Source organism: Enhydra lutris, unplaced genomic scaffold (genome assembly GCF_002288905.1).
Source record: "Enhydra lutris kenyoni isolate GAN:26980312 unplaced genomic scaffold, ASM228890v2 scaffoldscaffold5, whole genome shotgun sequence".
Taxonomy (NCBI): domain Eukaryota; kingdom Metazoa; phylum Chordata; class Mammalia; order Carnivora; family Mustelidae; genus Enhydra; species Enhydra lutris.
The window spans coordinates 7975805-8046667 of NW_019154089.1; the positions used below are offsets into that span (position 1 = coordinate 7975805).

Below are 70863 nucleotides of genomic sequence, written 5' to 3' on the forward strand. Positions count from 1 at the left end.
TGAAGGTGAAGGAGTTGTGGTTTGGAACTGGCAGTAGGCAACTAGGACAATGCTGAGAATTTAGTGGCTCTGAAGTTCACAGGAAGGGGAAAGTAAATAGCCTCCCTTTGGGACAGAACCAGGAGGGAAGTGGGGGTGCTCAGGGGGCAGCCAGATCTCTGTCAGGAGAGATGTGGTAAAAGCACCCAGGGATATACGTCAAGGGCCACAGGCGTTTGTCCACAGTGGAACACAGCAGTGGGGAAGGCAACAGTGGGAGGGTGAGGTGGTAGGCTTTGCAGGGACAGGGAGCACAGAGGGAAGTTAGAATCAGAGTGACAAGGAGGGTCAAATTTGCAGTGTTTGAGAAAGGAGTTCTCAAGGTTCTCACACTCAGGTTTAAGACTTTTTTGTGCCAACATAGAGGCATCGGTCGTTAAAATCCTCATAATCTTTTTTTTTTTTTTTTTTTTGGCAAAGCCTCATAATTTTTTATAATCCATTTTTATAATCTGTTAAATATAACCCCCGTGATAAGGTGATTAGCTTCAAAAGAATGAGTGTGGCTTGGTAAAACCCAATCATGGGAGACGTGACTACTGTTCAAGCAGAGAGGAGAGATCTAAAAATGCCCAGGTCTGGATGGGAAAAAATGACTTTGACCGGGGTTTCCGCTCCACAGAGCTCAGCCCCAAGCTGGGGCACTGGGCTAGCTGCTGAGGCCACACAGATAGGAATTTATCATCTGGCTACCCCAAGCCCACTGCGAGCAAGAGTTTTGTGTTCTTCATGTTCTTCATCTTTGCTTCCTGAGCCCTCACGCTTAGTTGACACTTAATAAAAGTTTTTATGTTTTAACTTCTTTATGATTATAAAAGTAATGCATTTTGTGGAACATTTGTGAAGTATGGAAAACTACAAAAAGGAACCTGAAACAGAAGTTATCCATCATCCCCCATCCAAACATACCTACTGTTAATACCTTGAGATCTTTTCTTCTAGTTGTTTTTTCAGATGTTTTATTTTTTTTAAGATTTTATTTATTTGACAGAAACCACAAATAGGCAGAGAGGCAGGCAGAGAGACAGAGAGAGAGGAGGAAGCAGGCTTCTCACTGAGCAGAGAGCCCAATGCGGGGCTCGATCCCAGGACCCCGGGATCATGACCCGAGCCGAAGGCAGAGGCCTTAACCCACTGAGCCACCTAGGCGTCCCTTTTTCAGATGTTTTAAACATAGTTTATTCAAGCATATGCTCCTTATTTAGTTAATACTATTATGTACTGTTTTTAATACTTGCATTATATCATAAATATTTTTATCATGTTATGAAAAATAATTCTTAGGAGCACCTGGCTAGCTCAGTTGGGAGAGCATGTGACTCTTGATCTCGGGGTCATGAGTTAAAGCCCCACAGTGCGTGTAGAGATTACTCAAAAAAAAAAACTTAAAAAGAAATTCTTAAATACCGTTTTTAAAGGCTGAATTGTATTCTTTCAGAAGAGCACACTATTATTTATTTATTTAACTATTTCCACACAGCTTTGTTTTTATTGTGGTAAAAAAAAACACATAACATTAAATTCTGCCATCTTACTCACTTGTAAGCATACAGTTCAACAGTATGACATATCATTCGGTAGTATTCACATTGCTATGCACAGATTTCTAGAACTTCTTCATCTTGTGAAACTGAAACCCATGAACCACACTAATTTTAAATACTTTATGTAGGTGGAATCATATAGTATTTGTCCTTTTGTGACTGGCTTATTGTACTCAGCCCAGCATTCTTGAGATATCCATGTTAGAGCATGCCACAGGATTTCCTTCTTTTTTAAGGCTCCATAATGTTGCATTGTACATGGACACAGCATTTTCTTTATCTATTCATCTGTTGATGAACATTTGGGTTGCTTCCAGCTCTTAGCTATTGTTAATAATGCTGTGATGAACATGAGTGTGCAAACAGCTCTTTGAGATACTGCTTTGAACTATTTTGGAAATACACCCAGAAGTGAGACTGCTGAATCATACTGTAGTTCTATTTTTAATTTTTTTGAGGGAACTCCATGCTGTTTTCCAGAGTTTCTGCACCATTTCACATACCCACCAAGAGTGCATAAGTATTCCAATTTCTCCACATCCTTGTCAACACTTGTTTTCTACTTTTCTTATAGCAGCCATCCTAATGGGTATGAGGCGGTGTCTTGTGCTTTTGGTTTGAGATTCTCATGATTAGTGATGTTGAGCATCATTTCATATGCTTGCTGACCATTTGTATATCTTCTCTGGAGAACTTCTTATTAAAATCTTTTGTCCATTTTTAAATCAGACTATTGGTGGAGTGCCTGGGTGACTCAGTCGGTTAAGCGTCTAACTCTTGATTTCAGCTCAGGTCATGTTCTCAGAATTGTGAGACTGAGCCCTGCATCAGGCTCTGTGCTGGGCATGAACCCTACTTAAGAATCTCTCTTTTGGGGCACTTGGGTGGCTTAGTGGGTTAAAGCCTCTGCTTCGGCTCAGGTCATGATCCCGGGGTTCTGGGATCGAGCCCCACATCAGGCTCTCTGCTCAGCGGGGAGTCTCCCTCTCTCTCTGCCTGCATCTATGCCTACTTGTGATCTCTGTCTGTCAAATAAATAAATAAAATCTTTAAAAAAAAAAGAATCTCTCTCTCCCTCTACCCCTCCTCCCTACCCCATGCCCCCTCCTGCTCCCACGTGCACACTGTCTCTCTCTCTTAAAAAAAAAAAGAAAGAAAGAAAGAAAAGGAAAAAGAAAAAATACCCAAGAGTTTTAAGGCCCTGGAAACACTGCCATTTTCTTTTCTAGAAAAAATAATCCAATTTGCATTCTCACCAGAGGAATATGAAAATTTATCTCATCATACTCTCATTATTACTGAATACCATTATTTTGTAATCTTTGCTAATGTGTTAACTGGAAAATGGCATCACATTTTCACACCAATTAGTATTCTTTTCTATTGCTTATGAAGCAGAATTTTTTTTTTCTTTTTTTTAAGTAGGCTCTGCGCCTGGCTTGGAGCCCAACATGGGGCTTGAACTTACAATCCGGAGATCAAGACCTGAGCTGAGACGAAGAATCAGACACTTGGGGCCCCTGAGTGGCTCAGTCACTTAAGCTTCTGATTCTTGCTTTCACTCAAGTCATGATCTCATGGGTCCTAAGATTGAACCTGCATCAGGCTCCATGCTCAGCAGGAAGTCTGCTTGAAGATTTTCTCCCTCTGTCCATCCCCTCACTTGCATGTACTCTCTCTAAAAAAAAAAGACTTGGACACTTAACCAGTGGAGCCACCCAGGGGACCCAGAACACTTTTTTGGTATGTTTATTGGCTAATCTTTTCTTGTTTGAAAACTAATAATTACTTTTGTCAATTTAACTATAATAATGATTGTAATAATATATTTATTCATTTTTTTAAAGATTTTATTTACTTATTTGACAGAGATCACAAGTAGGCAGAGAGGCAGGCAGAGAGAGAGGAGGAAGCAGGCTCCCTGCTGAGCAGAAAGCCCGATGTGGGGCTTGATCCCAGGACCCTGAGATCATGACCTGAGCCGAAGGCAGAGGCTTCAACCCACTGAGCCACCCAGGCACCCCTATTTATTCATTTAAAAAAAACATTTTATTTATTTATTTATTTGACAGAGAGAGAGGGAGAGCATGAGCAGGGAACAGCAAGCAGAGGGAGAGAGAGTGGGAGAAGCAGGCTCCTTGCTGAGCAGGGAGTCTGATGCGGGACCAGATCCCAGGACCCTGAAATCATGACCTGAGCTAAAGGCAGATGCTTAACGACTGAGCCCCCCAGGTACGCCTATTCATTCATTTTTAAACAAATATTTATCAAGTATCAAATATGTATATGTACCAAACACACTTCTAACTGCTGGGGATAGAATGTTAAGCTCCATGAGGAAGAAGGACATTAAAAAAAAAATGAAGAGGTAAATTAGGATGTTAGAGGGTAATAAAAACTATGGTGAAAAATGAACCAGGTACAGGTGAGTTTGGGACAGAAAGAACAAGATACAATTTAAAATTGGGTAGTCAGATAAGTATTTATCAAGCAGGTGACATTTGAGCAAAGACATAGGGTAGGGACACACAGAGCAGGACCCTATAATTGGTGAGCATATATAACTTGTCATCCAAACTGGGACATTTTTAGAGCGAAAGGTTTGGGGGGCTATTAATAATCACCCTAGGCCCATAGATAGATACTATGACTGTCTTGGGAAAACTGGGACATATGAACCTCCTATGTATAGACTGTCGAAAAGACTTTAACTTCTCAAAAACCTGATGGAAGTAGGACGAAACTCATGTAAATAAAAGCATGTGCCGTGAGACCATAAAGGGGGGGAAGAAGAGTACCTGAGATGGAAGCTCTTGGAAGGTTTTGAGTGGAAAAGTGACATGGTCTTGTTTAGATAACTCAGGCTGCTGTGCCGAGGACAGACTCAGGGCGGGCAGGAGCAGAATTAAGGAGGAAGGTCTGGTTCAGAAGCTAACAGAATCCAGGCAAGACACTAGATTCTAGAACATGCAATATGAGATTGGCTGCCAGTCTGAGTGCTATTCATAAGCCAGTGTGGGATGTTGCCTTGTAGATCTAACTTTAAAAGCAGTTTTTAAAAATCAGGAACGTATCTTGAATTTAATCAAATGATCTTTTGACATCTGTTCATCTACTTGGTCTTTGAGCTATCAAAGAGATAATCATCTGTGTACTTGTTGCCTTTATAAAAACATTTAAAAAAGTCATCTCTTACTATTTTAATGTACAAACAGTAAAAGGTAATTATCACATCCTTACTTCTTATATTTAGAAAAAGCTTTAAGAGCATTTTGTAAATAGGCATTTAAAAATTTTAATGTCAGATGAAATCTTTAAAAAAAAAAAAAAAGGGGGCGCCTGGGTGGCTCAGTGGGTTAAGCCGCTGCCTTCGGCTCAGGTCATGATCTCAGGGTTCTGGGATCGAGTCCCGCATCGGGCTCTCTGCTCGGCAGGAAGCCTGCTTCCTCCTCTCTCTCTGCCTGCTTGTGATCTCTGTCTGTCAAATAAATGGATGAAATCTTAAAAAAAAAAAAAAATTTTAATGTCTATGTATCAAACAAACATTTCCACCAAACTGGAGTTACAAAGTTTCTTAACTAAAAAATATTTATCAATGCTTGTTAAATGCAAGAAAACACTGTGCTAAACAGATCTATAGAGGATAAAAAGAGAAACAAGGTAGGGTTCCTAGCCCCCCAGAGGCTAAGAGGCTGTGGGGGCAATAAGACAAGAGTCCAGCTCAGTGAGGGTTAACAAGTACCTGAAGAGCTCAGAGGAGGGAACAGCTACGGCCGGTGGGGTGGGAAGAAAGTTTGAGAAGAGCTTCTTGGGAGGCAGCATGGCCTGCTCTCTGTGGGACAGGCTGCCCAGTGCTCAGCAAGGTAGGTGGAAAGCTGATCCAGACAGGCTGCATCATGGGGGAGATGAAAGCACTGGGTGGATGACAGAAGCTATGCTTCTGTCTCCAACGAGAAACATAAATTATTCTAGGATATTCTGGTGGATTTTAAAGTAACAGTCAAAAGGTAGGATCAGTGTGTCAGTAGGATATAAAATATGTGTTAGAAATATGGCAATAGAGAGAAAAAAAATTAGGGGTTAATCAGAAAAGTTCAAGGAACCTGAAATAATAAGGACTATTTATCAAAAATATTACATCCACGTTTCCTCTAAAAAATAGTTTGTGAAAATTTACTTTTGAGGATAATTGTTTTTCCGGAGCTGATGCCATCAAGCATCATATTAAAACCAGTGGCTACCTGTTTCTATGCACACAGCATAGTGCTGGGTATAGGAAAGGGGAACTTACCACTGTGCTGTGGTCACAGAGGCCACTTTCAATGAAAGCATGCCGCCCAGGTGTCCAGGAGTAATGTCCTGCTCTGTTGTCATCTCGGTGTGCCTAAAACATGCTAAGACAGAGACTGGACGTGTCTCTCCTGAGCTTATAACACACGACCCCAGCTTTCTTCTCCCCCGCTCACTTGTGGAACTGAAACCAGATGCAGCCCCGGCTGGGGAGACTAGCAGCTGTAGATGACACTTAGGAAGGAATCTATTAATGGAAAGAACTGTTTGAAAAGTCTCTCCGGATTGTTGGCTTGAAACAGCTCCCTTCCTGGGGGCCAGTAGCTCTTGGCTGCAGCGCAAACAAATGGTCTTTACCAACCTAACTGGTTTGTGGCTCTCCTGATTCTCTGTTTACTAGCAAAATACCTCTTCAGCCGCTCTAAAGAAACAGATGGTTTAAACACATGCTCAAAAAGATCACAGTGAATGCGGACCGGTGAGTTATAGCCTCTGAAACTGTAGCAGGGAACTGTCTGGGTTTCCTTCCTAAAGGCCAGTGGGTCATATGACCCAAGCTACTCGATCTCCTGTGGCATTTCACTTGCAAAACACTACTGTTACCTGCCATCAATTCCCTTCAAAGGACTGTACAAAATTTTCTGGATGGGAATACCACATCTAATCATTTAGTTACAGCAGTATATGAGTTTGCCTCAAACACGACTATAATTTTGAATGTGCTGTTTCAGTGATACACATACACACACACATACTGTTGTCACCTGATAGTTGTGTTAATACAATGACATTCTTTTTATTTGAATAGTATTTGTATGTTTGGAAATGAGTGTCAATATTTGTATGGATTTACCAGTCCTTGACCATAAGATTTTCAAAAAATCTTATGAACCCATTTCATCGAATTCACTAGGATGGTAGACTCTCTGGAAATGGTTTTTAAAACAAGGAGATTTTCTGGAAGAGTGGCCCAGAGTGTGCTCTATGACAAGTATTTCTCAACAGCAGAGTCATCTTAGTGTTCATCTTTAGGCTTGGTCCAGTTCCTTAGGAAAGGCTTTGGTTTCCTCACAGAGTCTGATGCATTTAGTTTTCAGGTCACCAAATGGGGTGGAGATCTTATCAGAACGACGTTATTAGAACTTTGGGATTTTCTTCCTTCTCCACTGAATCTCTTGGTTTTTTCCTAAACCTGAACCTGAAAATAAAATAAGGGTTAAAGAAAATTAAATATTCAAGATTCTCCTCTTTATAATGCCAGACTGACATTAAAAAACTTTTATCCAACACTGAAAAAAAATAAGAAATAAAGAAAAAAGAAAAACATTTATCCAGTCAATGAATATAACTCTAATAATAGCTCAGGAGTCTAGAGCTTGTATTCTCTAATTCTACAGTTTCCCCAAGGAAAGGATGGAATGGTAAACATGACTTCTCAGCATGCTAAAGTTAATGTTGAAATAGTTATATCATTAGAAGAAAACAACTTTTGGGGCACACTTTGTTATACATGTTCTGTCAGAGATCAGAATCATCCACTCATACATAGATTTATGTTCTTCTTGGCCAGGCACTAAAGACGTGTTATATTATAGAACTTCAAGATAGTCATATGAACTATTTCCATATAATAGATGTGAATCCCAAGGTTTAGTGAAAATTAAGTAATTTTCCCAAATTCATGCCCTAGATTTGGGATTTGAAGCCAGGCAGTTTCACTCTAGAATCTCAACTTCTATGAATCCACTCATCTTTAATTGTTTGCCAATCTGTGATACTGTAGAAAGATATTTGATTTTTGCCCCCAGTTCCTGACACAAAGCTCCTAAATCCTTTGTCATTTCCTGGGTGATAGGGGGCATAGGAGCATCTTGTGTTTTGTTCTAATTAGGCAACTCCTGGAGGGCCCCTTGATAACTTCAGGATGGAGGCTGGTTGCCAGAAAGATCAGGCCTTGATTAGAAGCCTGGAACTTTCAGCTCCACCTTCCAACCCCCAAGGAGGGGTGAGGGGCTAGAGGTTCGATTAGTTATGGATCATGCCAAGATGATAAAACCTCCATAAAACCCCCTGAACACTGAGGTTCGGAGAGCTTCTGAATTGGTGAACACATCCATGTGTGAGGACAGTGGTGTTCCCCAAATGCATGGGGACAGAAGCTCTTGCACTCTGGACCCTTCTGGACCTCACCCTTTGTACCTCTTCACTTGGCTGTTCATGTGCATTCTTTATAATAAACCTGAAATGGTAAGGAAACTGTTACCTGAGTTCTGTGAGTCATTCCGGCAAATTACTGAACTTGAGTGGAGAGAGGGGAGGTTGTGGAAACACCAGACTTCGCAACCAAGTTGGATAGAAGTGTGAATAACCTGGGGACCTGATATTTACCACTGGCATCTGAAGGGAGGGCAGTCTTGTGGGACTAAGCTCTAAAACCTGTGGATTCTGATGCAAACTGGTGGTTAGTGTTGGAATTGAATGATATTGTAGGACACCTAGTTGGTATCAGAAATGGTGGGTATCAGGAGGGAAAACTCTCATAAATCTCATAGGCCCCCCAAAAAGATACTAAATTGTTTCATTTCGTATTTCTTTATTAATGTGGACAAGTATTGTTTTTCATGTATATACCTGCCAATGAGATTTTTTTCTGTCAACCGTTGGTGACCTTTGCCAGTTTTCCTGCTGAGTTGTCTTTTTCCCACTGACTGCTGAGAGTTTCATGTATATTAGCTGTATAAACCCCATGTGTATATTGTGTGTTGTAAATATTCCCCCCCCCGGCTTTTTGACCTTTGTTTTTATTTACAGTTTCCTTTCTTGCTGTGCCAACAATTTCTAAAGTTTCATAATCAGTGGTAGCAATCTTTTCCTTTACGTCTCTTTGCTTTTCATATCATGTTCAGAAAGGCCTTCTCTGAGCAAAACATAACAAAAATATGTGTGTTTTCTTCTGGTACACTTATGATTTTACATTTTTAGGCCTCAATTTTTAAACACTCTGCAATTTATTGATGTATTATTCTGAAGGAGGATGTAAGTTTTTAATTTATCCAGCATGGCTAGCTGAATTCTCTAACACCCTTTACTGAATAATCTAATTTTCCTTACTGATTTCAAATTGCTACTTTTTAGCATAGACTGAGTTCTCATAGTTTCTTGGATTTAATTCTGAACTCTATACTATTCCAGTGAGTTCTATTCCTATACCCTTATCATATAGTTTTAATTATCTTTGCTTAGTAATATGCTTTATTATCTGATAGAGCTACTCTCTACTTTCTACTCTGCTTTTTCAGAAGCTTCCTGGCTATTATTGAAAGCTTATTCCTTCTGAGGGATTTTGCTACTAGTTTTTAAAGTTCCACTTACCCTTTCACTTTCTGCATCTGCTCTAAGGTCTCTGGTAGAGTCATTCCAAAACTTTCAGGGAAGAAAAGGGTGATGATTCCAATGAAGACAGTCAGGCTACCCATGACAATGTAGGGCAGAACTCTATTGTAAGCACCTGGAAGGCACAAGAACATCAATTGGATACAGGGATTCTCCAGATACTCCTGGGAATTGTTTTGTCATGGTGGCAAACAGTATTTGAGAGTACTCAAATCTGAACATTTTCAGAAGGAAAAAGGTATGCAAAAAATCACAGTTTCTTTTTGGCAGAAGCCATTGCCTCTGTGATTTCCATAATCATTTCCCTATGTGCTTTTGCAATATTATAAAGTCTTTCATGCCATTTGGCAATCTCTAAGCCACTATTGAACCATGAATGACAGATGTTCCATTGATGAAAGTCTTTGCCAACCAAGTTTTCCCTCTCAAGGTGGAAGTCATTGGAGATGGGGATGAGAGGACATCACGCAGGAGAAAGGACATCACAGGGACAGGTACAGGCCATGATGACTGGTGTGAACTTTGCTTTTGCCTGAACTGTGAAGTAGGCTGCAGTGGACAGCTAGGTCCAAAGAGCCATGAAACTCTTAAAAGAAAAAAAACCTAAGTAATATGTTTAATCCAATTTCAATCACTCAATGTCAGGCATAGTGAATGCACTATATACCTGGATTTGGTTTCTTTTTGCAACGTTTATGTGTCTTGGTTTTATAAGAACCATTCTCCACCTCTTCCTTATGTGGCGTTACTTGGACAGGAGAATAACAGATCCTCATCTTGCCTCCTTTCTGCAAACAGAGATTATAGAGGAACAACACACCCAAGAATTTTATTTGACGGATGTTGATCTGGAAGCTCCTCTGAGGTGTCTGTGTCACTAACAGGAATAGTTGTTGCAGAACAGAAAGCTGTCTCAGACTCCTCCCTTTCATCTGTACCAGTGGTCTGCCCTTAGACCAAGTGAGCATGGCTTGAAAGAAGAAGGAACGAAGGGAAAATGACACCATTCAATATTTTTTTCAAAGATTTTATTTATTCATTTGACAGACAGAGATCACAAGTAGGCAGAGAGGCAGGCAGAGAGAGAGGAAGGGAAGCAGGCTCCCTGCTGAGCTTAGAGCCCGTTGCGAGGCTCCATCCCAGGACCTGAGATCATGACCCGAGCCGAAGGCAGAGGCTTTAACCCACTGAACCACCCAGGTGTCCTGACACCATTCAATATTTTAATGTGCTTTCTTAGGGCTTGTTCAGGGCAGCAATGCAGAGTATGTTTAAGATAAGAAAATGTTTCACTTTCTCTGCAAAAATTAGGGTGTACCTTTCGTGAGAATTCAGATATAGTATTTGTCTGCATGCGTGTTTGAACCAGTAGGTAACCAATGGATGACTAGGAAGAATAGGAGGTGTATCAGCATCTCTCACCGTCAGAGTCCTTAATGAGGCTTAGGCTTGGAGTACGAGATCCTACATTCATTGAACAACCCACCAAAGCCCCCCTGTGGTGTTACTCCAGATTGCAAAATCTGACCATATAAAAACTAAAATTTCCTAAAATATCATAAAGTCAAAGTATATGATGAACTAAGAAAAATATTTACTACATATATGCAAAGGGCTAGTTTCTTTCAATTACAAAGAGCTCTCACAAATCAGGGGCGCCTGGGTGGCTCAGCCCTCGGTTAAATGTCTGACTCTTGATTTCGGTTTAGGTCATGATCTCATGGGTTTTAAGATAGAGCCCCGCATCGGACTCTGTGCTCAGTGGGGCTTCTGCTTGAAGATTCTCTCCCTCTGCCCCTCCGCCCCAACTCACGTGAGCATGTTCTCCTGTGCTCTGTCTCTCAAATAAATAAAGAAATCTTAAAAAAAAAAATTCAACCTTATTTATAATTGAATTAGAAATGAAAGCAATAATGATATCCATTTTTCAGGTAACAGATTACCAATGATTAAAAAATTGGGTCATCCCCATTGTTAGTGAGGATATGGAGAAATAGGCCCTCTCATATATTGATAGTTGGACTGTAAATTAGTACAATATTTAGAGGCCAGTTTGGCAATATCTATGAAAATTTTAATTTGCTCCAACAATCCATGAATCCAAGTGTATGTAATTAAATGAACAAAGGGTCTTAGGGGGATAGAGGAATGATTATTGCAGTGTTATGTGTGATAACAAAAACCAGGAAATAGCATAAATGTCTATCCATTGAGCCTAGTTAAACAAATTATGTATATACATACATTGGAAGAATATATACTAACTAAAAAGAAGGTAAAAGCTCTATACACTAATAAGGAAAGATATTCTGATACAATGTTATATTTAAAAAGTTGTGAAACAATATATATAATTTTGTTTATATGTTTAATTTTATTGTGTATATATATATGTTTTGCAAAACAAAATGTCTGCAGGGCTACTCACCAAAGTGTTAATATTAGCTACTTCTAGGGCTGCAGTCTGGGGAGCCGAGGGAGAAGAAGTGAAGTTGTACTTTTTCCAGTACTTTCTGTGCTGTTTGCATTTTTTCACAATGAAAAATCTATTCCTTTATATTTTTAAAAAAAGAACAAATTGACAAGATGCATCTCACCGAGGTAAACAAAGTAGGGAGCAATGATGCTGCCCACTCTGGAGGCCATGGATGTGACCCCCACGGCCATGTTCCTGACCGGGGTGGGGTAAAGCTCTGCGGTGAAGACATACAGCATGGAGAAAGCAGAGGTGATCCCGAACTTCCCTAACATCACCAGACCAATGGACAAGAAGTTGTAATCTGGAAAAGAGACCCCATGTAAAAAGAGGTGCTCCTAGAAGTAAGACTTTGTTAACTCAGTTGCTTTCATTGTCCTCTTTGCTTGTACAGCAATGTTTTTACAATGTAAAGATGTTCCCAGAGCACCTAGGTGACTCAGTCAGTTAAGCTTCCAACTTTGATTTCAGCTCAACTCATGTTCTCAAGATCGTGAGATCCAGCCCTATCCTGGGCTCTGCACCGAGTGTGCTTAAGATTAAGATTCTCTCTCTCCCTTTCTCTCTGCCCCTCTCTTTCCCCATGTCGCTCTCTTAAAAAAAAGGAGATATTCCCCAAGTAACACTTTGTCTTCAAATATCTTAATAATTGGACACAAACAAAGATGGAGAGTGACGGGTTGCTTTCTGTTCTGCTCTACTGCTTTTCAGTGCATTCAGTGACCTTTGCCTACTTTCATTTGTTACAGTAGTTTCATTGTAAGTTGTTAGCATGTTAATATAGTTAAGTTTAATCTTCAAAGAGAAAGGCCTATCCTTTCTAACCTGTTTATAATTATCAAAGAGATATATGTTTTATGTATAATACTAGGTTATTAATGATCTATTGACAACATTTTAATATGAGAAAGTCAGGCATAAGGAGAAAAAAGAAGCAAATGTCTTCGTGTGCTCTTCAACTGCTTAAGGATTACAGGCCCTAAAAATCACTGCCTTATACGGGAACTGGCAGTCCTACACACTGCAACGCTGGAAAATGCTCCTCAGGGAAGAGGTCTGAAAGTACCAAGGGAATGATGGACGGCATCAGGCTTCCTCTCAGGCAGTGATTTCTGATCCCTTAAGGCTGACTCCCATGTCAGGGGAGTTGTTGTGAACACAGGAAATGCCGTAGTTAGCTATTGCTTGTCCAGTTGACTTAAGAAGAGCTTATGATGTAAAGGCGACACAAACAGGGCACAGTGACTAATGATTAGTCTAGTCAAGGTGCAGCTCTTTTCCGTAAGCGGTTAATATTAGTTAACTTCTTACCTGCGGGTATGAACTGAATTAAAAGAAGCACACCTCCTCCCAAGAACAGTACGCCGGCGATGATATAACGCCGAGGCAGCCTTCGAAGCAGCAGCCAGGCTGTAATGTAAGCGGGAACCTCAATCAAGGCAGAAAGGAAACAGTTCAGGTAGGCATCTCCATGTAAATTAGGAGCGTTGAGAGACAGAGCAAAGTAACCCACTGAGGTTAGCATCCTGAAAGACAAAAGAAAAAAGGCAAAAATGCCAAGAGGATAGCCTGAACCACTCAATGATTCCATGATGGTCAAGAAGTTGTCCCGGTCTTTCTGTCCTACAAGTAGCCACTAGCCACATATGGCTATTTAAAAAGTATGTCAATTAAAATTAAATTAAATTAAAAATTCAGTTCTTTAGTCACACTGGCCACACTTCACCTGCTTCAGAGCCACCTGTGCCTACTGGTTACAACAATGGACAACTCAGATATAAAACATTTTCATTTTTGTGGCAAGTTCTCTTGGACAGCACTAGTCTAGATCTGCCAACATTCAACAACACCTACACTGGTCTAGTTAATTTCAAATTTCAGTATTTCCTGAACAGTTCGTACATCCTTGTTCCCTTACAACTATTATCTGAAAAAAGCGCATCAGTCACGTCAGTGAACACAAAATCCAGATTTATTCTTACCCAAAAGAAAAATGAGGACACATAGGTAATACTGTGGGATTCTCTTTTGGTGAATTCCAATCGATTTATTAAAACTCACTTTAGGGAAGAGAATGAAAGTCCCATGGAACATAGTACACACCGCACACCCTGTCATTACAGTTGACTTCCGCAGAACTGTAAAACTCTTCTGTGCAAAAACAACTGCACCTTGCAGACTCCTCTGTGCAGAAGTTTGCTTACTATTAACATGACTGACAAGCAGAGGATATCTGAAAAATGTTTTCAGGAACATTGTTACTCTGATGTCACCGTTCTGTTGACAGTATAGCTTCGGGAAGCAGGAGCTGAATTAGCCTCTCACTTTCAGGAACCAGTAACATAATTAGTATGAATCCCAATGACTTTAGGAGGGGAGGGACCCTTTCCCTGTGGCCCACAGTAAGCAGGCTTAAATGTCATGTTACTTTTTTACGTTCCCTGTGACTTTTTTTCAGCATCCAGTTCCATGAGTTGAATGGAGCCATTTCCAAATAACTTAGAATTCTAGAATTTCTGTTTTGTCTCAGGAAGACTCAACCCTTGCCCTGACGTTGCTGTGAATTAGAGAAAATCAGTTGTGTCCTTAGGTGTTGTGTGTCATATCCATAGATCATTTATTACTTACCACAGGAGCAAGGACATAATGGTTATTGTGGCAATATTCCGAGTCCTGAACAGGTCCAGAATGAGAACTTTCTGCTGACCAGGGAGTTTTAGTTCCTGTAGCTAAAATAATGTAAATCACTGTGAGATTAAGAGGTAATGAGGAGGTATCTTCAACCATTGGCATTGTGGGAAAGACCTGTTATGCCTGTAACGCTCCTTCACCTTGAATATGCTCAGAAGCCTGGAATTTGAGGGGAATAAGGGCATCTACATATAAGATGCTTATCCTAACTCTTTAAAATACTTGTGGCCCATTTTAGACTGAGCCTTTGAAATATGTAACATTGGCTTCACTGCCTCTTTATATAAAACCTGACTGCTAATAGCCTTTTCTTGACTCATGGTCACCACTGTGGTGACTCGAATCACATTGAGCTGTGATCCTTAGGACCTGTTGAGTGGACAGAGCCAAACAGCCCCAGCTCCCTTGAGGTCCATGTCTGCTTTTTGTATTTTTCTTGTTGTTGTGTCAGAGTCAGAAGAGATTTGGATTCACGGAGGGCCTTGGACAAGAGGTCTGAGCATCAGTTCACTTCTCCTTTAAAAAAGTATAAATAGGGGCACCTGGGTGGTTCAGTTGTTAAGCATCTGCCTTCGGCTCAGGTCATGATCCCAGGGTCCTGAAATCGAGCCCCCCATCAGGCTCCCTGCTCGGCGGGAAGCCTGCTTCTCCCTCTCCCACTCCCCTAGCTTGTGTTCCACTCCCCTAGCTTGTGTTCCCTCTCTTGCTGTGTCTCTCTCTGTCAAGTTAATAAATAAAATCTTTTTAAAAAAAAAAGATCTAATAATTGGGAGTTGAGAAGATTAAATGAGATCATATATATATATATATAAAGCTTAGCATAGTACTTGAACCATGATAGATGCCCAACTTTTTTTAACTATAATTATTACTATGACTGCACCATTGAGAAAAAGATGCTAACAATCTGGTTGGTGGCAGTTTCTCATTGCTGTCAATGGGCTTCCTTCCTCTACTTTTAATTTACTAAAGTTAACTTGCCATGTGATAGAAATCTAGATAACTAAGTTTGTTGGAGCTTGTAAAAAAAGTTACAAGGCTCTGAGGTGTGGAATCTCTTTAGGACATGAGGTATATGCAATAAGAGGCTTAGGAAGGAGTGTCTGCTGTGAAGGAGTAAGACTGCCAGACCTGCCTTTGTAGCAGGTGCTCCCCAGATATGAGCATCCTTCTTTCCAAGAATAACCAGACACTCCCACCTGCTGCTCACAGACATTTTACTTTTCTTCTTCTACACAGTTTGGAGTGAACAGCCCTAGAACATGCCCCTGGCAGCAAAACTCTATTATCACAACCAAAGTAAAGCCCCTGCATAAACTAGTAGGAACTAGAAGTCTTCATGGAGGAAGTGGTGCCATGCATGGATAGGACCTGTGCATCAGGCCCATGCTCACACTTGCTGCTTCCACAGGGCCCTTATGAAAATGCAGCTTGCCAGGTCCCACTCAGGGCGTGCTGACTCCGAATCCTCCCTGGGGCCCTGAAGCCTACAACTCTGTATTTTTAAAGCTACTTGGGTGATTTTCCCCACCCCCCACCTTGGGTGATTTTGATAACAGCCAGTTTTAGAAAACTCAGGACAAGAATAGTCTTATATCCAGGGCTTGTGCCTATATGGAGTCACCAAAATACCTTTGGACCAGACGCCATGAGCAGGCTGAAGGTACTTCAGAAAGAAAGCCAGGGAATCCCAAGATAGCTTTCCAACATGACACTATTCTGTATGTTTTTCTATCCACTGCCTCTAACATGAGTTAGGAAATGACATGCTGTTAAGTGCATGTCTTCTGGTACCAAGAGACCTAGTGAGATTTCTAGCTATGTGGTTGTGGGCAAATTCCTTAGCTTCCCTGTACCTCAGTGTCCACTCCTGGAAAAAGGACCCGGAGTATACCCACTAGCTCTGGCTTGTGTGAACATCAAAGAAACTAACACCATGCCTGACATCTGGTAGACTCTCTGTTGTCATTCCGAGCAGGCTGTATGTGCTGGCGTATACACCTTTGCCAGGAGGTGAGCAGCGGAGAGGAGCACAAGCTCCCTTTCCTTCAGCGGGCTCATCCATTTCAGGCTCCACGTGCCTCCCAACCTCCATAGAGTCCTGCTTTCTGGGGAGGCCAGACTTGAGTCTGTAGAGTTGAGTGTGGAGCAGGTGTACTGTCGCTGCAGCTGTCCCCATCTTCTTGGGGTATCCTGAAGAGTCCCCTGCCCTTCTCCTAGCAAGGAATGCACTGCCCCCCTCCTCTCCACTCATCTAAGCCCCCAGACCCTGGTTTGGACCTGCCTCTTCAGCCTGGAGTCCGTCTGCTGCCTTTCTCTGCTGCTACACAGCATCCCTACCTTGGATATTTAGCACTTCCTCCCGTTTATGTTTACATCTAATCCTCTTGACCACCTTAGCTACACGCTGTGCTCCTTAAGCATAGAAACTGTATCTAACTTTTCTTATTTTCTCTAGGGCCCACCCAGAGGGCGTGGACAGGGACACTGCAATTCCCCACTGTCAGCGAGTACGGCTGCTATCACAAAATATCATCTTTCCCTTGTGGCCTCCTGTTTTCAGGGGTGACCCCTTGAGCCTATGCCTTCACACCTTTAGGGTGTAGACAAGACGCAGCAAACCAAAGGCAAACACAGCTTCCTCAGCAGCTGCAGCATGATTCAGAGTACGGTGGGGACATCATGGATGGCATACCCCTCAACCACATTTTTCCCGCTTCATCTGGACATTGAGAAATCACTAGTATGTAACTGCACCAGTAGTATGGAGCAATACCAACATAAAGTTGGAGATAAAACTTGCCAAAGGGAAGGGGGACTAGTATTTAATCAACACATGTTGTAAACTAAGCAGTTTACATATATGATTGCATCTCATTCCCTCGCAGCCCTCTGAGGTAGGTTTCACGTCAGCACTTCATCATCACAGGGTCTTAAGGACTCACACAGAGCCTGGTGCACAGTGGGCACACGTCACATTCAATTAAATAAAAAATGCATTGCTGACTTTAAGAGGACACATCTGCAAATGCTTACCTCCATAGGATCAAAAATCACCCTTGGGGCAGCTATGTTGTTCATTTTTGCAGCTTTTTGGATGATACTTTCAGCCTCTGAAAATCTTCTCTGGGATATCAACCACCGGGGAGATTCGGGAATAAACCTGGAATAAATTTGTAATTGTTTATAATTTTTCACAATAGCGGGGTTTAATACTAGTCACCGTAAGTTGCCCCCAAGCAATTTTTATTTTGTCAGATTGTAGTATCTCTGAGTCACCAAATGAGGTTTTGGGAGACAATTTTTTTTTAAATGTCTAGAAACTTTTTATTACACAGAGTTTGCTTCTATTTTTTCCTAATTTTTCTATTTTTTCTATTAGTATTTCTTTTCTCATACTTATATTTATTTACATATTTTCTATTTTTACTTTTTGCTTCTCAGTATCTCTTAGCCATTCCTCTGCCAGCTCTTGTTTTCTTACCTATCGGTCAGTACTCAGTGATCTGAGAAAATACATCACATGTAGCTGACACAGAGGCCTCCTCTCATTAAAGGGGCTCCTCCAAAGCCTCACCAGGAATTAACCTCAGAGTAAAGCAAAACTTGTCAAATGGCCAAGCCTCAGCTCCCTTCCCTAGCCTACTAGCACATGGGTTAAAAAAGGAACCCAGTTTATGTCACTTTGGAACATGCCCTTAGTTGGTCCCTGTAGTAACTCTGATGATGTTAGGTCACTGACCTTCCGTAACTAGAGCTGCTCTATCCAGGAAAGCTTTCTGCAGGGCTCTGTAGCTGCATTGCCTTATATCGTAGCCAATAACCTCGTTCGGCTATTGAGCTGGTGTAACTGGTGTGAATGAGCAAAGGAATTTTTTTATTTTATTTACTTTTAATCAAAGAATGTGCATGTGGCTAGTGGCTACTGCTTTAGTGCAGAATTAGCGCTCTTGCTTTCCAGCCACTGTGTACTTCACACCTATATCCATGTATACCACACTTCTAATTCTGAGCCATGTCTTTCCTCCACTGGGTTGTTCTTAGAAATACCCTACTTTCTGCCCACAGGCTCTAACGGCCCTCACGGACCTCAAGTTCCTAATGTTTAGTTGGCTAGATATTGCAAAGCTTCCCCCATGCTGCATCTATAGGCTCCTTCCCCATCCCCTATACATAAACTCCATTCACGATTGTGGTCTGTTCTTGCCAAACCTTTTAAAGGGAACTTGAGATATAAAAATCCCCAAGCCACCTGCAGGGCTTACTCCCATTTCTAGCCCATGGTGCTCAGGGTGCCATGATTTCTACTTTGGCCATGGCTTTTGTGCTGGATGGAGAATCAAGTCTAGTTGATCATTGTAGAAGTTAGTGGAGCGCCAAACAAGGTTACTACAGGCTCTCTGTAGACTGAATTCAGATAGAGCAGGGGCAGGGCATTGCTGGAAAGTCTCTTACACTGAGCGGGCAGCAGGGAGCATGGCAGCCCAAAGCCAACCCCTCATGACCCCAGCCCACCTAGACTGATGAGCATGGCTTCAGGAAGTCCCACCCTCAAGAACGAGGTGTTCATAAGAAAGCTATTTTGTTTTTATAGGAAAATGCCAAGACTGTTGTTAAACTTTTAGGACAAGCACACGGCTTTGTAGTGCTGTCCCTGGGCTGCCCTCTGTCTGGGGCAGTTCTGTCCCTTGTACAGTGTGCCCACAGCTCAGAGCATTCACAAGCCAGGCCGGAAGGAAGAACTTTCCTTAGGGCAAGGGTAAGTCAGCTCCTCATGGGATGCACTGTCTTTGCTGTAAACCACAGGGGCTGACCTATCAGAGTTGTTCCTTGCGGCAATATTGGGACCCAAAGCAAAGGTCCAGGCCCTAGAAATTAAAATCTTTATTAACCTCTTATAGTCAGTCAGGGCCCTTTTATTTTTATTCTCTCTCTCTCTGATAGAATCACACAGTAATAAGGTTGGTTATAACATATTATAGAAGTACTGGTCTCTTGGGCCAAAATGACAGCTAGAGCCAGGGATCACAGATTCTTAACAACATTCATCTGTGGAGGCAGAAAATAACCTTTGAATAGTCTTGTCTTGTGTCTTGAGAGAAACTCTGTTCACGAACTTTGTTTACAACAAATTTAGTCAGCAGGAGAATTGTGGAAGGAGGGTCAGAAGATGTGACAAAGCTGATGTTGGTGATTATGATGATGATCATGATGGCTCTCATTCCAGAAAATTGCCCTGCTCTTATAAACCTGGGGTGCTTCCTTGGAGACAGAGCTGTGGAGTTAATGGCCTGTCCTTATTTACCATAAGGTTTCCTGACCCTCAGACTGGATTGCAAAGGAAACCTCCAAACCAGAGCAGTATCTAACATTTAACACACTGTCTCTCAAATTCCAGGCAACTGAGGGAAAAAGTGCTTTCTCCTCCCAGGCACATCCATGCCAAGAGTTTACACTGAATAACGATAGCAGTCTTAGACACGATAGAAAGACCGTAACTGGGAGTGGTCCAACCTGAGCTAACTGGTCCAACACGGCCAAAATGTGCCACCTGTCAACCTCTAAGGTTGCCTAACAGTTGCGGCAAGATAAAGGACCTTCTGACAAATTCCTAGGCTGTATACAAAGGACAGGACCATGAGGGCGAATCTAAACCATGAGTTTTTTAAAAATGGTCAAAGAGACTTGCATTGTTTGTTAAGTAGGTGGAGATCAAGCAGTTTGGTAAAACTTATCACTGTTGGGAGATTTGATATTGATATCATGAAACCAAAGCAAGAAGAATTAATGAGAGAGAGCAAGAGAGAAAGAGACCCACCAATAGAAGAAATCCCCTTTCCTCTTGCTTAAATATGGGAGGAAAAAAAACCCCAAAACAAACAAACAAACAAACAAACAAACAAAAAAAGAAATGGGGAATCCCCCAAAGAAAGTGCAGCTGGGACCTTATTCCATTACTCTAATCTCTTCTCTCACCTGAAAATTCCCATATAATCCCGTTGGGTGAAACTGGGGCCAGTATCTCCAAACTTGGTTAATCCCACACTGATGTGTCAAAATTGGGTGGCAGGATTGAGGAAGGAGAGAACATTTCTCTCATTAAATGAAAGTAATTCTCTCACCCTTCAGGACAAGCAGAGGGACACCTGGGTGGCTCAGTTGATTAAGTGCTTTGGGCTCAGGACATCATCCCAGGATTTGGGATAGAGTCCCAAATGGGGCTCTTTGCTCAGCCAGGAGCCTGCTTCTCCCTCTGTCTGCCACTCCCGCTGCCTGTGAGTGGTCTCTCTCTGACAAATAAATAAATGAAATATTTTTTTAAAAGACAAAGTAGATAAAGAGGCATATCCTAGATGTGAATCACCCCGTGATAGGAAAGTTTGAGGAAATTACATTAATTGAATCCATAAGGAGAAAGAGATTTCCTAGAGAGAGAAAAGTGTCCAAAGAGCAGCATGGGGCAGAGTTAGAAACAACAAACAAAACCCACCAGTGCCATCTCCACAAACAACATCAACTACCAACAGCAGACAAGAGTGGGGTGGGCCCCTGCAGGGATGGGCTTCCCGAGAACGGTGCTGGGTGGGACCGTGGAGAATCCGAGGATGGCAGCATGCAGGCCCGCCTGCAGAGAGGCAAACACGCCCTGGGCTTGGAAGCCTGGGGCCCGGCCAGCTCCATGGAGATGAAGGAGATGACGGAGCCCGCAAGAGCGTCAGCACCAGGTGCTGACTCCGGGCATGCTGGCCCGAGGCAGGGGGCTGTCTGGGACAGAGCCACACTCACCACCACAGCGGGAGGCACAGCACCCCGGGCACCGTCAGCGCCAGCAGCAGCATCCGCCAGTCTCTGATGAAGTAAGCAAACAGGGGCAGCAGCATGTAGCCAACTGCAAAAAATGTGCACACTCCTAACGTAGAGAATATAATACGAACTGACTTGCCAAGAATTTCAGTTCCTGTTCAAAACAAGGGAGGAGTATTAGCATTTTAGCTCACTTTAATATTTGCCGTTTTATATCATTACCTGGCAGTTAAAAGTTCAAACTACAGTTGCTGGGAAAAGGGAAAAGGCATTTGCCTTTGGGCCCAGAGGAGGTGAGATTAGGGTGAAGGAAAGTGGGAGGCAACCCAAGACTTGCCCCTTCAGAGAAGGATGAGTTTTCATGAGATTTTAAAGGAGCCACAGATTTATCTTTTACAGGCTGTCTCAATGCCCAGCCCCAAGAGGTCATCTCTTCTGAGGAGGCCCTGTTTCCAAAATAAATGCCCAGGGTGAGGAGCAGACAGGGTGTCCCGGGAGATGGTGGGGGCTCTTCCAAAGGGCTTTGTGAGGTCACCGTGCATGTAGCCTTTCCCAGGTTTCCCCACTATAAACAGACAGCCACGGGGTCTTGGGAAACAGTGGACAGTTCATAGTTAACAAAGTCGTGTTAGGATACCATTAGCAACCCTTGAGCCCTGAGAAATGATAACTGTGATCTAGCTGACCTGGGAGGTACACAGAGCAGCTGCCCCGCCCCAACCGCTCCGCAGACACCCGGAGCTGAATTCCCTGCAGCCTCATTGTACCCAGAGATCAGGCCCAGGCAGACACAGTCTATTCAGAACAAGGAAAGAAAGAAGGAGCTATTTTGCAGGCCCAGCAGGTGGCAGGCAGCCCTAGAGTTGGCCACACACCCAGAGAACTTCACAGAGCTTTCCCAGAACACCACAAAGGCCCAAGACTGCTTGGTGGTGTTGGGCCCTGTTTGGGCACAGGACACACAGGTGGCTGTTGGCTCTGGCTCTGCTCAGTGCCACGGGTCTTCCAAAGATAGTGCCCACCTCTTGGAGCTCCTGGTTGCAATGGGGGAGCCCAAGAATAAGCTCCTCTGTTGGCACAGAGCTCCAGGCCCTTTCCAGAACCTACTCTTGGTCTTCCGCCTCCCCCGCTCCCCTGACGGAGAGATCTGGCCAATGGCCAACAGCTCTGCTTTTTGTTTGAGATCAGCCCACCAGTACAGAAAAGTAGCCCAGGAAACACAGAACAGACCATTCAAAAGACCATTCAGTCTTGTCTTTCAGGAGGTATTTTCTCAGTTGTGTTTATATGCCCTGAGCACAGGCTAAGGAACTAAGGGCTAATTCCAGAGGAGCCGTTTGATTACTATAGTCCCTGGGTCCACTTATGCAAGATTTTTTTTTTCAATAAATACAGCATGGTATTATAAATGTGTTCTCTTCCTTATGATTTTTATAATAACATGTTCTTTTCTCTAGCTTATTTAATTTTGAGAATATAGTATATAATATATATAACATACAAAATATGTGTTCACTGACTCTATGTTATTGATGTAGGAACTAACGTTAGGGTTCGAAGCCGACAGCCAAGAAAAAATTCTTGAGATGTTTTTGGTGCAAAAAGGTGATTTTATTAAAGCATGGGACAGGACCCGTGGGCAGAAAGAGCTGCACCAGGGTCATGAGGAGTGGCCCATTGTATACTTTTAAGTTGTGAGGGGGTTGGGGATAGTGTAAGTCTCTAAGGAATTTAGAAACAAGGTTTCTAGGACATTGAAGGGCTAGCTATTGTTGGGAAAAGGTCATTTATTATCATCTAATAAAACCTTAGACATGAGACCCTTCAGATGTATATCAGTGGGCCATATGCTTGGAAAAGGGGGTGACTGCCAACACATATCTTAGGAGGTTTAGAGATAAAGGAAATTTCTAAAGGAGTTTTTATATAGTAAAGTAGACTTATAGGATCCTGGGCGGGGAAGGAAGGGGTCAAGCTGGAATTGTCTTTCACCCTCAGCAAAGTATTAACATCGAGGCAGCTGAGTCCCTAGAGGAATGTCCCTCTGCCTGTTTCAGGGACTTGTCAATGGGTTGCAGGCTGTAAGAAAATTTAATAATTTTCCTTCTGCCTTTGTTTCCACATCATCATCAGTAATTCTGATCATTCTGATCAATTCTGAGCAACAGTAGGCTATATTAGTAGTTAAGTTCAGGGGGAGTCAAAAGTAATATGTGGATTTACGACTGTGTGGGTGAAGGGTGGTCATTGCACCAACCCCCCATTGTTCATGGATCAATTATACCTGGCTAGTTTCCCATTCTCACCGCCTACTTGTTCCTTATCCCCAGCCCATTTCTTCTTCACTCATCATAAATGAGAGGTGTGCCTCAGTGGTTCCCTCTTGAACAGCCCATTTCTAAAACCCAGACTGACGGAAATGGCCAACAATGTGTGCTTCTCCTTTTCTGGACTGGAGGCAATAGACCTAACCCCTTAGGGCACTTTTCAGCCTCTCTGCTAATTTCCAAAGATGGGGCCTGACTTCTTTGAGGATCATGAGTTATTTCCAGATCTTTTCTTACCTCAGTAATGACCCTCCTACCACTCCAGAGGCAGACTCACCATGCCACGTTTCTAAACACTTTGGCTGTCATTATCATGACGTGGGAATGAATAGGGGGCACTTTGTTCCTAAGCAGAGTTTCAGAAGTGAAGCAGCAGGGGATCTGATTGCGGAAAAGAGCAAGGGACCAAGTGAGAATCTGGTAGAATCGTGAGGGCAGGGGAGCACCCCCCTGCTTCCTTGACCCTGGTAAGAGAAGAGAGAAGAGACACCACTGGATTCCTGGATAACCTCTGTCTCTAAGCTTGAGTCTCAGGCCAGAACAGAGTTGTTCTGACTTTGTACAGTGCCCATGGGGGACAGAACCTTTTAAATCTACCCTTCTGCCATTCCGGGGAGCAACACAGATGGTACGACCCCGAAGAGCACCTTGTCAACACGACTTCCTGCCCTCTGACCTTTAGACAACCACCCCTCCTGACACATGATCGTGGTCGTCGTCACCAGCGTCATCTTCCTAGCTAACATTTGTGTTTGAGCCGGTCCTAGACTGTTGACATACATCATCTCTTTGAAGCTTCACAATAATTATGTCAGAATTAAGATTGCTTCTGGGGCACCTGGGTGGCACAGCCATCTAAGCGTCTTACTCTTGGTTTTCAGCTCGGGTCATGATCTCAGGGTCGTGAGATGGAGCCCCACTTGGGGGCCCTCTCCCTCTGCTCCTCCCCTTTACTCGCTCTTTTGCTCTCTGCAAAATAAATAAATAAATCTTAAAAGAAAAAAAAAAAGAACTAATATTACACCTGTTTTACACATCATCAGCTGAGACTTAAAGAGTTGAAGCAAATTGCCTCAACTCACATAGCGGGAGTAGGTGGGGGCAGTAAGGATTTAAGCCTGATCTGTTTGAACTATGGATACCATCTAGAAAAAAAAATCACCAGGAGGCAAAGACCGGGCCTTACCAAGCAGTCCTTCAGCTGAGATGCCTAAAGGAGATGCTGATGGGAGATGGGGCACAACAGGCCCTCCTTTCAAGAAATGAGGATTTTCTGGGCTAGTCTTTGAACCAACTGATAGCCGACCAGCCCCCTGGTGAGGAGCGCTAGGGGAGGAGCCCAGATTCCTGCAAACCTTCCATGGCCTGCAGCTGTCCAACAGATGATAGCAGTGACTTCTGGCTCTGTTGGCTGGGGATACCTGTCCTGGGTTTGTTTGCCCCTTAGGGTTTTGTTCCTAGTAGGTCTTGGTCTGGTTGGGCCTCAGAGTGTCTCTTGGGAATGAACTCTATCATCTAAGCCTGACAGGCATGTCCTGATCAGGAGTGTTTGTCTATTGTCTGTCACTACCACCTCAATCCAAGTACTCTCTCTGAGATGGAGTGACTCAGAGAGGGCTAGAGTCACTCAACACAGAGATGTTGTAGAAAACATCAACATTGATCGAGGCCCTTCTCTGGTGGTCATCCCAGGAACCACTGGTTCCATTCCACAGCAAGGCAGGACGTGCATCTCCACGATGACCAACAGAGTCTTGCAGCAGACCCCACCAGACCCCAGCTCAAGAAATAAGAAGATGGTACAGTTGCCAGGACCCAGGGACCCGTGGGTTGTGAGTAGAAAGGCCATGTGCAGAGAGGCATCTGTAGAGAGCCTCCTCGACGGTCATTTGCTACTAGAGTGATTTTGATAAGTCCTACTTCATGGAGGTCTTTATTACGAGGACTGAGATACCATGTGTAAAGAGCCTAGTAGAGGATCTGACATGTGGCAGGTGCTCAGGAATAGCTAATTCTCTATCCTTGGTCCAATAGCTGAAATGTGCTGAATGACAGAGGAATGAAGAAAGTACAGTGCTTTTGATTGAAACACCCAGTGGAAGACAGTAGAACCTCTCTTTGCTCCCTGGAAATACTCAGGACTCTCTCCAAATTAACATTCCTCTACTCAGGCGTTCCTCTCTCCTCTCATGAACTTAGAGATCATTCTAGTTAAAGGTGACCCTTACTATCTTTGCATATATCCCAAAATGCCTTTCTTCACACAGTACAGTGCAAACAAGGGGTGCCAGCAAATTTCTACGTCCTCTTAATGTATTTATATCCCATCTCATTCCCTTGACGTCTTTGACGTACCTTATAATTCAAACACAATAAGGTAACAGTAGCATTAAAGTAAAATACAAAGAAAGACAAAAGTTCTGCCCTGGAGGAAAGAAAAAACTATGCAACTGATCCTCTTGAAAAACGTATGGCAGTTCCTTAAATGGTTAAACAAAATTAACATATGACCCGGCAACTCCACTCCTAGGTACATGTCCAAGAGACCTGAAAACACTTATCCAAAAAACACCTGTCCTCAAAAGTTGACAGTAACATTATTTTTGATAGCTAAAATGTAGGGACACCCCAGATGTCCATCAACTGATGTATGGATGAAGAAGATGAAGTAAATCCATTCAATTGAATAGTGGTTCACACTACAGTACAGCATGGACCATCAAGCGAAGGAAGTCAGTCACAAAGGCCACAGGTTGTATATTTCCACTTATCTGAAATGTCCAGGATAGATAAAACCATACAGACAAAAAGTAGATTAGTGGTGGCCAGGGGTTAAGAAAAGAGGAGAATGGAGAGTCATTGCTAATGGATACAGGGCTTTTGGGGAGGTGATGACAATGTTCTGGAGTTAGAAAGAGTTGATGGTTGTACAACTTTGGAATATACTAATAACCACTAAACTACACATTTTAAAACAGTGAATAGTATGGTATGCAAATTGTATCTCAATTTAAAAGTACTTTAAAAATATATACGTGACTGAGAAAGACTGCACAATTGACAGAGTTAAATTTCAATTTTGCCTCTGTCTTCTGGCGGGGAGAGTTGTAAAGGAGGATTCCATCAGTTACATCCTTTTGGAAAGGAAGCACACATCTATTCACCAGAGGAAGCAGAGTTTGAAACAGGTCAGCATGCTGGCACAAATAGTGCACAGGAGGTTGATGTTAGGAGTACTAGAAAAATACGGAATTAGTGGATCGGTCAAGACCGGAAGGCAGTTAACTATGCAAAATAAATTTGAACAAATAGTTACGAGGGCCAAAGGAGGAGCCCCTGGCATTTTACCCAGAAGGCGGTGGACAGTTTCCAGGCACTATTTCTGGGAAATGGTAGGAGATGGTGAGGGGGAGCTGAAGTGCAGGCAAGGTCAGTGTCATTGGTCCTGAGTGGTAATTTCCTCCTAGATCAGCATCTTTTTGCCAGAGTACTCACTACCAGGTGAATCCCCTTTATGTTTCTTTGGCTAGCACTGTTTCTTCCCTCCCTTTTCTTGTCTCCTATGACTCTGGCAAGCTTTACAATTTTTTAAAAAGTAGAACAAGGAAAGAAAGAGTCCATTGCTACATCGTTTTGAGAATGGGAGTAATTCAGTTTCCCAATTTAATGGGAAGTCCCTTAAATTGAGATTATTATCATAGAGTCTTGCCAACCCTGCGCTAGAGCCAGAAGACAAAAGTAAAGGCCCAGACCCCAAGCGTTTCGTTTATTTTACTCAGAACCCAGAATTCACTATTTTAGCCCTGGGACGCCAGAGGGCACTGCTGCGCTGCGGAGAAGCCGGGCACCGCCCAGCGCTGGCACTTCGCGCCCCAACCTTGCCCCGCCTCGCCCCGCCCCGCCCCGCCCCGCCTCGCCCCGCCCCAGGCTCTGACTCCAGAGTCTGCAGCTGGGGAAGGGGGGGCGGCACGGGGGAGCCGGTAGGTTTTCAGTGACATTCTTAAATGCCCAAACCCAAGAACCCAAAACAAAGAGTCTCATGCAAGAACAAAAAAGTGAGCAATTTTCTTAGAGCACAGTGGAGTAAATCGACAGCCAGGGCGGGACCCGGGCTAATGGGGAGCCCCTTGCACCCAGCATCCAGCTCACTGATGGCTTGCTTGTAAATCTGGGCTCCGATGGATCTTACAAGATCTTACTTTCCCCTTGGCATGGGGAGCAGGGAGGGGAGCAGGTTGTAGCGCCAGTGCCAGCGCGGGCAGGACTTCCCTGCAGGAGGCCCTGGGTGGGCTTTCCCAGCCTCAGCCATTCCCAGAGGGGAGGTTCCAAGGCCCCCACAAGCATCCCCTGCCCCTGGAAAGGTAGGACTCAATCTTGGCCATTCAGTAGAACCTGGGGGATGTCACACCTGGCACAAACCCTTCCTGTGTCCCAGTCCTAATGATGGGGCTTCTCTGCTGTTTTTCTGCCCTTGCATTTCAGACAGTCCTTTAGGTCCTCCTTAAAGGGGTCCGCTGGCCTCAGGCAGAATCCTGTTTTGAGGAGGCCTGCACAGTCCCCTATGTGTCTGTGTCTGTATGTTGGTATATCTCTGTCCAGAGGCAAGCCACAGACTTTTTGAGTTTAGGGAGGATTGCTAGGAAAATACTGAATTAGTGGATCGGTCAAGACAGGAAGGCAGTTAACTGGGCAAAATAAATTTGGATTTATTTAGGAAGATGGAGGCCTGGAGATTTTGCCCATGAGAACAAATAGGCTTTACTCAGGAGCCCTGTGTCCTTGGGGCCATCAGGCATGAGGAACTTAGAGTTTCCATCCCAAATTCCTCTAGTCCCTCATTTCTAGTGCCACTGGCCTGAAGCTCTGTGTCGTCTACACAAAGGACCTTCTTTAAGAACATCTGGTTCCCCTCCTTCCCCGCAGGGAGGAGAGAGGCCCCCTTCCTGCTGAGGCCCGCTAGAGAGGGTGCTAGCTGCTGGGCCCATGTGGTTTCAGCATGCTCTCCCCTCCCCCTACCCCCGTTCAGACACCTTGGCTGTGGCAAGGAGCTCTTCACAAATGATTACAGGAGTGGAATGTGAGCAATCCCGTCTTGGCAACCTCGCGGAGAGTGCACACCTCCTCAACTAAGAGGACACAGCATCTCCAAAGCTAATGAGGTCCTCCAGAATCCTAAAAGCAATCAGAATCCATCTTAACAGATTTAGACTTTTGAGACAGGAAGAATTGTTAGACTGACAATAAAAGGACATTATTAATAATTACACTGTGACAGTAGGGACAAACTGGGCCACCACTGAGCTAACAGGGGTATACCATCACACGAGAGATTATGGGAACGGGTGTCTGCTGTCCCAGAGGTGGTCCTCACTTCCCCCCACCCTCAGCTGGTCAGAGAGCAGGTCAGCACAGATAGCATGTCAGGGGACACTTGCTCCTATGACTGATCCTGGCCAGGCTGCTTGGAGTTCACCTCACTTTCTCCCAGGAAGCTCTGGTGAGGGCCCTGGGGGCCTCCTCATGTCCTTGAGCTTGTGCGTCCCCTTCATGCTGCCTTACACTCCAGAAGCAAGGCTTCAGTGAGGAGACAGGACTACTATCCACAGAATATGTCGTCCTGCACACAGCTGATGGGCTCTGGGGTGTGCGGTGACTCAGGGGGAGACTAGCCCTGCCTGGTGATGGCGGACCTGGCTCTGAACTTCTGTCCACACCTGCCTCCTCCGCCTGTGTACCAGCCATACTAGCTGCTCTAAGTCCCTCCATGGGCTGTGCACAGCTGTCAGAAACACTTTTGCCCTGGCCCAGGCAGAAGTTCCAGGCTTTCACAACTCAGATCAAAAACCTCTTTAGGTGGTTCCTCCCCCAGCACCCCAACTTTGTGTCTTTCCCAAGCTCTGTGCTCCTGAAATGTGTCTCCATTATTGTGTGGGTGGTTCCGGTCAGCTCCAGCTTCTCTTCACCACCACATTCCAGGGGCAGCACAGAGCAGGCTCCCTGTGAGTGCCTGCCATGCCTGTGACCAGATGAAAGATCCTGAGACCACAGCCCCCTGCCCAACACATGTATATCCCAGGCCGATCCTGTTGTAGAAACATAGCCCACGAGTTAAGGTGCTCCCTAGGCCCTCTTCAGGGGCCCCCCTCTTTCTGGGCCTCTCAGAGGGTTGGAAGGAGAAGCTCTGAGGGTCAGAGAACATTCCTACCTAGAATGAAGGCCACCACATAGTTGGAGATCTGGCCCATGCCAACGATGACAAATAACACAGTAAACATCTCCCAGTTGATGGAGAAAATCTGCAGGAAGCTGAAGCCAGTCTGCACAGCCATGGTTGCGAAGAGGATGCTCTTCCTGCCAAACCTGTAGAACATAGCACAGCACATGGCACACGCAGCCCACAGCGGCTGTAACTCCGGGCACATGGCAAGCCCCGAGTCACGCAATGCAGCAGACTTTGTTCCTTTTATTCTGTTTTGTTTTCAGGGCTGTGACAGACTTTTCTCCTTGTCTCGTCCTCCTGAGCTCTTCCCTGGTGATGTCTCAGGCACCCATCTGCCCAGGAGGTGCCTTTAGAGATTCTAAAACTTCTGTAGAGGCCCTGTATCTCAAAAGCACAAAGCAGCTCATGCAAGGTCCCCCTAGAAATCTGGTCCTCAGAGCAAACCACAGATAGAAGCTACCACCCCATTCTGGAAAATTGCAGATTGCAGAGACATCTAATATCAGCAATATGGGAATTCCATCCATCCAGAATGAAGATCCCCTCTATGGCAGTAGGATTCAATCTTAGCTGAGCTTAAAATTCCCTGGTGCCAAAAAATGCTGGGGCCAGCACCCCTCCCCCGAGATTCTCATTTTCTGGGATGCTGTTTGGGTATTGGGATTTAAACAGTTTACCCAGGTGAGTCTAATGTACAACCAGATGTACACTCTACAGGGAGTGTAGCTCTACACTGTACCCATGATATGGGAGTTGGACTGAGTCTTCATTTCACTTTCAGATAGTGACCAGTGGGTAGAATGGAGCACAGGTGTGAGCAGAACAGTCTCCTACCTCATTTTCCAAAATCAGGTCTCAGGCTGCTGGGTTTGCATTGCCTTGGGACTTTGTAACAGGAGAAGGGACAGGCACTCCTCCCGGAAACCTTCCCAACACTGCTATTTAGAGCCTTCCTGCTCTGGTCCCCTTAGAACATTCAGGGGCCAGCAGGGTACTTCTCCTGGAGCTGTGGTGCTGTCTCCTCTAGACTCCGCATTCCAGGAGGCCCACAACCAGCATGGGTCAGCTCTGCGTCCTTGGGGCCCTGGCAGGGGCCTGACCCCCAGCAGCAATGTGGGTATCCACTATCTGGCCCTTACTCTGTAATGGACAGATCCCCTGTGATCTAAAAGTTAGGGGTTGGATGGGGAGGCAGTGGTGATGGCAGCACTGTATTTATTTGAGAGCTTTGGTGCAAAAAGGACTGGCTTGCAGTGGGGCCATTGCCTTCTCCTGACCATTGGCCAAAGCCCTGGCAGGGCGAGTCTGGGAAAAATGAACAAAAGAGGTTCAAGCAAGGGACGGAGAGACCGGAAACCATGAGACGTCATGGCTCTTCCTTTTACTGACTTGTTGGGGTCCTCTCTTTCTCTGGGGAGAAATACTATCAATTCATTCCAACCCCAAGATAGCAGTGAATTGACAAGGGGCCCTATTGCACCTTTCCTCCCTCCCAGGCTACTTACCTGTCAGATAGCTGCCCGGACACAAAGGAGCCAAGGAGCACGCCCACAAAGAACAGGGAGGAGGTGAGGGGTGTCTTCCAATCATCCTCACACACTAGACTCCACTGCCAGGGAAGACAACATGAAGTGTGAGCCCAGCCGTCCAGCCGGTCCAGCCCCAGCCCAGAACTGAGGGAGTATTCCCATGGCCGCTGGAACGGGCTCTCTCCTCCTTGAGACAGGCTATTGACTTTGTGCTGAGAGCAGAGACCTCATAGCTCTGGCCTTGATGCCTCACTCTGCCACTTACTGGGGCAAGTCACTGTCCTCCCTGGGACCCACCTTCCTCTTCTGAGGGTAAGGGACAGTGATACCTCAGCTCTCTGCTTGCCTCCCATATTGAGAAGCTAGCGAGGCCATGGCTGTGACTGGTGACCCTTGAGCTGTGAAGCAGTGTGAAGCAAGGTAGTATTTCTGCTTCAGAAGGCATCCGAGCCTGGAGGGAAGGTGTTGGAAACTCCCCAGGGGCAGGGCAGAAGGCCTGGTCGCTTGGTCCAGGCATAGAAGTTTCCTCTGCCTTGGTGAAAAGGGCAAGCGGTCTGTGATGATATCTTCTGAGCTGACTCCTGTAGAAAACCCTCTCCTCCCTGCTCCATTCACACCACAGGCCAAGCCTGGGACCTGACTTCCAGGGCCCACTGGGTGGCGGGGGTCAGGGTGGGTAGCTACACCTCTCCAGCGCTCTTTATCTCCCCCAACACTCCTCCACACTCCTTCCCACCCAGCCTTCCTAGAAGGGTGGTTCCTTCTGTTCCCCAGGGCCTGTGGGCTGTTGTAGCCCTAACAAGTCCCTGCTGGTGGATCTGTAAAATGAGGGCTTCAACACAAACTTCAGTTCTCAGCTCTTTAGTTAAGCCAAGTCAGCAGAATCTCAAAGGAGGCTGCAAACATTTCCAAGTGTGTTCAGTGAGCTCTCTGTCTCTCTCTCTCTATATTTCATTATATTATATATATATCCATATAGACATACATACATACATAGACATACACATACAAACATACATACATACATACATGCAGGTACCAACAAATATTCTGAGGGCTGTGGATCAGGAGATTGCTGTATGTAGCAAGATGATTCCGTCTAGTGGAAAAAGTCCCTTCCTCCTGCCCAGTCCCACCTGCCCTCAGGGGTGGTGCAGCTTCCCTGACATTCGTGAAGCAATTCAGTTCTTAATCCTCACAGCTCCCCTGAAATAATAGATTCAAAAACGAATTTATATCACACTTCACTCTGTAGCAGAGACAGGTGTTTAGAAGGACACAGACCAGAGAAAAGTGTAAAACAAAACGTTAAGAAACGAGGGCAAGCAGCACAGGGAAGGAGGGACTGCAAAATAAGCAAGCTAAGGGTAAGACTGACAATCAGTTGTCCTGCCCAGGGGCCTGCCTGCTTGCCAGGCTCCGAGGATTCTAGTCATTCAGCTCACATGATCCCCATATTATGCAAAGTGTTAAACTCATTCTGCAAAAGCTAGTTTTTCTAAGTACTCAGACCTGAGAGAAGTCTCCCCCTGTATACTTCCTTCCACTAAGAGGTCATGCCATGATGTTGAGGGTAATGTCCTTGAGAACACCCCCGTCCTAAAGACAATAACAAGATTCATGAGGCCGCCTCTCCTGGCACCCACAATGCTGGCTCCAGGCAGAAGGCCTAAGCACAGCTCTGCAGGGGAAAAACACAGCGGGCCAGGCACTTGACTCTCTAATCCTCAGGCACAACCAGAGGACGCACCTGAGACCATGCCCGGAGTATGGTTGCTTCAACTGAGGTTCCTGAATGGGCTTCGGAGGAAAGGGCACAAACCCTCCAAAACTGTATGACCGGATTCAGGTGCCCTGCTGCAACATGGGTCAGCAAGCATAGGCAGGACATGCACCTAAAGTAATGGCCACACCCTTCCAAAAAAATCATAGGCCAAAGTGTCAGAAAAGAGCTTGGAATCTGCCCCAAGAGACAGAGAGATTAGGGACTGAGACTCCAAAGCCTCATAATATGTTGTTTTGCCTGTTTTGTATTGGAGTAAACAGACTCGGGCACCTGGGTGGCCCAATTGGTTGAGCACTGGACTCTTCGTTTCGGCTCAGGTCATGATCTCAGGATTGTGGGATCGAGCCCTGCATCAGGCTCTGCGCTGGGCATGGAGCCTGCTTGGGGATTCTCTCTCTCTCTCTACCTCTGCTCCTCCCCCCGCGCTCACGCTCTCTCTCTCAAATAAGTAAATAACTTAAAAAAAAAAAAGGAGTAAACTCAGGCTCTGAGACTAGTGTTGGTCTGATGTCATAGCAAGTACATAGGCTTGCTAGGTACCAACTCAGGCCTCAGAACTCAATCTTTACCCATGTTATGCTTTGAGCAAGAACTCCAAAGGACAGACAAATGAGCTTATTAAATACTATCCACTACAAGGAAGATGCTAGGACTGGGGTGAAAAACCTTTACCACAGCCTTTAGCGCTGGGCAGAGCTGAGAAAATCTCACATGTGGTAGGGGTATCCATGTGTCTATTATCCACTGTCACCATTCTGTCTGCAGTCAAGCAGAAAAGCTCTTCTAAAGAGAATGTGTTTTCCTTTGTAGGTTTTTTGAATATTTATTCTGTCAGGATTTTGCCTTAGGGTAGGATAAATAAGACTTGAAGACAGAAAGGAAAGAAGACCGTCAGATGTGGAAGCAGGGATTACATGGTGTGGATAGTGAGCAGGACTGGTTACTTAATTTGCAGGCCCACTGCCATGTGAAAGTGCAAGGCCCCTTGCTCAAAAACATGAAGAATTTCAAGACATCAGTAGCAGGGTATTACAACCAAGTGTGAGGCCCTTGTGACTGCTTGGTTTGCACGCCCATAAAGATGCCCCTGTAGTGGATAATAGAGTGGGAATGGAGTAGGGCAAATTCTGAAGTGGGGTGCTGGGAAGAATGAGATATGGGCCAGCTCCCCATCGCTCTCCTACTGGACCCTATGCAACCATGGCCCTAGGTCCCTCTGCCTCCCTGGAAAGGGCCCCAGAAGGCCCCCATCGGCATCATGTGGCACAGGAGATAGCCATGTGCAGCCACCTGTTCCAGGTGGGTGCTGTTGGATTTTGGAAATCCTGCTCATACCCAACAGAGGAAGGCAGCTGATGTCATGGCTACTAATGGTTAGTTCCAAGGTTGGGCTGTCTCTTGAGGACTTACTATGCCCAAAAATCTTGTTGGAAAGCTGCGAAGGATGGGAATAGGACACAGGCTTGGCATACAAATTCCAGCTGTAACTCATGGGACTGGAGTCTGGTAAATCAGCTGCCAGCCTGAAAAAGGGCCCTTTTCTCCATGGGGTTATTCTAGTGAAGGCCAGGCCCTACCTGTGTCCAGCCCCTTGGGATTTGAGGGGTGTGTCTTGGGGGCCCCACTAGCCAGAGCCCAGAGAAGTCCCTGGGGCTAACAATGACAGTGTTAGACCCAGTGGAAGACAGTCTTTTCCTAAATAAGACAGAGCTGTCCCTTGGGTCTCTGTGTATATGCATACACACATGTGCACACAAACACATACATGTGGTCTGCTCAGAGACTCGTGGTGGACAGTCTAGGGAGGAGCTGGCTGGCATGGCTCTGTAGCTGTGCTTTCAGGCCAAGCGCCAACATTTCTAAAACATAATACCTCCCCCAACACACACACACACACACACACACACACACACACACACACACACACTGGACAGAGAGTGGATTGTGGGAACTCACTGGCCCCAAGTTATGCAGGGTAGGGCACTGGATATGCCTTCCTAGGGTTACTGTGTCTGTTTTATCCTCAGGGTATTAGACCAACAATTCCATAAACACAGCAGAGAAAGCTCTTTGTGCAACCAAAATTGCACAAGGGCCATCTGGCCTTCAGCTTTGATTTAAGAAACAAAAACCCAGGTCACAAGGTACTAGAAGACAGGAGGTCACTCTCAGCATTGAAGAGTATGCCTCTCATGCTGCTTAGCAGTAATAACAGATATGATAACTATAGTATGTTGGGTGCTCACTGTGTGCCTTGTATTATTTCTTGGGGTCTCAAGGCCGCCATGTGAAATGGGTACTCTCTTTATCCCTATTTTACAAATGAGGAAATGAAGGCCCAGAGCATTGAAACAACTAGCTCAAGTTCTAGTGGATGGTGAAATGAATCGCTTATTTATTCACCTGTCATTGAGCACCTGCTCTGGGCCAGACTCTGTGTGGGGCACAAAATGGACATGGTTGCTACCTCCACAAAGCTCAAGGTCAAGCATACTTTACAGGACAGATCAGGTGTGCATATGTGCATGCATGAGCCCGGCTGTCCTGGGCGGGGTGGGCTCTGTTCTGGGCCATTGTGCCCTTGCTCTCTGGCTAGACAGGAAAAGAGGCACCCCCTCCTCATCCTCCTCTACATGGACAGAATTCTAAAACCTGAACTCATTTTCAATCACTAATGCTTGCACAAGGCTAGGCAGGTGGTGGATTCTTCACAAATTGTTGATGCATGAGTGCTGAATGCTGAACGATTGGGGTAATGGAAAATGAGTTTGGGAAATGCGAGGTATCACATTTGGAAATCACCCTCAACCTTGAACTCTCCAACTAGCCAGTCCTGCGATTTTAGCCTTTACCAAAGACATTGAAGGACCATAATGATAAATCATCCCTGTGATCTCTGTAGAACTGAGAACTCCAGAAGGCAGTCTGATGCTGAAAGAAGAGCACAGGTTCTTTTGGGCCCTGGCACTTTCTTTCTGGCTGTGTGAGTTTAGGCACTCATTCACCTGGATGGGCCTCCTTTTTCATCTTCAGAGACAGGACAATAATACTCCCTCCTGGGTGGGGCGCCTTGGTGGCTCAGTGGCTCAGGTCATGATCCTAGGGTCTTGGGATTGAGCCCCACATCAGAATCCCTGCTCCGTGGGGAGCCTGCTTCTCCCTCACCCTCTCTCTCTGCCTGCCACTCCCCCTGCTTATGCTCTCTCTCTCTCTCTGTCAAATAAATACATAAATAAAATCTTAAAAAAAAAAATAACCCCCTCCTGGGGTTGTGAGCCCAGCACAGGAAATATAAGTGGAGTGTTTGACACAGCGTCTGACACATTTCAGTCATCATGAAATGGTAGTTCCCTTTCCACGGAGCTATTGCCTTTGTCCTCACAGCAAGACCATGACTTAGAATAAACAGCATGAATAAGTAAGTGAAGCAGGTTACACTTAAACCTGACTAAGAAACAGTAATTCTTAGAAATAACAACTTCCTGGTCAATGACTGAAAACTGAAAAAACTTTTGACACAAAGTGTAAACTCCTTTTATAAATGGATACCAATCTCAAAGATGACTGTGAAGGAAAAGCTAGCAATAGTCCACTTAAGAATGAAAAATAAGTTTCTATTGTGTCATCTTACACTTTTTTTTCTTTCCAGGGCAACACTAGGGAGTAGTTAATAATAGAACACATGTCCACTCTTTTTCATAACTTTGTTGTGACCAAACAAGACATTTCCTGGCTACTGTGGTGGTAGGGCGGGCAAGGGGGCAAATGGGGAAGGGACCCTGGCATTTTTATTCTTTTTGTTTATAATAGCTTCATTGAAATACAGTTTACATGCCATAAAATTCGGTCTTGTAATGTGTACGATTCAGTGGTTTTTGGTATATTCAAGGAGTTGTGCAACCATCAGCACTATCTAATTTTAGAACATTTTCAGTACCTCTGAAAGAAACCCCACACCCATTAGCAGTCCCTCCCCACTCTCTTCCCCCAGCCCCTGGCAACCACTAGCATACTTGCCGTCTCTAAGGATTTGCCTATTCTGGACATTTAATAGAAGCGGAACATATACAATATGTAGTATTTTGTAACTGATTTCTTTCATTTGGCATAATATTTTCAAGGTTCATTCATCTTGTTTTAGCATGTATCGCTGCTTCTTTGTGGTTTTTATGGTTGAATAATATACCATTGTATGGTTAGACCACATCTTACTTAACTAGTCATCAGTTGCTAGACAATGGGGTTGTTTCTACTTTTCAGCTTTTATGCATAATGATGTTACGAACTTTTGCGTACAAGATTTTGCATGGATATATGTTTTCATTTTTCTTGGGTATATCCGTAGGAGTGGAACTGCTAAGTTTTGAGAAACTCCCTAACTGTTTTCTAAACAGTTAAGTGGCTGCACTGTTTTATAATCCCAACAGCACTGAGTGAGGGTTTCAATTCTCCATATTCCTACCGATACTTGTTATTGTATGTCATTTTAATTTTAACCATCCCAGTGGGTGTTAAGAAGTATCTCATTGTGGTTTCAATTTTCATTTACTTAACAACTAATGATGCTGAACACCTTTTTGTTGAACTTATAGGTCAAATTGAGGAGTGCTGCCATCTTAACAATATTATGCCTTCTGCTTCATGAACAGAACATGACATGTCTTTCCATTTATTTAGGTCTCCTTTAATTTCTTTTTTTTTTTTAGATTTTATTTATTTAGTGCTCGCTTTGGCAGCACATATACTAAAAAAAAAAAAGATTTTATTTATTTATTTGTCAGAGAGAGAGAGAGAAAGAGCACAAGCAGAGAGAACAGCAGGCAGAGAGAGAGGCAGGCTCCCCGCTGAGCAAGGAGCCCAAGGTGGGACTCAATCCCAGGACCCTGAGATCATGACCTGAGCGGAAGGCAAATGCTTAACCAAATGAGCCACCCAGGCATCCCTCCTTTAATTTCTTTCAAAGACGTTTTTTAGTTTTCAGAGCTTAAGTTGTGCATTAAAAAAAAACTTAACTCCTAGGGTGCCTGGGTGGCTAGTGGGTTAAAGCCTCTGCCTTTGGCTCAGGTCATGGTCTCAGGTCCTGGGATCAAGCCCCACATCGGGCTCTCTGCTCAGCAGGGATCTTGCTTCCCCGTCTCTCTGTCTCTCTCTGCCTGCCTCTGTCCCTACTTGTGATCTCTCTCTCTGTCAAATAAATAAATAAAATCTTTAAAAAACAAAAAAACTTAACTCCTGAAGAACTTCTTTAAGTATTTCTTATAAGACAGCACAACTATCAAAATTTCTCCCCATATTTTTTGTTTGTTTTTGTATCTGGGAAGGTCTTTACTTCATTTGTGAAAGATAATTTCGCTAGAAATAATATTCTTGGTTGACATCTTTTTATCTTTCAGCATTTTGAATATGTTATTCCACTGCCTTTTGGCCTCCATTGTTTCCGATGAGAAGTCAAATGTAAAACTTATTAGGATTCCCTTGTATGTGACAAGTCATATTTTTCTTGCTGCTTTTGAAACTTTCCCTTTGTCTTTGGCTCTCAGCAGTTGTACCATAAAGTGTCTGTGTGTGGAACTCTTTTTGTTTCTTTTACTTGAAATTCATTGAGTTTCTGAGCTGTACAGATTAGTTGTTTTCTTCTTCAACCTCTTTCAAAGGAAATTATTTCCTGTGGGGACAGCTTCAGAACTCTCTGTTGTTATGGACTACATGTCCCCCTGGACAAAATCTCTGAACCTTTGCCCCAGAGCTGGTGGTAGGCAAAGAAGCCCTAGGAGAGACACCCTGCTTTATGGCTTGGATCCTGGATGAGGATATGTCTTTTCGGATCGTCTCTCCTGCGTGGAACATCTCCCTTACAAACAATCTGGGACAGGCTGAACCAAGAGATTCTATTGGTTATACTCACCAGGAATCCAGTCTCTACTGCTCAGAGCTCACGGGATCGAGGTGGGTTAAACCTTAAAATGTTTTCATATCCTTTCTTCTCAGATTAGAGATAAAGAAAAGGCAGCCTAGGTGGGGAGGCCTCAGTGGAGAGCTCTGTGGTCACTGAAGGCAGAACCAAAGCAAAAGACCCAGAGGGTTTGAGTGGGATGGTGAGGATGGGAGCGAAGGGACCTGAGGGAAGGAGAAGGGACAGTCAGAGATGGGGCTCTCCCCCTTGCATCCTGGTGCTGGATCTGCAACAGGTCTCTGAGCTCTGCTCTGGGAACATAAATAAAGGGCATGGAGAGGCAATTCTGGAAGGTGCCACTGTGAATTCACCCTCCAGTCATACAAATACACGGCAAAAGCCTCTGGCCTTGGGCTATCTGTGCCCATTGCTGGGGCATGTGGCTCAAGCCTTTCCCAAGAACCTCCATTCTCTCTCCACTGTCACTATACTCCAAATGGGGATCCTTGCTTTTCTTTTGGGCTCCAGAGGCATGCTTAAAACTAGACCAAGGGGCGCCTGGGTAGCTCAGTGGGTTAAAGCCTCTGCTTTCAGCTCAGGTCATGATCCTGGGGTCCTGGGATCGAGCCCCGCATCGGGCTTTCTGCTTGGCAGGGAGCCTGCTTCCTCCTCTCTCTCTGCCTGCCTCTCTGCCTACTTGTGATCTCTGTCTGTCAAATAAATAAATAAAATCTTAAAAAAAAAAAAAAAAAACTAGACCGAGATTTTGGATAAGACAGCAGCCCTGCGCTAGCCTTGAACATGAACTGAATTTAGCCTGCCACAAATTCCTGTCCATGCAGAGGCCTGAGGCACCCGCAGCTCCTCTGACCGACACTGCCAAAGTTTTGTTTTGATCAGTACACCATCCTACCTCTTGCACTCTGTGTGAGGCTTCTGCTGCCCACCAGGAGGGGTGGACAAAGTCTGTTTACCCAGAAACTTGGCAGGAGATGTGGGTGAAGTAGCCTCCAGACAAAAGCACACCCAGATCCTAGTGGCCTTTGTCAGAGGAACACAGCTGGGAGGCAACAAGCAAACGGTTCGGAGTGATGCAGATGGTAAACAAACAGGGAAGTGCATTCATACTGGAGCTAAGGAAAACCCTTGAGTGTCCTTTACTTGTTTTCTAGAAAGACCTTTCTGAAAATCTTGCTTCTGTTGGCTGAGCGGAGGCTCGACACCTTCTCCCCTTTGGAATCGGACAGAGAGCTAAGTCTGAGAATGAATGTGGTTAATATTCAGGCTGTCCTGACAGCTGAGTGGCCAGTCCCCATGCCAGCCAGCAGTATTTCCTGGTAGCTTGTAGGCCTGACAGAAAGAATACAGTCTAAGCCTGCCTACTACTCAAAGTTTTTACCTTTGCCAGAGCCCACCCAGGCCTCAGAGGATTCACATCCCTGGGAGCTTCCTTATGCAGTCCCATGTAGTGGCCAACTAGATACCGGCCTTGGTCTGTCTCATCATCCCTCCTTTGCTACTCCCAATGCCTCCCATAAGTGCCCTGATAACAGAGGAGACCCCCCTTTTTCCTACCTCATACCTTTGGGTTATGGGTGGAGAATCACTGTGTCCTACTCTGTCCATGCCCTGACCCCAGGTCCCAGGAAAGATGGTACAAGGCCTCTAGAGGTCCAGCCCCTTTGCTGAAGGCTGTATCAATCTCAAGGGTGTACCCACCAGAAGCTCCACTCATGGGTTCCTAAAGGAGGCAGCCACCTGCTGGAGAGGACAGAAGTCCATGTGATGAAGCAATATGCCTGCCTTGCGCCACTAGGAACCTGTCACAGAAAGCTGGTCCTTAACAAAAAGGCTTTCATGGGGGTGAGGGGAAGCAGTACTCAGCTCAGAAGTGAGTGCCTCATTTTTCCCACCTATGGACTGAAGGGGGTCAGGTCTACCTAATGATGTTCCAAGAGAAAAGTGGGCATGTTTGAGGGGAAGGAGAGCCCATGCCACCAGCCAGGCTCACCCCTATTGCTTGCCCTGTGGCCCTTCTGATAAATATAGGTCCCCTGGAGAGCAGGACATTTGCTGCCCTCTCTGTTCCTTCAGCCTAGGGCAGGAGGCCTTTGAGTCTTCTCACACGAAGTCCCTTTCTCTTTGGGGTCTGTGGCACCGAAGGGCTATATGGAGAGCCACACTCTTGAGACTTGTCTCACCACTGCAGTAGGTCTCAGCAACAAAGACTCCATATCAGACAGACTGGGGATGCTTGGGGTCCCTTCCTTCCTCACCAGAAGTTTCAGTCCCAATCCATGGAGCCAGATCTCACCAGTCCCTGCTCCCATTCCTGTGCTGCCAGCCTACAGACAACATAGCTAAGAGGTGCCTGGCACTCCACCCTGCAAGGGAAAATACAGGTTCCTCCAGCTCTGACTCCAGAGACAGAAGAAGGACCTTTCCTTGGATTCTTACCGTCTCTATCCTTGAAGTAAAAAATAACTTGGGTCAAGATAGACCAGCTGGAGCAACAAGATAAATAAGGATAGTATTAGATGGTGACTCATGGAATCAAATAAGTGTGCATGAGTCTGTACTTATATAAAGTAATAATTTTGTAAATAAATAAGTGGGAGTGAGAGGGAATCTCTTATGCAGAGAAGAATTCCAGTTAATAAATTGGAAGGAATGTAGAAGGAATGTGGGAGATGCAAAATCACCACTAGGCAAACACCACCTGTTACTTGTTTCTGTGAAGGTCCTCAGATGGATGCTAAAACCAGTGGGTAAACGTTTGAGGATAAACAGGATACCTGTACAGTCTCAAAGTCTCTCCCTGAGATATTTATCAATTATGAAGAGGGAAAACAGTGACTTTAGGGTGGAGAAACCCAGCAGACACCAACTTAACCAAGTGACCAAGGTTGACATTGCCATTAACAAACTGTACTGTACTGAGGGATACCTAGGTGGGTCATTTGGCTAAGCGGCTGCCTTCAGCTCAGGTCATGATCCCAGGGTGCTGGGATCGAGTCCCATAACAGGCTCCTTGCTCAGCAGGGAAACTGCTTCTCCCTCTGTGTGCCACTTCCCCTGCTTGTGCTCTCTCTCTGACAAATAAATAAATAAAATCTTAGAAATAGACAAACAAGCTGTACTGACACCATATACCCACCGGTATATGTCCCTGAGGACATATGGCTTCTACGATATTCTGACCAAACAGTATACGAGTTCAATCTTATCATGAGAGAAATCATGCAAATCCACGCCAGGGGACATTCATCAAAATAACTGATAGACTCATAAAAATTGTTAACGTCATGAAAGATAAGGCAAGACTGGGGCACTGTCACAGACTGGAGGAGACTAAGGAGACATGTCAACTAAATACAACATGGGCTTCTGGCTTGAATCCAAACACAGGAAAAGAACATTACTAGAAAAACCAGTGAAATTCAAATACTGTTTGTAGTTTGGTTAATTGTACTTCAACCAACATTGATTTCCTGATTTTGATACATGAATTATGGTTATGTAATTATTAACATTAAGGGAAGCTGGTTGAAAGGTATATATGAATTCCCTGTACTATTTTTAAAAATTTCTCTGTCAAAAATTAAATCAAAATGAAGTTTTTAAAAATGTAATTCTTAGTGACTACACAAGAATAATAAATTGGACTTCACAAACAACCCCTGAGGAAGGAAACCACCTTATGCACATACATATACACAGACAGATAGATGCATTCAAGCAAGTCCCAGCTCAAACACCAGACTCCTGCCTCCTGGCATTCTATGAAAGGTATTTCCATAGCAGAACATGCCATCCTTGGGTTCCTGGCTGAACTTGCCATCCCTGTGGGGGTCAGGTGTTGGTTCAGCTGCCCCAGAGAGTATGTCCTCTGGGAGATCCTGCACAGAGGTGTAAAGCAGAAACAGTTTGATAACAGTTCCTTTACCTGTATCGAGCCAGGTGGGACACAGAGAACCTGTTCAGGGCCCCTGGGCTTGAACCTATGGTTGAACTAGGGCCACTTCTCCCATGGGCACTGGCCAAGTCAGTGTGGGGTTGGAACTATGTCTTATTCTGTGGGTCCTGGAACTTCCTCAGGGGGAAAGGGGCTCAGCAAGACTCATCACCCATGATACTGGCTGCGACTTGACCTTAGCACAGCTCCCATGATGCCCATGTGTACAGCCAGAGGTAATGGGGTCCTGCCCTACCTCTCCTCACACACTGCCGGATGCTGCCCATTTGCTGGTACTGGGGACTATAGCATGGCCTCACCGTGTCCTCCCAACAACCCAAAGAAGCTATGCATGCTTATGATCCTCATTTTAAAAATTGTAAAAACAAACAAACAAACAAAAAAAAACCCCCACCCAAACAACATAACACAATATTTACTATCTTAATGGTTTTTAAGTATACAGTTCAGTAGAGTTAAATATATCCATATTGTTATTCAATCTCCAGAACTCTTTTCATCCTGCAAATCTAAACTCTATATCATTGACCTATATAACTCCCATTCCCCCCTGCCCCTAGTAACTACTTCTTTCTGTTTCTATGAGTTTGACGACTCTTTTTATTTCATGTAAGTGAAATCACACAGTTTTTGTCTTTTTGTTACTGGCTTATTTCACTTAGCATAATGTCCTCAAAGTTCATCTGTATTTTAGCATGTGTCAGAATTTCCCTCCTTTGTAAGGCTGAATAATATTCCAATATATCTATATGCCACATTTTCTTTATCTATTAATCCATTGATGGACATCTGGGATGATTTTACCTTTTGGCTGTCGTGTATAATGTTGCTATGAACATAAACATACAAATATTTATTTGAGACTTTGCTTTCAATTCTTGTGTATCTATGCCTAGAAGTGATATTGCTGGATTCAATGGAATTCTTCTTCTAAATTCTTGAGGAACCGCCATACTGTTTTTCACAGTGGCTACACCTTTTTACACTCCTACCAGTAGTGTACAGGGGGTCCCCTTTCTCTACATCCTTGCCAACACTTGTTATTTTCTGTATTTTTTTGATAGGAGCCATCCTAATGGATGTGAGGGGACATCTCATTGTGTTTTTTATTTATATTTCCTTCATGATTAGTCATATTGAGCCTATTTTCATACACTTGGATCCCCTCTTACAGTTAAGGAAACTGAGGCTTTTAGCAGTGATGTAACCTGCTGAGGTGAGCCAAGAGGCTAGGGGTGGGATCAGAACTGGCCCTCCAGTCTGACTCCAGAACTTCTCCCTGGGCCACTATCTCTCTGGGGAGAGCCACCTCCCCCTACTTACCCTGGAGCTTCTCCCCTTCTTCCTCCCAAACAGCAGCACCCATTTGTCTCTTATTTTATCCCACAACCCAAAAAGGAAGCAAAGAAGGGAAAGGCTGCTGAAAAAAGCAAACCATTTTGCATTAGTGTGAACATGTGATGATATGCGGCCCCAGAGGTGCTCACAGGATACTATGAGCAGAGCACATCAGGGAGAGCTATGGCCTTGGAGGCCAACAGCTACCCCACTCTTCACCCTGACGTGAATAACACCAGCAAGGAAGGGAAAAGAGACAGGTCAAACCAGTTGTCGGGGGGTGCTGTGGCTACTAGGGCTAGCTCCAGTTCAAGCTCCGATGAGACTTCCAGGAATTGAGTTGGAGGGAGTTGCCCCCAATCTTAGATGCCCCAGGAACAGGCTGTGGGCAAAGGATGGGCACAGACTAGAAGCCCCTGCTAGGGGATCAACACCAGAGAATCAGGGTCAATTCACAGCCCAAGGTAGCTGTGGTGCCAATGCTGGGGGGATCCAGAGGTAGTCCACAGGCTGAGCCCACTTTTCACAGGTCCTATAGACTCTGTAGTCACCACTCCTAGCTGGCCACCAGGCTCTTGCCAAGGAAACTCCTGCAGATTCCTCACTGGTCTTGTTGTTTTTCATAGCAGCTAGAGTAAGCCTCTGCCAACTATGGCCATGTTACCCCTTGCTTAGAACCCTTATTATTTCCTTATTTCCTCACTCTCCTCAGAGTAAAATCAATTCCTCAACATTCCTGCAATGCCCACTGTGAAATGATTCCTGCAATGCCCACTGCAATGCCCACTGTGAAATGCCCACTAGGCATTTCTAGCCACATCTGCCATTCCCTGAACACCAGCTACCTGGATCTATGGGAATTCCAACCACAGAATCTGCCATGTTCTTTGCTTGGACAAGGTCTACTCATATTTCCAGATTCAGGTCAAATTTTATCTCTTCTTCTTGGAGTATTTCCTCACCCTGTTATCCCTACAGAGAGGGTAATATATATTGTCCCAGGTCACACAGCAAGCCAGCCAGAATTTGAATTCAGGCTCCAGAACTCGATTAGCAAGTAGGGTGGAAGTTAGCCCCCCTCTATAACGTGGCAGTGTGCCCCATGGGCATCTGAGCTTTGAGAGCAGGACCCAAACCCCAGATGTCTACAGTCTGGTGCCCGCACAAGGCCAGTTGTGGTGCCTGACAATTGCCACATTGGGAAAAGAAATAAGGGCTACGAGGGACCACACTCGGGTTTTTCTTGGGAGGAACATAGAGTAGGGGAAAAGAAACTGGGAAAATTCTACCTTCCTGATAAGGAAAAGCAGGAAACTAGTTTAGGTATACCCTCCTCAAATGGACCCAGCATCTCATGGCCCTTACTAGACGCAAAGCAAGAAGTATAGGGGAGGAAGTGTGTGTGTAGCCTGACTCCTGAAACTTAGAAAACTTGCCACCAAACCACTTAGAATCCCAAGGGGCTAATGGCATAATCTGAAACCCCTGTCCACCACTGGATCCTGTGCTCAAAGGGGTCTGAGTGAGTCCGTCTGCTTATCAGTAGTACATTGGGGCTGGGTTTATGGCTCCTATGGCCCCCTGAACCCAGTCACCATCAGGCCCACCATCAGGAGGGCCTCTGCTCCTTTTCAAAGAAATTGGAGCCCCAAGACAGGACCTCAAGCCTCACCAAAAGGTGGATGGCAGAACAGTAGACGCCCTGCTGCTTGGAGAAGTCTGTGGCCAGGAAACAGGTCAGACCTGCCTATCGCACACCGGGCAGCAAGGCTCTTTGTGTCTGCACTTGGGCTCAGCAGAGATCCCCAGACCCCTCCTCATGTGGGGAGCAGGAACTTGACAGGGACTGTATATCGGAGCAGTTGGGACAGGCCTCTTGGGAAACAATTTCCTCTGTTGTGAAACTCATAAAGGAAAAGACAGTTGGTGACAACAGTCCCTGCGCCATCTCCTCCAACCCATCATGAATAAGCCTCACAGAAGTCCTGCTCTTGTGGGTGGCCCACACATGTTAGACGGCTCACCCAGGTTGCTCGCCAGCCACTCAGGTTTGAGGGAAAGCGGGGAACGCTCACCCAGGGACTGCCAGGGAGTCTCCAGGGGTCTGAAGCAGATGGAGAGTCATTCACATACCCACCTCGGTCACGATGGTGGACAGGTAGACGTCCTGGCTGAACTCCCAGCCATCCACGCAGCTCTCCTGCTCCAGCTGCTCCAGGTCCACATCGCGCCCCGGCTCCAGCCCGAGCGCCGAGAAGTTGGCGATCGCCGCCAGCCGGTAGCGCCGGCAGCTGTGAGGCACCTCGCGGCCGTCCAGCAGCCGCAGCGGGATACTGTGGTTGCGCCACGCGCGGCTCAGGTTCGCGGTGTCCGGCACCCGGCAGCGGTGCTCCGGAGCGGCGGCCAGGAACACGACAGACATTCCATTGAAGCCGTTGGGGATGATGCTGGCGCTGAGCAGGAAGAAGATGAGGCGCTGGAAGGGCCCCCACTCGCCCAGGAAGGTGGTCACCTCGTCGTAGTCCCGCATGCTGCCCACCGCGGCTCCGCGGCTGCAACAAGGGGTGCTGAGAGCGGCCCCCGGACAGAGTCGCACGGTCGAGGGCTTGCCCGGAGCGTTCCCGGCGGCCAGACAGCCTGCGGGAGACTGGGGCGCACGGCGGGGTAAGCGTCCCGGGGAAACAGGCTGCGGGCGTTCGAACGCTCCCGGGAGCGAGGCGCAAAGCTGGAAGCCACTGTAGGCTCTCGGGACCACACCCCCATCCCCGCAGGGGCGGGGAGGAGAAGGGAGGGGAGGGGAGGGAGCCAGCGCCGCGGGGGTGGGGCTCCCAGCCGGCTTCGCCTCATGCTCCGCCCCTCTCCCCGCGCGACCCCTTTGCCGAGCCTGACCCGGCCGGGGGTGTAGCCTGACTGAGGCAATGGAAGCTCGGCTCCCGCGCACCGCGCGTCGCCCGCGACCCCAAATGCTGAGTCCCAGACCCAAGCCGCCGTATTGGGTCCCACAGGGGAGAGCGTCGCCCCAGGCCTCGCCCGGGACAGGGGTCTCTCCCTGGCCCTTCCAATACGAAGTCTGAATTCAGGGGGCCTCCAGCGGAGCGCGGGCGGGCGAGTCCGTGGAGTCGGTGCTCCTAGCAAGCCTCTGCAGGCGCAGGGGTGACGGGAGTGCGACCTCTGCGCTGCCACGCACGCGGCTCAGGTGGCCGGCGCCAGGCGCCAGGCGCCAGGGCGCTCACTCCCCACAGTCGGAGGAGGGCTGGGCTCAGTCACCCAAGCGGCGCCTCTCGGGGAAAATGTCTTCGGGGTAGCCCGGAGCCTCACCTTTAGAAAAGGGGAAAACAAGCCCAGAGCCCAGAAGGGATGAGCAAGGTCATGCGGCGTCAGTGACAGGCTCTGACGGAGGGAGGTGGGGGCAGGGGCCACCGGGTCGTCCCATGATCCTGCCGGGGGCCTCTACAGAGGACTTGCACACGGAGCCTGGCCGTTAGAGCACAGTCATGGTGGTTCTCCTCTCACCACTTCTGGGGTCTGATTTGGATCTTTTCATTGTCCCCATGCCCCAGGGTTCTTTACTGGGGCTGACTGCCAGAGTTTTCTTGGACTGGAAGGCCTCTGGGTCGCAAAAGGCACTACCCACTCTCTGGGAAGCCGGGGTGGCGGGGAGGAGAAGGTCCAGTTTGGCTAGATCTGGCAGGGAAACCAGAGCAGGGACCACACATTGCTCAGTGCCCAGGCTTAGCGCCCTCTGCTATTGCGTGAGCTAGCTAGAGACTGTGCTCTGGGTCCTGGAATTCATGAGGCAATCAGATGAGATTGGCAGGTGTTTCGAGATTGTGTACAAGGGTGTTTGCTTCTCCAGGCCCCGGTTAGGAGACTGAGGGACGTTTCTACCTTGGTTTTCATAGCTTGCAGTCTGATGCCTCCACTTAAGCTGGCTTCTCACTCCCCTGGAACCTGTTTTCTGTGATAAGACCATATGTCTGGGGTGCCTGGGTGGCTCAGTCCTTAAGCGTCTGGGGTCATGATCCCTGGTCCTGTGATCCAGACGCCATCAGGCTTCTGGGAGGGTGGGGATGCCTGCTTCTCCCTCTTCCACTCCCCCTGCCTGTGCTCCCTCTCTTGCCATGTCTCTCTCTGTCAAATAAATAAATAAAATCTTTTTAAAAAAGGAAAAAGACCATATGTCCTTCTGCACCAGGACAGGTCTGATTTATGCCTGTTAGTCATGTGAAATTATTAATAGCACATCTCTTTACTTTAAAAAGTATCCTTGGGGCACCTGGGTGCCACAGTTGGTTGGGTACACAACTCTTGATTTTTAGCTTAGGTAATGATCTCAGGGTGTTGGGATTGCATGAGACACTTCCCCACCCCCCAAGAGCTTCACACTCAGTTGGAGTTTGCTTTGGGATTCTCTCTCCTCCTGCCCTCCTCACTCCCCTGCAGAAATAAATAAAGAAATCTTTTAAAAATTTTCCTTTAAACAATAATCTATGTCATCGTTGTCTTACTTACCTTGAATTTCATCCTTCCCTTTTCTCCCAAAAGAAAAGCAAAGTCTGAGATAAAAATTTATGTGGAGATAGCTAATTTCGAGTAGTGATCCCAGGAAAAGGAAGTGAGGGGCTAGGAAGAGTGAACAGGGAAGGTAAGGCCAGCAAAGACTGTGTAACTGAGCAGGTTATTGGAACCCGGGTCAGTAATTATGTTATGCTGAAATATATTAGATCCTAAAGCCAAAGGAAAAAGTTAATAATATTGATCCTATCTTTACTTCAAATTTTGATATTGTTGATCATGGATTTTTATATAGACCCATGGATTTTTAGGACCCTGAAATCATGACCTGAGCCAAAGGCAGACCTTTAACTGACTGAGCCACCCAGGTGCCCCTAAAGATACTTTTTTTTTTTTTTACAACAATGAAGGAAAAGTGTTACCGGCATTCGGTAGGCAGAGGCCAGCAATCTATGAAACATCCTAAAATGCACAGGACAGCCCCCCACTACAAACAAAAATTATCTGGCCCAAAACTTCAAAAGTGCCAAAGTCAAGAAACCCCAATTATGGCACATAGAATGTATGGTGATTATAAGGATCATGGAGTTGAATGGCTTTTGTTAAGTGCTTTAGAGCCTTGAAGAAACAAAATGATAGGCCCAGGGTGCCCGGGTGGCTCATTTGGCTAAGTGACCCACTCTTGGCTTCAGCTCAGGTTGTAATCTCAGGATTCTCTCTCTGTCTCTCTCTCTGCCCCTCCTCCTGCTCTCTTTCTCTCTCAGATATGTGTTCTCTCTCTCTCTCTCTCTCAAATAAATAAATAAAAGCTTAAAAAAAACCACACACACACAGAGAAAATGATAGGCCCAGGTCAGCCATCTGTAAACTGAAGGCACACTGTGTTAAGCCTGGAAACCTCCATGGCAGCTCTTAACAAGGCCCTCATTCCCTGTGGCCTCAGGGAAGATTGTACTGGAAATCAAATCCAGGATTTAACTGATTTAACTGTAAGAGTAGGACAGCTACATAAAAAGACTGCGTGCACAGCTTTTTTTTTTTTTTTTTTAAGAGAGAGAGCTTGAGAGCATGACAGCATGAGTGGGTGGGGGGTGGGAGAGGCTGAGGGAAAGGGAGAGGGAGAACCTTAAGCAGGCTCCACACCTGGCAAGGAGCCCAACACGGGGTTTCGCTGAAACTCATCACCCTGAGATCACAATCTGAACAGAAATTGCTCAGTTGGTTGCTGGGGCACCTGGGTGGCTCAGTCATTGGACACCTGCCTTTGCCTCAGGTCATGATCTCAGGGTTCTGGGGATCAAGCCCTGCGTGGGGCTCCTTGCTCAGCGGGAATCCTGCTTCTCCCCCTCCCACTCCCCCCACCTGTGTTCCCTCTCTCACTGTCTCTCTCTGTGTCAAATAAGTAAATAAAATCTTTAAAAAGGGGGGTGGCTGGTTGCTTAACCAACTGAGTCACCCATACACCTCTGCATGCACAGGTCTGATAGGTGTTCTCTGACAAAGTCATGCCCCTAATAGGAAAGGCATAGAATCCTGAAAAATCCTGAAATTTCTAAACAGAAACACTTGGTAAATTAATGTGGGCATTTTGAATTCCTGGATTCTCTTAAACCTTCAAGTTCAGCAGCAGCTGCAGCAGCAGCAGCAGCTCTCTTCTTCCTATATGAGAGTAACCTCTCCTTGATGGGAATCCCTGCTAAGACTCCTCTAAAGGCAAGGGGCTCCAAAGATGATGCTTATCTTCCTCAAGATCCTCCCCTGCCCACCCTCCACCACTGCCTCCAGACCAACAACTATGGTGAAGTCTCAGCACAGCCCAGGTAGGGAAATATAGACCCTGATCCACAGGGAAGTGGCATACTCATTGGGGAAAGAGAAAAGAAAAGAAAAAGAAAGGAAAGGAAAGGAAAGGAAAGGAAAGGAAAGGAAAGGAAAGGAAAGGAAAGGAAAGAAAAGAAAAGAAAAGAAAAGAAAAGAAAAACAAGCCCTATGTTTTGGTAGGAACATGAGTAACATGTGGGACTTTATTGACGTAGGAGCACTCTATCATAATGCTGGGTTTAACATCGAAGCAAGGATACAGAAAAACATATCCATTTGCTTCCGAGATGGCTCTTTGGACACAATTATGGCCTACTGAAAGAAGCTGGAGATGCCAGAACTTTCTTGACCGATTATGAAAGGAGTAGGAAGGCTCAGGGGAGTGAGAGTGTTAGATTGTATTTATCATGCCAGACCAGAGAACATATCACCATATTGCATTCCCAAGGCACGTCCTGAGGATACTCCCTTCTCTAAGACAATACAAAATACACAGGTGAGGATTCCTAGTGTCAGTGAGGATAAGATTCTAGAATAGCAGAGGCTAGATGGCGACACAATCATCAGAGGCAGGGTGGGGGTTGTTACAAGACCAAAGTAGCAACCAGCATGCTTGGTCCTATAGCCATGTGGTGGTGATGGCTAATCGACCACGGTGTTCCTAGGAGTTAAGTGAATGGGCAGATGACCAAGTGTTACTTGACTTGTATAACAAACTCACCCCCAAAAGCAAAAACTAAGAAGCAGAAGGCTGATGGATGCTACCACAATGGGAAAGAGTATTTTCTCATTAATTTCCCAGATGTAGGCCAGTTCATAGGCTCGGAGCCTATTGATTGAAAAGGAGGCCAAGTCTCCTATAGTGCCAAAAGTATATATGACAATTATTTCTCTAATATCTTCCCACAAGGGATCCGCGGTTATCGTAGTCTGCTCAAGCTGCCATAACAACATATCACAGACTGGTAGGTTTAAACAATAGAAATTTATTTCTCATGTCTGGAGGCTGGAAAGTCCGAGATCAAGGTGCTGGCAGATTCAGTTTCTCATGAGAGTCTTCTTCCTGGTTTGTAGACAGCCACTTTGTTATGCGCTCCCTCATGTGTCTTCTTCTAAAGGCACTACTCTCATCATAAGGGCCCCACTCTCATGATCTCATCTAAACATGATTAGTCCCCAAAAACCTCATCTCCAAATATGATTGAGGGTTAGGGCTTCCACATATGAATTTGGGGGAGACACAGTTCAGTCTATAGTGGTGATCCTTTACCAGAACAACTCTGGCCTGGGAAAAGGGAAAGTCCTAAACCTTTCTGGAGCTGTTGGATTCAGAGTATGAGCCAGCTTTGCTCCCAGGGTTTGGGAAACCCCATCATGGTCCCCCAGTTAGACTGGAGGCTCATGAAAGCCAGGTAGTTAATGGAGCTCTCATTCAAACAGGTCTAATGGATGTAAAGATCCATACTGTAGCAGTGCCTAAGTGTATACCTGGTCCCTAAGTGCATAGCTGGGATAGCTAGGTTCTATCAAGAACTTAATATTTACTCTCTGCCCTATTAAATAAGAGCCATTATGGTAGGTAGGGACAAATACAAGCCTCTAACATGCCCACATTTTTGACTATTTTATTAAATCAGAAGTAATACCATATCCTGGGAGGAATTGTGAGAGTAGCACCAACATCATGGATTTTCTCTTCAAAATCCTTCAGTAAGGAGAATCAAAAGTGATTTGCTGTTCTGTGGGATGGATAACAGTACATATTCACTTTTCCAAATATTTTATTTATTTATTTATTTGAGAGAGAAAGAGAAAGGGAGAGAGTACAAGTAGGGGGAGCAGCAGAGGCAGAGGGAGAAGCCAACAACCCACTGAGCAGGGAGCCTGATGTGGAGCTCAATCCTAGGACCCTGGGATCATGACCTGAGCCAAAGGCAGACGCTTAACCAACTGAGCCACCCAGGCACTCCCATATTCACTTTCTTGCCCCTGGGCTATGTCAATTCTCCTATTCTCTGTCACAATATAGTACTTAGTGACTGGCTACCTTGATATTCCCTAAAACATCATGATAGCCACTGTATTGATAACATAATGCTAATAGGACTTAATAAGCAAGAATAAACAAGTGCTCTAGATGTCCTAGTAAGACATACACATGCTAATAGCTTCAGCAATTTGTTTCAAAATAATATGGCAAGTTACCAGAGGACCAGTAGTGTGGAGTATGCCACGCGATTCCCCGTAAGAGAAAGTCAAGTCGTAGTACCCTGTCCCCTCTGCTAGTAATAAAGTCATAGGGCTTGATGAGAATACTACTCTGACCCATTTATTGGGTGCCTTGGAAGGCTCCCAGTTGTGGGTGAAGCCCAGAGCAAGAGAGAGCTTTACACTGTGTCCAACTATAGTACAAGGTTCCCTGCCATTTGGTTCACATGATCCAGCAAAATCAGTGGTGCTTGGTGATAAGAATGCGGGGTGGTCTCTGATAAGCTGTAATAAAAGAATTTCAGTACAGATCTCTAGAGTTCCAGAGCAAGGTCATGTCTTCTGTAGCAGAGAGCTATTTTTCTTTTGAAAAGCAGATATTTGGGGCAACTGGGTGGCTCAGTTGGCTAAGTGTCTGCCTTCTTTTTTTTTTTTTTAAGATTTTATTTATTTATTTATTTGAGAGAGAGAGAGAGAATGAGAGAGAGAGCATGAGAGGAGAAAGGTCAGTGGGAGAAGCAGACTCCCTGCTGAGCAGGGAGCCTGATGTGACACTCGATCCTGGGACTCCAGGATCACAACCCTGAGCCGAAGGCAGTTGCTTAACCAACTGAGCCACCCAGGCACCCTAAATGTCTGCCTTCTGCTCAGGTCATGATCTCCTTGGTTGGAGCCCTTCGATGGGTTCCCTGCTTAGCGAGGAGTCTGCTTCTCCTTTTCCCTCTGCCCCTCTCTCTGCTTGTGTTCTTTCTCTGTCTCCCAAATAAATAAATAAAATCTTTTTTAAAAATATCTCTAGGCATCAGAAAAGTCCACTGGAGTGGGGGAGGGTTATATTACCCCTGGTTCAAAAACACTGACGCCAGTCAACGATTCACTTTCCACTTATCTCTCTTTCTTATCTTCCATGAATGGGAGTTTTGCCATCCAGTAGTACCAGGGATCATTACCAGCCTACTTACTAACAGTAATGGGCTCCTTAACACTGTTTGAAAGGAGAGTGTTCCAGTTGTAGAATCCCTCCCTTCAAAATCAGTCTTGCATCTGGGAATGGACCTACGGAAACAAGAGTAAGGGACTGAAGAGAGTGAAACAGAGAAGAAAAGCTACAAGGTGCAGCATAGGGTTGTCCCAGTTGTGGGAGACTGGAGGACAGTGTCTCAGAAATATCCATCTCAGGCCCAGAAGTAGGCAACATTTATCCATAGGTTTCGATCCCTCCTGGGCTCAGGGGTGCTGCTTTGGGTGTTAACTTCACCACACTTTCAGATGGCACACGTGTGAGTGTTGAGCAGGTTTCTGTATGTATTCCATGCCTCAGGCTCCGAGACGCCCAGGAGCAGCAAGTGGGAAGTGAGCAATGCATTGAGACTGGGCCAGTTTGGACATGTGGCTGCCGTAAGGCCCGGACAGACTGAAGTAGCGAGGGGAAGGTGTCATATTCCGTCATCCAAGTTGTGTATGAGCCGGGAGGACACAGCCTGTGCTGCCCTTCACTGGGTGCTGCTTGGGAGTGTGAGGGAGGCAGGCCCCCGGCAGCCTCGCTGATAAGATGAACTCCTGCTTCTGCTCCTTCTGGCCAAGAGGGTCTGCAGTGGACAAATGTGGCTTCATGGGCTACCTCTGGGCACCGGAACAATCCGATCCAGCTCAGACCCTTCCCCTGTAAGCACTAACCAGGAGTGGAGGAAGGCAGAGGAATGAGTTTGGAAAGGTTGGCAGAGGCTGCACTGTGCTCGACCTTAAACATTCTTGTTACTTGGTGTTAGATTTAATTCTGAGGCCAAGGAAAGTCCGAGCAAAACCTAATGAGATTTGTGTTTTAGAAAGTTCCCTCTGGTGGCCAAATTGAGAATGCAGGGAAGGGAGCTAGGATGTAAGCAGAAAACACCAGGGAGACTGTTTCAGGGGTTGGAGAGGGTGATGGGGGTGGCGGCCAAGGGAGAGATGGATTCTGGAACTCTGAAGGTGGTGGCAGGACAGGTCTTGACGACCCGCTGGATGTGGGTAAAAGGAGGGAGAGGAGGAAGGGAAGATGCCTGATCTGGGGTGTTGTCTCTGTCTAAAATGGAAGCATAGGAGTAAAAGTAGGTTTGAGAGAAGATGGTGAGATGGGTTTGGGATGTTTTGAGTTTGAGATGTCCTTGGGACATCCGGGTAGACATGCACAGCCAGTCAGAGGTCTGGGCTAGAGATACCTACTTGGGAGTGTTCATGATTGCAGAGGTCCCGTCACAAGGGACTTGTGCCTGGCTGCAAGCAGACCCAGAGAAGTGATGGGAGAGCTGGGCATCTGGCAGGGATAAGTGGAAATCTGCCATGGAGGTGGCTCTGGGTGCTGGGAAGTAAACAAACCTAAGTGGAGTCCGAGCAGGACAGTCGCTTTCAGATCGATCCTAGAGGAAGAACTCCCCCTTGCCTGGGCTAGGCTGTCCTTTGTTCTCTGTCGTCCCAGACCAAATGCTGTGCTCAAGGTGGGACTACAAAAGGATGGCAGGGGCAGTTTGGAAGGGGTCTGGCTATTACACAGCCCAAACAACCCAAGCCATTGTAGATAATGAGCTTCTGGAGAGGACGGGTGGAGTTGGGCCAGAGCCTTGTGGTAGTGGGTGCCTCAGGGACAGTCAGGAGGGGGGCAGGAACATAGGATGAGGAAGCATGGCCTGAGGACCTGAGGGCAAGAGACTGCTCCCGCCAAGGAATCTCTCTGTGAGTGATGAGGGTGGCTCCAGCGGTCAAAGCAAGAACCTTGGGAGCTGGAGGGGGCCATTCCCAGCTCTCTCTCAGTAGCGCCAAGAACCACTGAGGAGCTGGTGAGCAGCCAACAGCTGTTTAGCATAAATCATGACCTGACCCCAGAAAGAGGCATGGGGTTTGGTTCATGCATGCCACAATTTATGATGAGATGTTGTGGACACCAGCCTTGTCTACACTCAGACCCAAAACTTCAGGGGTCACCTTGGTTCAGCCCAACTTGTATCATTTCATGCTCCATGGAGGGTTGGAAGCTTAGCCCTGGGTAGGAGAAGATGAGTCTGAAGCCTGCACTCTGGCCTTCTGGAGACCTACCAAGCAGAGACAGATTAGCACCCTTCAGAAGTAACCTAGTTGGAGTCACCAGATCATTAGCAGGGCAGGCAATGTTCTCCAGGGCAGATGAGTACTTGTAGTTGTCCTACGTGCCCTTGTCATCAAGATTAGCTTCAGTATGTGACACTGGCAAGTTTCTCAACATTTCTCAGCTCATCCATAAAATGTGGAGAATAACTTCCTTTCAGATTGATGTAAATGAGGATTAAGGAAGAGTAATATTAGTTCACCAAGGACTCCGGGTTGAAGGCCTGAGACACATCAGCTCCTGTGAGAGCTATTATCCAGACCACTTATCTTTCTCTAAGTCTGTGGCTGTGCCCTAGCTGCCATGAAAACATGCCCGTAGGCCAAGAGTGCCCTGGACAACCGCTGAATGTCCTTCTACTGCTGCCTTTCTTGGTGCAGATGTGTGTGGGCAGAAGTACGTCAACCTCTGAGCTTGGCTACCAAGTCCAATTGCGGAGACAGACCCCTCAACCTGGTCAGTCAGGTTTCTGAGCCTGCATGGCTATGGCCAACTCCAGACACTGCAGGAATAGGTGGGGCTTCTGGCAGCCTCTCCTGGGATTTCTGGCCACTGCCTTCAACCACAAGTGGTTGCAAATCATTTGTTAGATAGGAGCAAAGAAGAAATTTGATTTCTGTGGGGACTCAAATAGAATTTCCCTGTCATGGTAGAGAGGGCACAGGAGGATAGCCCTTGCTTGTTAGAAAGGCCCCTTTATTACCCTCAATCCTATTTAGACTTCTACCTCCACTGAGAGGTGCCGAAGAATAGCGTATGGAAAAATACTGAATATTATGTGGGAAAATGATAAATCAGGAAATTATCCAGAGTTGTGGAGACAAGTCAGGGGATGGCTGGGGTCCAATGGCAAGAAGCTGTTACCCTGGGTAAGAGTGCACAGCCCAAGATGGAGCCAGAGTGTAGGTAAGCTAGGCAGGGAGACCCAGAGGCCAAGGAGGGGGCAGGGTGCTCCCCAGGTGGGCAGAGGGACTCTGGGCCCCCAGCCTAATCATCTGGGCATCACAGTGCTGGTCACAACATCCCCCAACTTAGTTGTTCATTGGCTATGAGCTCAGAGCCAGACTATTGTGCCCCCTGGAATGGCTCAGTCTTTAGACTGGAAGGGAAGGCTGGCATGAAGTGACATTTCTCTTGCCCTTAGCCCTTTCTTTGGATCTCAAGGATAAAGGTGGGGCAAACAAAGCTTGTTACACAGAGAACTAAAACAAAGGACTCCATTTTCATTTCAAGCTCCTTGGAGGGTCCAGGAAGGCTGTAGGAGGCTGTAGGAGAGCTTGATGAGCTCTAATTAAACTTAGAGCTCAGCATGACTGCAGTCAAGACATGAGGCAGGGATGTCAGCAGGGATTGGCAAGGGCTGCAGCTCGTGTGACCTTGTGTGCTGGGTTTGGGAGTTTAGACTCTGTCCTAAGACCAATGGGGACCTATGGAAGCTTTAATAGACAAGAGTGATGTAATCAAAATTGCATTTTAAAAAGCTCCCTTTGCTGTTGTGTGGAGAAAGGATTGAGTGACCAGACAAAAGACAGAAAGGTTAAGCAGGAGGCTATTACAGCACCCAGGCAAGAGAATGTGGGGGCCTGGACGGTAGCTGGAGCTATGAAGGCAGAGGGAAATGGGCTAGTTAGGGATTAGTTAGAGATGAATGCAGTCATGCCTACTAACTGGTCTCCCTGCTTCCACCTTTGCCCCTTACAGTCTATTCTTCATAGATTAGCCAGAGTGATCCTGGTTAAAACATAAAAGTCCAGGTCAGGCCACTCCTCTGGCTTCTCATCTCAGAGTAAGAGCCGAAGTCCTTCCTATGGCTTATAGGGTCAACCAGAGTCAGCTTTACTGCCCCCACATCTGTCTGGCCTCATTTACCCCTCCTAGGCATATCACTCACACTAATCCAGCCATTTCTTCACTGTTCTTAGGACATGGCAAGCACACACCTCCTCACCCTGCCCCCACACAGCAGTATTTCCTGCTCCCTCTGCCTGCAATGCAATTTCCCTGGATACCCACACAGATGCTCCCTTATCACCTCAGGTCTTTGCTTAAACGTCACCTTAACTGTGCAATCTTTCTCAATTTCCTATACAAAGGGATCACTAATTCTCTACTGTAATATCTGATTTATTTCTTTTATGGCAGTGCTTATAATCTGTACTTACTTTATATTTGTTCAAAATGTTTTCCACAGATGAAGCACAATGCCTGAAACATAGTAGATTCTTAGCAAATAATTAGTTGAATGAATGAGTTGAGACTAAGGATGCCAGAGGGAGGCTGAGGATATAAGAGGGATATAGCTGTCCTCTAGGCCTTGCCTTCCCAGCGAGTTTTAGGAAGTATGCCAGCAGAAACAAGTACAGCAAAGTATTTTGTACAACAAAGTACAAAGGAAGATGATGGGAGGCATGGAGGCCTAGAACTTGTGTGTGTGTGTGTGTGTGTGTGTGTATAGAGGAAGGGGTGTGGAGTGCTTCTCTTAGCAGCCTAGGTCTGGGTAGGACAGACGCAGGTCTGATCCAAGCTCTGACAAAGGAGATAACAGGTTGTGCCCAGAAGCATGGGGTAGGTATGGAAGGGTGTGGATGGGAATTACTTACTCTGCCTGGGGATGCGTGGACCAAGGCTTTGTTCTAAGGGAGTGGATGATGGGGGCAGTGGAGTTGGGCCTTGGAGGGTGAGTAGAAGTTTGCTGGATGGAGGAGAAAGAATAAAAGACATTTTGAGTTTGAGGGAAGATCTGAGAGGTATGAAAAGGCAGGATGGTCTGATGTAGCAGAGGAAATGAGACCAAGCAGTCAGCAACATGAGTCAGAGAGGCTTGAAAGGCTAGGCCTACAACTGATAGATCAGGGACTCTATCCTGAGGGCTCTGGGGGCCTTGAAGGGGTCCCCGAAACAAGGGAGTGGGAGAATGCTCCAGCTGTCCTGAAATAGATCCCAGAAATGGTTAGGAAGCAATACCCCAGACACAGTGATGGACAGGATGTGATGGTTGGGTGAGGGTGCAGATGATACCCAAATCTCTGGTTTGAAGGTCTCTGAGGTAAGGACCTGAGAGAGGGGCAGGTTTGGATCAGTAATGAGCCCTGGGTCTGGGCCAGGTGGACTGGGGCACTCTGAATTGGGGATCCTGAACCTGTGTCTCCTACTGAGAGACTGCTGCCCTGTCTCAGAACTGGGACCCTGGGTCACAGAAAACTTGTGACGCAGTCACTCTCTGTGTATCCTGGGATTAAGGCTAGCCCAAGTGCCTGGTGGATCTACAGCAGCGGGTGGGAGTGGGGAGCCGAGCCTGCGAGTTTGATCCTCGCTAAGCCGTGGGCGCCCACGTTCCTGTGGCTCAGGTATTTATTTTTCCGCTTGCTCCTGCGCCTAATGGCTTCCCTGGCTGCCTGTCATCCCTTCTGCTCCCGCCTCGGACGGGGTGGGGCCCGGACCTTGTCCGCGGGCGAGGCTGGGTGGGAAGGAAAAGGCTGAAGCCTCCACCACCCCACTCGACTCCCGCGGGGCCTTAGAGGGCGAGAGTGAGAGGGTGCGAGAGCGTGTGTGCGCATGCGCGCAAGCGCGGCGCCGCGGCCGGGAGGGATACTCAGTCCGCTACAGGTTCGGCCTCCCTGCTCACCGTCTGACCCCTCGCGAAGCAGAAGGAGACACAGGTGGGGCGGCGACCGAGGTCATCCGCAGGACCTGGGCCTTGGACTCCAGCCCTTTTTCTTCTCGCCTCACTTGTCAAGGGACACCTGCCCGCTGCCCCGGCCTCTGCGCCCTCCGGGAGGGGAGGAGTCATTGGGAGGAGCCTTTGGAACGCGCCTCTCAGAACGACTTAAAGCGAGAACGCGATGTCTACGAGAAGCAAGCAGAAGCAAACAACCCCTGAAAAAATGCAGAGTAAGCATGGATCACAGTTTTCTTCGGGACAGGGCAGTTCTTACCAAGTGAATGTGTAGAGACAGGGTCACAGTTCAAAAAGGTTGTTTGTTTGTTTGTTCTTCCAGAGCTTGACACACTGAGTCTAAAGCTTGACAACTGGAAATGTTCAAGAGCAGCCTTGACAAGTTTGTAAATGAAGAACAAATAGGAGAGACTGGCATACTAAACTCTACAACAGTAGTAATTAAATCAATGTGATGGAGTCCGTGGAATCTAGTCCAGGAACAGAGACTCTTAAAAAATATGAAAAGGTCCTATCACTAAGAAGTTAAATAAGCCTCAGAAAATGAGGGAAGGGTTTAGGGCAATTCATGCAAGAAGAACTCTTGGAGAGAGAAGACCATCCTATTCCCCACTGTTCAGTCAGCGCCCAACAAGCACAAGAAATATTTGTCGAATGAATGCGCATAATCGGTAATCAGAGGAGTGCAAATTAAAGCAAGTACATATCTTCTTTTACTTATCAGATTGCCAAAAAGAAAAAAAAAAAGATAGTATCCTGTGTTGGCAAGAGCATGAAGGAAAAGGGTACTGTCTTGTGCTTATGGTAAGAGTGTGAACTGATAAGTCTTTTGTGGTTTGCGATAGTACAAAATTGAAAATAGCACAAATGTTCATTAGTTGGGGCTCCCTAAATAAACCCGGACTAAGTAAATGACGCTGCTTCCAGCCTGGAGCTCGCTGTGGAGAGCACAGATCCGTGTGACCTGGAGTCTGGGACAGTTTGTTGTGTGTGAACAGCCCGTAATTCACCAACTCTGATAACCATTTATATTTTTAATAAGTTAGAGTCTGTGCCTGCTTGTGCAACCGAGCAGTGAAAGGCTCCAGGTCACCCCATCACCCTGTAACCGCCACGCCTCAGAGAAGGGGTGTGTTTACCCTTGGCTTTGGCGATAGGAGCTAAGCGAAGGGTGCAGCCCTAGGCCCCTCTTCCTATCTCTCCTCTCCCAACCCCCCCCCGCCCCGCCCCGCCCCGCCCCGCCCCGCCCCGCCTCGTCTCCTCTCGCCTTGCTTCCGCTTCTCTTGTCTCCCACTGCCCCTTCCCGACACTCAAAGCGCTCCCCCTGCTGGGGAAAAAGGGGAAGGGGAAAGAAATGGGGTCTGGGCAAGCATAAAGTGGGCAGGGGGCGGGAAAGCAGATGGGGAGAAACCCGTGAGAACGCCGCGGGGGCCAAAGCCAGGAGTCAGATTACCGTCCGTGGCAGTCCCGGTGATCTTTCCACGGTGCGCCCTAGGGACTGCCCTGGCTCTGCTCGTGGCCAGATGGGACCTTTCTAGTCTGGACTCGCCCTTGTCATACCTTTGCACACAAAGTTCCTCACCCTGAAGAGCAATTCCCTCATCACTTAGTTCTCAGCTGACACCTTCCCTGACTCCACCGAGGTCCAACCCCTTGGCGTGACGTCACTGCTAGCACCCCAGATCTCACCTCCTTATGACTGCCCCTTGTGATTTATGTGATTTATGTCTGCCATTTATGGGCCGTGGGCTGTGCTATCCATCTAGGCTGTGGCCTCCTTGAGACAGCACAGCACCTGTGTTGCTCACCAATGCCCCCAGTGCCCAGGACATGCTTGGCACCTGAACAGAGGCACTGACATGTTCAAGGCTGAACAGAGGGAATTTATTAGAGAGGCAGGGGGCAAACACGTATTTACACGGGCCGCGAGGGGGCATTAAAAGCAGAAGCGGGGACGGGAAGTTCTGGGAGCAGCTCAGACGAGCTCCACCTTGGCATTGGGGTACACTGCCACCACGTCATAGCCCTCGGGTGGCTTGACGCGCGCCTTGGCGTGGCTCTCGCAGTAGAGCCGCTCGTCCAGAAAGAAGTAACCGCGCTGCTTAAGGTTCAGGCCGCAGTCGCTGCACATGAAGCACTCGGGGTGGTAGAGTTTGTCCCGCGCCTTGACGATGGTGCCCCTGATGGGGAAACCGGGAGAGGACTGCTTGTGGCGACTGACGGATTCGGGAGCATGCTCCCATCCAGGGCCTCGGGCGGGGCCATGGGAGTGCCGGGGCTGGGGATGGGGGAAGCAGGGGAGGGTACTCACACTATGCCGTGGCCGCAGCGCGTGCACTCGGGCAGTCCTTGCAGGCCACTCAGCGGAGTGCCCAGCTTGCTGGCGGTGGGCTTGAGGTTGCGGGGACCGCTGGACCCAGGCCGCTCCCCTGAAAGCCGGAGCGCAAGCGGCATGAGCCAGGTGCGGAGGTCAGAAAAGAGAACTTCACTTCTTCGCGGTGTGGGATGGACCCAGCTTCCAGGACCACCAGCACTGCGACTGGGGACGAGGTTTGGAGGGGGAGGGGCCGCGACGGGGGTGGAGTGGGAATCCGGACAGAGGCGCGGCGAGGAGTGTGGGACGCTCGGAAGAGAAGCGGCAGGGATAGATGGCTGGGATGCAGGAAGGGGGTGGGGTCGCAAAGGGGCGGGGGCCGGGCGGCGCTCTTCAGGGCACCTGAGGGAGTGGTTAGGCAGGTGGGGCAGGATGGCAGGAGTCTTACCGCCCTCCCCGGCCTCCAGCATGCCCTGCAAGTAGCGGAAGGAGCCTGACTGCTTGGGCTCAGAAGTCAAGGGCTCGGCCGGCTCCCGCAGCATCCTGTACACCTCTGAGCCCAGGTCCACTCCGCAGTCACGGCTCCGCGGGAGACCTCTGGCTGTGTCCGTGCTGGGCAAAAGAGATACGCCAAAGGACACAGTTGTGGCACCAGCCTTCCATCTGCCAGCTCAGGAGTCTGGTGAGGTTTTTCAGAGTGAAACCAGCCAAGACCCAAAGATCAAGTGTCAGGGGTCAAGATGTGACCCAGTGAGAGAAGAGATCTGGGATTAAGATGGGATCTGGGTGTGGCTTCAAAGGCCACTTCTCTGTACTACCTGTGAAGTGGAGACACATGCAGGGTGCTCATTTGGGTCAGTAAGGTAGCCTCATTGCTGCTGCCATTGTGATGGAATGAGAGGTGAGATGGCTGCCCATAAGGAGGTCCCAGGCCTGGCCTGCCATCTTCTAGCCCAATCCCGGTGGCTGAGGGCCTCCTGCTGGTCACTGGACTGCCATCCTAGGAGAGACAGAGGCCTGAGGCACTGAGAAACCATCTGGGATAGGGCTCTGGCCCTTCCTTATACATTCCATCCTTGCCTTGCTATGCCAGGCCTTCTTGGATGTTGGCTGGTTACCCCTGCTCTGGCATCTTTGGGCTGTGGTGCCCAGCCAGGGAAGGGCTGCAACTTGGGCCCAGTTCAACCCCAAAAGAAATGAGAAATGGCTGTGGAAAGTCAGACACAAAAACCTAAGTGCCTGAGACTCAACTTTGGCACATGAACCATGTGGTGATTCTGACCACCAGTGCCCGTGACGGATGGTGTTGGGGCACGACCATTCCAAGTAACCCTTTAAGGCCAGTGTGACTGGAGCAGAGTTTGTGGCTTCCTTGCAGAGATGCTCCTGGTGTCAGGCCTTCTCACCTGCCAGAACTGTGCTGGGTATTGTACGGGCCTATAGCTGAGAACATGAAAAAGAAAGCCCCATCCTGCAGCCAGGAAAAGTCATCAATCACTGTGTGCCCAAAGCACACAATGGAGTTGGGGGGCAGACTGAGATTCAAAGGCATCATTGTGAGGTTAGCCCCCTTCAGGCCTGTCCCTCTGCCTCCATTTCATGCTCCGCAGGGCAATATGTGTGGCCTTCTACAGGCAAAGCAGATGAGGGCCAGTGGCTGGCCCAGGCTCAAGGCTCGCCACCCTACTACTCCATGGCCAGCCTGGTACCCTAGGCTGAAACATTTGGGGAAATACCTTGACCGTGTCTCCTCAGCTCGGGAGAAAAGGGCCATATCTCCGTGGGTGTGGATCTGAGTGGGGACTGCGGATCTTCGTCTCTGTAGAGTCCAGGGCTATGCTGCCGCTGGCTTGCAGGCACACAGAGGCATGCACACTCTCATGAGAACTTTCACAAACACACATACGAAGACAACACACAAGGTCTAGCCAGTCCACCGACATATACCTAATTACACAGACACAGTTGCAGATACTCGGAGACTGTGCGGGATTCAGGCAGCCTCCAGCACTGGGGCATAGGGGAGCCTGCAGAGCTTTGTCCTGACTGCCCCCGCTTTTTCTGCAGCCTCGGAGCTGGCTGGGAGCTTGGGGAATGGGCAGACCAGGCACTGAGTGGGGTGGTGCCCCATTTCCCTCACCTCCACAGACAAAGGGGAGGGTCTCGCTGCCCAGGTGGGCCCCTATCAGTGAGGCAATCACAGTAGGAAAACCCTCTTCCCCACTGGGCTGAACAAAAGCCCCTGAGAAACCCAAGCACTTTTGCATATGTGTCTGCAGGGCAGGCGGGCAGGCAAGGCTGGCCTGGCCTATAATGGGGACCAGATGGGCCGTGGGCTGTGGGGGCAGGGCTGGGCCTGGTAAGGAGGAGGCTGTGACAGGAAGGGGAGCCAGAAGGTCCTGGAGGAAGGAGGCCCTCACTCACCCAGTAGGGTGTGGGAGTCCACTGCAGGGTCATCAGAGCCACTGCTCCCCCCAGGGCCACCCATGCAGCTGCCTCTCTTGGTCTGAACTCAGTGGTTAGGGCACACATGGTGACCTCAGTCTCGGTATGAGTCCCACACCTCTATCACCTCTCTGAATCTGTTTCTTTATCTGTTAAATGGGGGAATGTGAGGGTCTCTACATCCTAAGTTCCTTGTGGGGATAAAATGAGACAGTTGCATGCAAAGCACTTAGCATAGTGCCTAGCACACAGCAGATGCTTGGGCTGTCATGGGCATTCCTGAGTTTGTATTCCTATTTCTGGATGTCCCCCACTTTGTGTGAAAGTGCACCTGGTGCCACGTGTTCCCCCTTCTCTGAGTATCCGCCAGCTGTTTGATTTGGTTGTTGAAGCCTCAGTGGGAAAATCAGCAGAATGGGGGTAACTGCCTGCTTGTTCATTAGCTCCCACGTGACCGTGGTCAGAATCTGGGACACTCAGGACACTGGGTGGCTTGGTCGGTTAAGCACCTGCCTTTAGCTCAGGTCATGATCCCAGTGCCTGGGATCGAGCCCCCATCAGTCTCCCTGCTCAGTGGGAAGTCTGCTTTTCCCTTTCCCTGCTCACTCTGAAATAAATAAATAAAATATTAAAAAAAAAAAAATCCTGGGACGCACCCTGGGAGGTGGGCATTGACTCCAGAGGATGAGGTGGCACCTCCGGGAGGCCAAACCCCAGCTCCCTGCAGGTTGGAGAGGAGAGGATGAGTGTGCAAGGACTGCCTGCTCTACCCGGCTTGCTTTAACCCATCACCTGGTTCTCAGCTTAAATGCCATCCTCTCCAGGAAACCTTCCCTTATTGTCACCCTTCCTCTGCCCTGGGCTGGACCAAATGCCTCTTGTGTTCCCTCATAAGTAAGGCCTGAGGGAAGAAGGGTCCCCTATGACCCTACATGACCTGCAGAACCTATTTGCATCGGGGGTGCATGCCAGGGTATTTTGTGCTGATTTTAGGGCCAACTGTGGTTTTCTCCTCTGATGTCTCTGGCTGGGCCCACCCACTGCCCACTGCAGGCAGAGGGTGGGAGCACTGTGGGGACAATGGGCCCTGTGTCTGTGTTACTGAGGACACAGCCCTGTGGGGGCTGGGTGCGGGTGTTTCTGTCACCACCCATGGAGCTCATGACTTTTAAGCACAAGAGGGGGATGGTAGCTGAGGGGCAGCCCTGTTGCTTAGAGAAAATCCCTCTGACTCCAGCCTGAGCCACTGGCAGCCTGGCCTTTGAAGAGGTCAGTAAGGGAAATTGTGGGGGCAGGGGCAGCTGCTCTCCAACCCACCATCCCCAGGCGCCCTGGCCCTGAGCCCCTCCTGAAGGATGGACTAGAGCTGAGATTCAGATTCCAAAACTCAGGCGCTCTTGCCCTATCACCCTGCACTCACACGTGACAGCTGGCCTCACAGGTGTGCTGGGGGCCTACACAATGCTGCTGCCTTCCACCTGGCCTGCATCAAGCCTGGCTGACTTGTCAACCTCTGCTCACCCTTGGCCCCTTGGACCAGGTCACGCTGTGGAGACACAAGCTTGGCTACGAATCTCTGCAAGGACAGCTGAGGAAACCAAAAGACTGTCTGTGGTTCTGCCCCATCACCTCATCCCTTGCCTCTGCTCTCCCACCCACAGGAGCTTGCTTTTTTCTGAACCTGTGATGCACAATCTCACTTCTGCAGCTTTGCATGTGCTTCCTTGCACACTGCCTTTCTCCATGCCTCTTTGCTGGCCAGACTCTTCCTGGTCCTGCAGGTCTTGGCTTGGATACTTCCTCCTCCAGGAAGCCCTCTCTGAACCCTTAGGTGAACCATGTGCCTACTCTGGACTCCTTTGGCCCTTGGCTTCTGCCATTCCAGAATTGCTAAGTACCTCTTCCTTTTCATAATGGGCACTCTCTGGCATGTAGTAAGCATCTGGCCTCCGAGATTCTAGCAAAAGTAAGTTAAGGAACAAACACCAGAACGAGAGGATTGGGATAAAGGGTGAGGGAGATGGCCTTCTCTACAGGGAAGCCTCCATGGCAAGAAAGTAGACACAAGCAGGCTTAGATGGCCGTGGCCCCACATTCTGAGTCCCACAGTTCTGGTTCCATCACAGAGCAGTCCAATCTCCACCTTTTCCAACGCTGTAGCCCAGGGATGTGGAGTGGGCTCTGGGTACCTCAGTTCTGCCCCCTTGGCTACCCCTCATGTCCATGGCAAAATGAGGCCCTAGAGCAGCTTCTTCCTGCCCCCCCCCCTTCATTTGAAGACAGTATCATAGTTGTGACTCCTGTCAAACATGGAAAGGTAACTGTGGCCTGAGGTCTGCTGGGTGCAATCACAGGACAGCCAGGAGAAAACTTCAGCCTTAAGGGCATCGAAGTGCCTTATATTCTAAGGTCAGTCTTGAGGACTGAGTTTGGCTCTAGCCACGTGGGTGCCCAAGGCTAAGATAAGACAGAAGAATACCCAAACGACCTGAGGTCAAGCCACAGCCTACAGCTTCCCCTGACCCAGCCCCCAAGCCAGTGACTTCCTCTTGGTCTGGCATCACTAGGCATCAGATTGAAACCCAGCTAGGGCGATGGGGGCGAGGTAGCCCTGAGCCAAGGCCTAGCCCCGTTCCTACCCACTCTAAGTACCTTTGTCTCAGAATCTAGGACTATACAGAGTACAGACAGAGCCCCCAGCAGATGCTTATCACCTGGGGAGCACAGAATGGGGCATGGACATGGCCCAGAGAAGTCTGCTGCTTCAATCTCTGGTTTGGGCATCTGAAAGCCAGACAGCAAGACATCTAGTGCAGGCCTGGCCCCTCTGCCCTGGGCTTGCTCTGAACCAGGCCAGGCCAGGTGGTGTTCATACATACCTGGGCCTCAGGGTCAATATGGATCCTCTGTGCCTGAGCCTTGCTGTCCTCTGGGGCACCGGGCCAGCTCCTGCCTTCAGGTCTGTGACAGGAATTAGGATGGTCAGATAGATCTGCTTACTGTGCCCACCGTGACTGGAACCATGGCTAAGAGGGGCTGGGCTCGGGGCCCAGAGCCACCCAGGACCAGGCCTGGCACCCTGAATGGCAGAAGCCACCACCGCAGCACTTGCCCCTGCACCAGATGGTAGCTGTTGTGGCGAGGAGACAGAACTCGAGATCTGCCACCTGCCTAGGGCGGGGCTGTGTGTTCCATCCCCACCAGCTGTTCCAGGCCTCTCTGGTCTCATTCCCAGACAGGATGCAACAGAAGCCCTTCAACTTCCCCACTTTTTCACCCTCTCCCTGGCCTCAGCAAAAAAGAAGGCGAGCTCATAGCAGGGCGTGCCAGGCCTCACACATGGATCAGCGAGGAGCCCATCTGCTTATCCTCTTCCATCCACAGCCTCTGGCCTGGCCTGGAGGTCAAGCATCCCTGGGCTCTAGGGGAGGTGACATAGAGGCTTTGAGGGATGCGCCTCCCCTCTTGCTGCCGGCAGAGTCATCACCAATGTCTGCCCAGCCCAGATGGGAAACAGGCCATTAGGAAATTCCTGCTTCACCATAGAAACCAAAAGCCAAACACCACTCAGGAGGGAGAAAAACATCATAAACCTGTCATAAGTGGGGCAGGCGGGGCTGGCGGGGCTGAAAGACTACAGGCCTGGGGCCCAGTCTTGCCATTCAGTAGCCCTGTGAGGAGGCAAGCCAGGAGGTTGCATGGACCCTGGACTGACAGGTGGGTGAGAAGGGAGGCCCATTAGGCCAAAGGGGAATAATGTCCCCCTTCACCTCAAAAGGCCTCCTGGGGCTTTCCAAGAACTCACCACTGGGCCAGCAGCTCAACACGGCTTCTCTCCCTGCAGTTCACTGAAGGATTTTTAACTATCTGTCTACACATGTAGACCATACTTCCTCTACGCTTCCTCACCGTGGCCCATTCCTTAAACCGGTACAGACTAGCCTCTCTCCCCCAGAGCCTTCCGCAGGCCTGTGCCACCAAGGCTCTGCTGCCTGAAGGCAACACCATCCCCACTGGCGCCTGGCCCCAGCCTCTCATCTAGGCTCCCAGTGACTGCCCTAACTCACAGCTCCACCTTTGGCCTCCGCCAGCTCAGAACTCTGATGGGATCAGTCTAGGACATCGCATGTGGCTAGGATGACCTTATACTCCCCTGAAGTTCTGCCCAGAAGAGAAGTACAAGCCTGTGGTCTGGAGATCAGAGTGCACAAAATACCCAGAGCAAAGAGCGTAGCCCAAGGCAGCAGATCAGAATGAAGGCTTATTCAATCTCCATCCATAGGCCTTCACTTCAGCTGGACAGGTGGCAGCTTCTACCATCTTTAAGCAAAATGACAGCCCAAGGGTGGGCCATGTAATTGCATCTTGTAACATATACAATGGGCAACACAGACCTCACCAGAAGCCTGGGTTTGGAGCTAATGCCAGGAAGGTTCTGGGCCTAGAGAACATGCCCAGAAAGTATGGGTTAGCTTGGATTGTTGGATAACTGGCTCTGAGTTCTAAACAAAATAAGCATAGCAAGAAAGCTGGGCCCTTCCTTCACTTCTCATCCTGTGGAGAAGTCTGTGGAGGATTAGACCCCTCTGTAAATAAGAGGGCAGGCAGGGAACTGGTCTGGGTCAAGCTCTGTGGGCAGGGGCACAGAATAGCTCTCTCCAGTCAGCTCAACAGGCTGATCCTCCACAGAAACCATGCTGAGGGGGGTCTGTGGAGCATAGGTCCTGTCCTAGCAGGAAGGTCAGAGAGCAGGGTCAGAGGCCTTGTGGATGGTGCCCAGAAGAAATGCTGGCCCAGAGGGTCAAGGTGGTCTTCATGTCTTAATTTCTCAGAATCTGCATGTGTGAGCACTGGGGGTGGGGGCTGGAAGACAGGACCCCAGATTTTCACCCTAAGCAAACCCAGTACATCATAAGCATTTAATCTCCCAATCATAAGATGGTCCCATTTTGGAGCTGAGGAAACTGAGGGCTTTGAGATTAAATCACTTGCTGGAGGACAACACAGTTCTCCAGTGCAGAGCTGGGACTTGAACCCAGATCTGTGATAGTAGAGAGTATGCTCTCACCTGGTCCATGGCCAGGCAGCATTCGGGGGCAGAGTAGAACAGATCAGGGGACCCGTGGCTCCATCCATGCTTGGCTTGGAACAAATGACCAGGAAAGGAAGGAAGGAAGGAAAGGGAACCTCCACCCTGCCCCCATCCTGCTGCCCTCCCCTGACATCATTCCCTCTGGGAACCTCCTGACTCAGGCCCCCTACAAGCTCCCACTGCCTCCCCCACGCCACTACTACCAGGGCTTCCCTTCTTTAGCAATGCAAAATGAAGGCCGGAGGTGAGTCAGGGCCGAGGAAACCAGCCAAGTGGGGCGGCTGCAGAGGCCACTCGTGGGCAGAGCAGTGCTGATGTTTCCCCCAGCCAGACTATACCTCAATCTGGGAGAGGGCGATGAATGTGATCCTGTTTGGTGGAGAAGGAAACCCAGGCTCACAGAGGTCATCTGTTGTACCTAAGATCCCACAGAGTCTGGATTAGAACCAGCTCTGCTGAACTCCCAAGCCAGGGCCCATTGCCCTTGGAGTTGCACTCAGCTCCAAGAGCACAGTCAGGGGTCCTGACCCCAACCTGGACCCACAATCGGGCCAGACGCACATGGAGGCTATCTCAGAAGCCTTCCTAACATGTTTAATGGCTCCCAGCCCTGCCAGCTCTAACGCATAGTTAGCCGTGTTGTGGTTTGGAGAGGCTTTGCTGACACGCGTCCACAGGAGGGTCATGGAAAGTCCCTGTTAGCAGTGAACGTGGCAGAGCTAAGCAGTTCTGTCTGACTTCTCTGGATCCAAGCAAGATAGGGGGAAGGGAGATCCCACTCAGCCAGGACCTGGCCACCTGCCTTTAGAGCTAAACAAAGACCTAGTGCCTGACTGGGGCTAGGGACACCACAGGTGGACCTTCCATCCTAGATCATTTATAAGGCACACACACAGCCTGGGGACCTCAATCCCCCCCCTCCATGTAGGCAGTATGGCATGATACAGTCCCTAGCATCCAGATTGAATCAGAATCTGTTGCAGAGGCAGGAGGCGTGGTGGGGCCAGCCGAGGCAGGGCAGCCTTGTGGGGGCAGGAGTGGTTAGCAGCCACTCCTAGGAGTAAGAGACACCTGAGGACAAGCTTTGCTTTCCTACTCCCTTGCTGTGGAACTTTAGGCACCCACTAACCTTTCTGGGCCTCAGCTATCTCATCTGTAATATGAGGACCATACCAGCTTCCATTTTATCAAGCAGGTCTAAAGGTTAAATGAGGTGTGGAACAAGAAACCACTTTGAAATGATCATCAAAAGGATCACTCACTCAGGGGTGGGAAGAAGACTGAAATCACTGCCCCCATCCCCAGAGGCTGCCCAAGGTCTTATTTCATCGTTGATTTGGGCTGCCTGTCCCCTCCCATAAGTCCCTC

General features: G+C 47.5%; 2 protein-coding genes across 4 annotated transcripts in view; both read right to left on the minus strand.

Moving 5' to 3' along the window:
* Positions 1-6644: 6644 nt before the first annotated feature.
* LOC111141140 (solute carrier family 22 member 4) lies at positions 6645-46836 on the minus strand. 2 transcript variants are annotated; one of them, XM_022493488.1, is made up of 10 exons: positions 46444-46836; positions 31290-31393; positions 29770-29924; positions 21220-21391; positions 17470-17596; positions 14371-14471; positions 13054-13268; positions 11864-12046; positions 9246-9381; positions 6645-7071 (listed from the first exon to the last, which is right to left on the minus strand). In XM_022493488.1, exons 1-10 carry the CDS (start codon positions 46834-46836, stop codon positions 6996-6998), a joined length of 1662 nt encoding a protein of 553 aa, XP_022349196.1. In that variant the 3' UTR covers positions 6645-6995. The 2 variants fall into 2 exon arrangements, with proteins under 2 accessions (XP_022349196.1, XP_022349197.1); XM_022493489.1 differs by having other exon boundaries at positions 6996-7071; positions 14371-14465.
* Positions 46837-61506: 14670 nt separating this feature from the next.
* LOC111140981 (PDZ and LIM domain 4) overlaps positions 61507-70863 on the minus strand; it is a 14788-nt gene continuing 5431 nt past the window's right edge. The window contains exons 3-7 of one of the 2 annotated variants that reach the window (XM_022493271.1): positions 67283-67364; positions 62777-62958; positions 62407-62570; positions 61956-62073; positions 61507-61824 (exon numbers count right to left, since the gene is read on the minus strand). In XM_022493271.1, coding sequence (XP_022348979.1) covers positions 61620-61824; positions 61956-62073; positions 62407-62570; positions 62777-62958; positions 67283-67364 — 751 coding nt within the window. In that variant the 3' untranslated portion in view covers positions 61507-61619. The remainder of the gene's footprint in view (positions 61825-61955; positions 62074-62406; positions 62571-62776; positions 62959-67282; positions 67365-70863) is intronic. The other variant, XM_022493272.1, reaches the window with a different exon arrangement.

Bases quoted from the DNA above. Each gene is read 5' to 3' on its own strand.
- LOC111141140 (XM_022493488.1), bottom strand. From the start codon at position 46,836: ATGCGGGACTACGACGAGGTGACCACCTTCCTGGGCGAGTGGGGGCCC. The intron at 31,394-46,443 runs GTGGGTATGTGA...CTTCCCTGGCAG, and splicing joins TGTCCACCATCGTGACCGAG to TGGAGTCTAGTGTGTGAGGA. The intron at 17,597-21,219 runs GTGAGTGTGGCT...AATTTATTCCAG, and splicing joins CTGTGCCTCCCGCTGTGGTG to GTTTATTCCCGAATCTCCCC.